Source organism: Lolium perenne, chromosome 4 (genome assembly GCF_019359855.2).
Source record: "Lolium perenne isolate Kyuss_39 chromosome 4, Kyuss_2.0, whole genome shotgun sequence".
Classification (NCBI taxonomy): Eukaryota; Viridiplantae; Streptophyta; class Magnoliopsida; order Poales; family Poaceae; genus Lolium; species Lolium perenne.
In genome coordinates this window covers 254,159,268-254,231,102 of record NC_067247.2, presented here as the reverse complement: position 1 = coordinate 254,231,102, position 71,835 = coordinate 254,159,268, and the positions used below count along the sequence as shown (strand labels likewise).

At 44.7% G+C, this 71,835-nt stretch overlaps 4 protein-coding genes across 4 annotated transcripts in view; 2 read left to right on the top strand and 2 right to left on the bottom strand.

Moving 5' to 3' along the window:
- The window catches only part of LOC127328463 (putative F-box/FBD/LRR-repeat protein At5g56810), a 3,255-nt gene extending 2,220 nt beyond the window's left edge, over positions 1–1,035 (bottom strand). Inside the window, exons 1-2 of the mRNA XM_051355057.2 lie at positions 810–1,035; positions 1–730 (exon numbers count right to left, since the gene is read on the bottom strand). The exon at positions 1–730 is cut by the window's left edge and continues 180 nt beyond it. Of these exons, the coding sequence (XP_051211017.2) occupies positions 1–696 (696 nt within the window). The 5' untranslated portion in view covers positions 697–730; positions 810–1,035. The remainder of the gene's footprint in view (positions 731–809) is intronic.
- Positions 1,036–24,544: 23,509 nt separating this feature from the next.
- LOC127332230 (peptidyl-prolyl cis-trans isomerase PASTICCINO1) lies at positions 24,545–34,896 on the top strand. Its single transcript, XM_051358507.2, has 20 exons — positions 24,545–24,873; positions 25,107–25,191; positions 25,770–25,839; positions 26,647–26,744; positions 26,879–27,001; positions 27,912–27,944; positions 28,232–28,290; positions 29,571–29,652; positions 30,013–30,171; positions 30,352–30,409; positions 31,098–31,246; positions 31,347–31,444; positions 31,521–31,590; positions 32,054–32,113; positions 32,520–32,576; positions 33,354–33,422; positions 33,553–33,630; positions 34,030–34,131; positions 34,210–34,281; positions 34,351–34,896. Exons 1-20 carry the CDS (start codon positions 24,803–24,805, stop codon positions 34,636–34,638), a joined length of 1,881 nt encoding a protein of 626 aa, XP_051214467.1. The 5' UTR covers positions 24,545–24,802; the 3' UTR covers positions 34,639–34,896.
- Positions 34,897–37,091: 2,195 nt separating this feature from the next.
- Positions 37,092–42,340, top strand: LOC127332231 (flavonoid 3',5'-hydroxylase 1). Its single transcript, XM_051358508.1, has 3 exons — positions 37,092–37,814; positions 37,903–38,188; positions 41,604–42,340. The coding sequence occupies exons 1-3, from the start codon at positions 37,189–37,191 to the stop codon at positions 42,231–42,233; spliced, it is 1,542 nt and encodes a 513-aa protein (XP_051214468.1). The 5' UTR covers positions 37,092–37,188; the 3' UTR covers positions 42,234–42,340.
- A 191-nt stretch (positions 42,341–42,531) lies between these two features.
- Positions 42,532–43,734, bottom strand: LOC127332232 (peroxidase 2). Its single transcript, XM_051358509.2, has one exon. It carries the CDS (start codon positions 43,633–43,635, stop codon positions 42,658–42,660), a length of 978 nt encoding a protein of 325 aa, XP_051214469.1. The 5' UTR covers positions 43,636–43,734; the 3' UTR covers positions 42,532–42,657.
- Positions 43,735–71,835: the final 28,101 nt, after the last annotated feature.

Genomic DNA, 71,835 nt, shown 5'->3' with positions numbered 1-71,835 from the left:
GCTTTCAAGCAAAGGAGTCTTGCCTTGACAATCAAGCAGTTGCAGTGAAACAAGACAAGGTGCAGATATACAGACACGGTAATCCGGGGGGAAGTTGCATTCAGAAATGCACATACGCTTCAGCGACGGAAATGACATCTTGCGCACCCAGAAGCCGGCTTCCTGCATCTTCAGATCCTCCAACACAGGACAGCTTGAGAAATCCAGAACGTCAGGGTCCACAAAGAAATGCTGAACATCCAGTTTCACCAGGTGTTGGGAGATGAAAGGCAGAGCGAGCTGTGTTTCGCCGCCCACATGGTCGCCGACGACCCTGAGCACCTGAACCTTGCAGGACAGGGCGTACTGGATCCAGGAATCGAAGTACGGGTTTGGATCGGGCTCGTCGGGCTCACCAGCGTAATCATCCCTGGTCAGATGGGACTCGATCTCGCAGTTGACGAGAGGCGCATCGCCACGGAGGGCGATGACATGGTTGACGAACCTGTCGTAATCCACGGCGCCCGCGAACCGCCTGGGGTGGACGAGGCGCAGGACAGGCATGCGCTTCCAGAGGTGCCGCCACCGGCGGGCTAGCACGGAGGTCTGCACGACCTCGTCCACCGGCAGCGAGGCGAGCACGTGGTGGAGGAGCTCGTCGGGGAGTTGGCTGATGCGGTCCACGGCGATGCTCGCCGCGGCCTTCTTCTTGGGCATTCCGTCGATCTTGTTGCGGGCGCCACGGCAGGTCCTGCGCGAGGGGTGGAAATGGGTAAAGATCAAGAGAGAAGAGGAGATCGATCGGTGGAATCTAGGATCAACTCGCTCACCTCGATTCGACGGTTGGTTGCTCCTCCTTAACCCCGGCCGGCGGTAGCAGCAGCGAGACTGCTTGACGACTCGGCTCGCCCGTAAAACATCCAATCGCAAGGCGAAGCTCGACGTTAAGATCAATCTGAGACCCGGCTTCTCCGGCGCCGGCCACCGCTACGTCGAATTTTACATCGTTGGCGTCTTGGCCTGCTTCATCTGGCAGGGCGTTGAGGTCTAGATGTACTCTCATGGCTGCGAAAGAGATGGCGTGCTGTTAATTTGGCGATGATTATGGGAGCTACTAATTATGCACGGTGGCTGTTCAGTTGTCCTGAAATTTGAAATTCGCGCGCGGCCTCAGTTTTCGTTTTCCCGCTTTTCTAAGTGGCGCCAGACTGCTTAGACTGTTTTTGGCGCTAAGTTTTTTTTTAATCTGGGTTTGGTTATGTTCATTTTCGAGGGCTTTGGTCCCTCGCGCCCGTGCGGGTCAATTTAGTTTTAACAAGTTCGATCATTTCGAGTACCTAAGAAAACGGAGCAGGTTAACGCTTAAGGCTTAGTTTGGTAACAAAGTATTACTAAAGCTGAAGTATTACAAACTGAAGTATTGATTTTCAGTGCATCGAACAAGGAATACTTCAGGCTACGTTTGGTGTGAAGTATTTTTAAAGTATTTCAAGAATACCACAGTTTTCAAAAATACCACAGTTTATAATACTTTGAGGTGTTTGGTTAGGACCAAATACTGTAACATTAATACATCAATATCTCATATTTTTGAAGTATTTAAAAATCAACCCCAGACCTCTTTTTTTGAAAACTGAGGAAGCGAGAAAAACGACCGACTCCTGGCTCGCTACGACCTCATCCTTAAACAGCAGCAGCCGCCATGTTTTCTCACGATATTAGATCATCCGCAGCCGTGGACATAGGAAAGGATGTCATCTAACTATTTGAAACAGTGATGCCTGCCTGCCTTTACCCTTCATCCTCTTGCTTATTTCTGGTTCATGTGAGTCGTCGTCTTGAGATCCTTATGTGCAACAACAATCCCATATGTGTCCCAGACAGCGTCTAGGCCAAGATGATTTAACAGTGACCTGCACCATCTCCAAAGAATCGGATTCTGTAGGTTCTTGAAGAAGCTGCCGCCCATGAATGGACTTGGGGAGCAGGCGAGCAGCTACTCGTGCGAGTATGACGCCAACTGCTCGGTGCAACAAGGATGAGCTTGGTCTCTTCGTGTGGATAGGTCTCGTACTTTGGTCAGTTTCACGTCGGCGATGTTCGCAAGCGAGGCGGAGCAGCCGGACTACGGCGGCACGGTTCGCGAGCATATAGAGCGGAACAGCCAGACTCAGGCGCTTGCTTTCAAGGTCTAGTTTACGGAGATAATTACAACACTAGTCAAACAACCCACACTATTCTAAAAACTTCAAAATAATTTGATTTGTCAAAACTGCAGTAATATCCAATGCCCAGGTGATGAAATTCTTCAGTTTTGGTATACTTTGGTTTTTCAAATACTTCACAGCCAAACTGAGCCTCAGTTTCTTGATACCATAGTATTTTTCAGTTTTGGGCAATACTTCAAGGTGTTTGGGAGATGGCTATTTTACGGTACCTTTAACTGGTTGTTCCGTTGCATGCAAGATCCTTTTGACTGACATGCGCGTGTGATATGGATATCCGGGCCTGGTACTCTAGAACAGCCATTGATATGATATTTGGGTCTAAGGTTGTACCAGTTGTCGAGGGTACTCCTCGCCAATGCCCTCCGATAGGGGCTTAGGGTTGATGGAATCCTGTAGGCTGACACGAGACATCGGTTCACAGACAAGCGGGGAGAGCGATTTACCCAGGTTCGGGGCCCTCGATGAGGTAAAACCCTTACGTCCTGCCTGTCTGTTCTTTTATTATGAAGACAATGGGTTACAATGGGGTGCCGAATAGTTCGGCTGAGATCTAGTCGAGATTGTTGTTGCTAGGGTTACCTAGCTCTAAGCTTTTCCTGGCTAAGATTGCTAAGATTGTTCGTGTCCCTCGGCAGCCCCTCTCCTGGCCTTTATATAGGAGGCCAGGTCTCAAGAGATCTAACCAAATACAACTAGGTTTACAGTAGTTTAGATCCAATCTTTCCTTGTTTGTTCGCTTCCTTGTTTTGCCCGTCAAGGAATCTTCTGGTGCGCCGACCTAGTGGCCCATCTCGCCTTCAGGTATCTTCATGGGCCTCCAATTTGTCAATATCGGATAGGGCAATACTGGTTACCCGAAGGGTAATGCCCACGTCAGTAGCCCCCGAGTGTCTAGCCGAAGATAATTCGGGTAGAGACTAATGCATGTCCTCTTATGATATTCTTCTCCTTCATTGTTCTTGTTCATCTTGATTTTGCTCCATCTTCTTTTTATCGGGTGCGCGTCAGCGCTCCCGATGGGAGTAGCCCCCGAGTCTAGGTACGGATGCTTGCAATCCGTGCGTAGACTCAAGTTGTACTACTCGAATACTTTCCTCTGCCGAGTTTTTCGCAAGTCTTCATAGGTCATCTGATACATTTTTTTACGCAAAGAATAATGAGTAACGTGCCCAACTTTTGTTGGTTAACTGCTGATGGCAAAACAACGTTACTCTACACAGAATCAAATCCCCGGGCATGATCCTGGAATGCAAAAAAATTTCAACGGGTGTACACCACGTCCTCCCGATGGGAGTAAACGTCGAGTCTGGATAAAGACTCAAACCTTATTCCTTCGACTGCTTATTCTGTCGAATCTTCTTTTTATCGGGTGCGCGTCAGCGCTCTCGATGGGAGTAGCCCCCGAGTCCAGGTTCGGATGCTTGCAATCCGTGCGTGGACTCAAATTCTTCATCCGATGACTTTTCATGTTTCCTTCGAATGCCTCTATTTTTTTTATGACGTCATAGTTGTGGGCCAATTGACGGGATTTGACTTGACGTGTAACTAGTGTGGGCCAACTGATAGGACTTGACCGGACGGGCCCACCCTAGTCCCGCGCAGGCAGTTTTTAGGTCTTAACTAATGCACGCGCGGCGATTGAGGCGTCTCCTCATTTTTCGCGCGACGTGGGAATAATGGGCCGCCGGTTCCACTCCTTCTTTTAGCGCCACGTGTACAGTCAGATCTGCTTCTCTCCCCACGATGCTTTGTGGAGTTATGGCCACGTCTGGGCTCAAATTTTTACGGGATAAATAGAGAGCCTCCTTTCTTTTTACCTTTTACCCCGTTCACTGCTCATCTTCTCCTTCAAGCCTCCTTATCCTCTGCCTCTCCATCAGAAGCTTCGTTCATCATGGGCAAAAAGAAGAGTGGCAGCGCATCGGAGGCGGCCAAAGTTAGCCGCGACTGGAGCGCTTCCGCCATTACCAACCGCGACATCAACAAACTTCGCGCCCTCGGCTTCATCTCCGCATCTTAGGATGACGTTCGTCTCCCAGGTCAGGTTTCTCGCCCGAGTCCCCCAAAGGGCTTCACCGTCATGTTTGTCGCTTTTCTGTTCCGTGGCCTCTCTCTTTCGGCGCACGAGTTCCTTCGCTCCCTTCTTTTCTTCTATGGGATTCAGCTCTGGCAGCTGACCCCAAATTCCATCCTCCACCTTTCCATTTTTATCACCTCTGTGAAGCCTTCCTCGGCATTGAGCCCCACTGGGGCCTTTGGAGGAAGATCTTCTATGTGAAGCGTCATAATGATAGCAACGGCCCCCTGTTGTCGGCGGCGTTGGCTTTGTTGTCAGGAAGGAGGTCGACTACTTCGACTATCCGATGAAGGAATCCGTCCAGGGCTGGCGCAACAAGTGGTTCTACCTTCAGGACCCTGCCGTTTCTGGGCGGCGTTCAAATCTCCCCTTTTTTGACGATGTCTTGGTGGCTCACAAGAAGAAGTCTTGGAACAACGCCCTTTCTCCCGAAGAAAAGGCGACAGCCGATGAGCTATTCAAGCAAATTGTCATCCTGAAGAATTCAGGAGGCATGACGATGCGTGGTACTGAAGTAGTTTTAGTGTTCCTACAACGTCGAGTGCAGCCGCTGACGTCTCGCCCTCATCAGCTGTGGCTTTTCGCTGGCAAAAACGATAAGTCGAGGGTCAACTCTGCCGACCTTTCGGCAGATGAGCTCCAGAACGAAGTTCGTCGCCTAACATGCCTCAGCACCAAGGACACCATCGTCTTGACATCGGCGCGCCCTCCTTATGATTCCAAGCATCCTCCGTCCGAGGTAACCTTATCGTCCTTCGTTTACCGTCATTACTCCTTCTTTTTGTTTGTGCCTTACACGTTATCCTTCCGCAGGTTACCACTGTCGCCCAATGTTATCCTCCCTCACCCGAGAGCGGAGCGGTATTAGAGGATGACGATGACGACTCTGAATGAACCGAGGATACTCAGCACGCCCTTGAGGACAGCGATGTCCAAGAGGAGGAAACTGCTGAAGATGACGCCTTTCTCAAGAGAAGACGTCGCAAGCAGGTACATGATGATCTTATCACTTTGGCTGAATCGAGTCCTAAAGGAGGAGATAATGATGCCGACGAAGCTGCTTCGCCTCCTCCTGCTAAGAAGGGTTCAACAAGTTTCTTCGTGGACGAAGATGATCTGGACTTGTGAGCGTTTACACTCTTGTTACTTATACTTCTTGACACCTTGTATGCTAACCGCGCGCTGTTTTTAAACAGCTCTGCCGATGATGATGACGATGTTCCTCTCGCAAAGAGGGCTAAACTAGCTTCTGAGAGAGCAGCATCGGCTAAAGAATCGAACCCTTCTCCTGCCAAGTCAACACCTCCATCCCGAACGGGTGTAGAGAAGGTCCCAGTGTCGAGAGTTATTCCTTCTGATGATGCTCCCATCCCGCCGGCTGGCCGCGATCACGTAAGTACTTTAATCTGTCAAGCTTTGCTGAATTTACATCACCTGACTCCTCTTGACTTTTTCCTGGCTGCAGCCAATTTACGCTACAGTCGATGCTGTGGCGGATTTTGCTGAACAATTCACTCGCCTCGAAGCCGAAAACTCTCAACTTCGGAAGGCCGTCAAATCTTCGGCTGATCAGGTGGTTGAAGCCAACAGACTTGCTGCCGATGCCAAAAGTGAGAATGCTTCGTTGAAGGAAGAAGTAAGTCGGCTGAAGCGTCAAATGAAGGATGACCAAGATGCCAGGCGTGCAACGGCGGCTGCGATTGATGAGAAGGAGGGTGTCCTCCGCGAATCCATCAAGGATTTACTGGGTAAAAATCCTTACAGTGCTCCGCCCCTTTCTTGATGCTTTCTCCATTGATTACTAATACTCTCTTTTTCAGAGGCCGCCAATTTAACTGTCAGCCGACGTCATCAGCTTCGGGAGGATTCTACGGCCGACGCCTTGTCACTTGCTGCTGAGTCAATTGTCCAGATCCTCAGATTACTGCAGAAGTCCAAGGGAGCGCTATCGAAGTTATACTCGATGGTCTTCCCTAAGGCGAAGCTGGACAAGACTCTCGACGAGATGGCAGAAGCTTTCCTTGTCGATCCCTCCGAACCTGTAGAGGTACTGAAACGTCGCAGCCGCTTGATTGGTGCGGTTCTTACTTTCCAATTGCTTATGGGCCACGGGATGGGATCGGAATTGGAAGAGTTCTCTAAGGTGCTGCCTGTTGATGATGAAAATCATCTAGTCAACCTTGAGCCTTTCAAGAGATCGGCAATAACTTGCGCCAACCGGCTTCTGAAGTTGGTGGATGAAGCACAAGCCGAGCCTGCTCCTGAGTCAGCCCCTGGTTCAACGTCGGCTAATCCTTGAACTGTTATTTGATTTGTTGTACATAATATTTTCGTAACACTTTTAAATTCGGCTCTGTTGCCAAACATCCTTTTGCCTGTATGATGTGCACTCAACGCTCCCGATGGGAGTTCTTTTTTATATTAATGCTTGGTCTGAAGTGAGGACGTGCTGCAGATTCCTTCATCTTCTTCCCGTGCCGAGCTTTTTCCGAATTCTTCGGGTAACGATGAATCAGGCCTTGTTCGTCAGTTACGTGACCAGGTGTCTAGTCTAAATAAAGACATTACTTCCCTTCGTGCGATGGCTGCCTTGGTGAAGAAGAAGGGAGAACTAGCGACTGCCATTGAACAATACGCTCTTGATGGTCTTCGTGTTGCTACCGAAAGTTTGAACTGTGAGTATTAGTCATGCCTTCTGATTCCAGGTATAGCTTGAATGTTCTAACATTCGTTCCTTTTCCAGTCATGGCTTCGGATGCAGCTGAAGAGGACAGGAAGATTCATGAAGAGGTTGAGGCGATGACCGACGTTGCGCACCCAACACATGGTTTATGGCTGGATCGTCCGAAGGCCGTCATCATGGCGAAGTTCAAGTACCGGGTGATGAAGGAACATTATTATTTTGATAAGTACTATGCCCTTCTTACGATGGTTTGGCACACCTTGTTTCCTCTGGATCAGGCACCCGAAACTTTGTCTGGCTTGTTCACCCGATTGAAGTCTCCAGAAAGGATTCGGCTGCTAGTACGGAAAGAGCTTCTAGCTGGTGCTGAGCTTGCCTTTGCTTCAATATTGGCATGCCATCCATCTTTGGATTTAAGAGCCGTGGCGAATACTGAAAGGGATTTAGGCTAGTACTATGATGTTGCTAGAGGTCCTGCTCACACCATTGTTTCTCGGATGGAATCATGCCTTGAAAAGGAACTGAAGGCCCACTGGGACCGGGGATCCCGATTATGAATGTAATAGCCTTGTATTTCCCATAAGACTGTTTGCTGTGTACGCTGCACGCTTATGCTAATTTGATTGATATTTTATTGTCGAGTGCGGCTGAGTGATCAGTTCAGCCTGCTTACTCGACGACTTCGTTGTACTTTATGCAATGTTATTGCGAAGTCGATATGTTAATTTGTGCTAAAGTTCGGCTTCGTCACACGGTGCACCTGTTTGAGCCTTATCTTAATGTAACCATCGACTGCAGCACTCGCGTATTTTTCGAGGCTTGGATTGGTTGTTTTTGTATGTCATTAATCTTAGCTCTCGCTGAGAGTATTTAATTAATGTCATCGTGTAGACACGTTGTTTTCTGGGCCAATGCTCCCGATGGGAGTTAGAGCCGAAGGAAACGATTCCGAACGTTTCGTTCGGGTGCCAAAGCCTGAAGCAAGAAAAAAGGGTAACAGAAATCTGATTAGATCTTTATTCATAATGCAAAGCAACCTTGTAGGCCGTTGAATTGAAAAAACAATCGTATCCTATGTATAAAACCGTCGCAATTGCGCGATGTTCCACGGATTCTCGACATCTTTTCCTGAGGCTGGATTTTTGAGCCGATAGACTCCTCCTGGTATCACTTCAGTGATGATGTATGGTCCTTCCCATGGGGATTCTAGCTTCAAGGGTCTTTTTTGCTTCAACCGAAGTACCATATCTCCAACACTGAAATTTCGACTGCGTATTCGTCGGCTGTGATAATTTCTCAGTGCTTGTTGGTAGACTGTTGTTCTTGCCAAGGCAATATCTCGTGCTTCGTCAAGGAGGTCGACAGCATCTTGTAACGCGATATTGGAGGAGGACTCTGTGTACACTGTTACTCGATGCGCTTCAAATCGGACGTCGGTGGCAGATCGCTTGACTCCGTACACCAAGAAGAACGGAGTGTATTGAGTCGACCTGTTGGGGGTGGTACGCAAACTGCATAGCACAGATGGTAATTCTTCAACCCATGCTCCAGTTGCGCCTTTAAGGCGTTTCTTTAAACCATCCCCTATTAAACCATTGATCCTTTCCACCTGGCCGTTGGTCTGAGGGTGAGAGACTGATGCGAATTTCAATTTGATTCCTCCATCATCGCAAAATTTCCTGAACTCCTCAGAATCAAAGTTGGAGCCGTTATCTGTGACGATGCTGTGGGGCATACCGAATCGACAGGTTATTCCTTTAAAGAATTGAACCGCCGTTTCAGCCTTTTGGTTACGCACTGGAACTGCCTCGATCCACTTAGTAAATTTGTCGACTGCGACCAGTAAGTATGTGTGTCCTCCGGGTGACGATCTTGGCAACGGTCCAACTTGATCGAGTCCCCATTGAGCGAACGGCCATGCCAAGGGTATTGTCATTAAATCCGTTGCAGGAGCGTGTGGTTTCGACGAGAAACGTTGGCACGCATCGCACTTCGTGACTAGATCCTTAGTATCCGACGCTGCCGTTGGCCAATAAAATCCTGTCCTAAAGGCTTTCGCCACAAGGGCTCTGCTCCCTGCATGATGCCCACAAGTTCCTTCATGTATCTCGCGCAACAGTGCTTTTCCATCGTCAATGGCGATGCACCTTTGAAAGATTCCTGAGATGCTGCGCTTGTAAAGCTCACCATTTATCACTGTGAAGGCCTTTGATCGTCTAACAATTCGCTTAGCTTCCACAGAATCTTCTGGCAGCTCTTGTTTCGACAGGTACGCTAGGAATGGTTCGGTCCACAGTGGCTCGAGGAGGAGAACTTGTTTGGCAGAAAGGACTGGAGATTCTTCAGCCGAAGGTTTTTGTAGTGAGCTTTTTTCCAATTCTTCACCCGATGGTTTTGCAGACGGCTTTTCTTTAATTGATCTTTGAGCGATCACTTCGTAAAAAACTCCATCTGGGATGGGGGAGCATGTGGACCCGATGTTTGCCAAAGTGTCGGCTTCCTCGTTGCTGGCTCTGCCGATGTGCTTAAGTTCACATCCTTCGAATTTAGCCTCCATGTTCTGATACAGCTGTCGATAAGCAACCATGTTGTCACTGACTGCGTCGCACAAGTTCATTGACTGCTGGACCACTAGGTTCGAATCTCCGTAGATTTCTAGGCGCGTAGCGCCACACGCCTTTGCCATTTTCATTCCGTGCAACAGTGCTTCGTATTCTGCTTCATTGTTTGTCGGGAGGAAGAAATTCATGCGTAGTATATACTTCATTTTATCTCCCTGTGGTGATATCAGCACCACTCCTGCCCTTGCTCCTGTGCTCCGTTTTGATCCGTCAAAGTACATTACCCATGACCCCGACATGTCGGGTGTTGCTGGTGTCTGCGATTGGATCCAATCTGCCACAAAATCTGGGAGGATTTGGGATTTTACTGCCGTTCGGTTGACGTAAGTTATGTCGTGTGGTGCTAACTCGATGGCCCATTGAGACACTCGACCTGTGGCTTCTGGATTGGTCATTATGCTCTTCAGGGGTGCTTCGCTCACAACTTTGATCGGGTGCTCCGTGAAGTAGTGCCTCAGTTTGCGAGCCGACCTCCATACTACATATGCCAACTTCTGGTGATGAGGATACCTCTGTCTTGCGGGGGTAAGTACTTCACTGAGGTAGTAAACGGGCCTTTGTACACCATGAACTCTCCCTGCTTCTTCTCGTTCGACAACCAAAACGCTACTGAAGACTTGAGCTGTAGCGGCTATGTACATCAGCAGTGTCTCCTTCTCGCGCGGAGTCACGAGCACCGGGGAAGTCGATAGGATTATCTTCAAGCTGTCGAAGGAGTCTTGCGCTTCCTTTGTCCACTCGAACTTTTCTGACTTTTTCATCAAGTTGTAGAAAGGCAAAGCTTTCTCCCCTAACTTCGCGATGAACCTGCTAAGCGCTGCTAATCGGCCTGCCAACTGCTGCACTTGGTGCAGATTCTTTGGCGGCTCCATGTCGAGAATAGCTTTGATCTTCAAGGGATTAGCCTCGATTCCTCTGGCTGATATGAAGTACCCGAGTACTTGCCCTCCTGGCACTCCAAAGAAACATTTCTTGGGGTTCAGCTTGATTATGTATTTGTCCAGATTGTCAAAGGTTTCCCGCAAGTCATCGATGAGTGTGGCTGTGTTGACTGCCAAAACCCACCGGCGGGCAGCGACTGTCAACACGGTAGAGCCGGGAAGAGCCTAGAGCTGCGGCTGGCTGAGACCCCTCCGAGCGACGGCCCGCAATGCTCTTCTGGTCACACGTCCGATGCGAAGTGCAAGGGCGTGCCACCTGACCTATACCTGGTCAGGAAGGTGATGGGGATGCCTCGCTTAGTTTCCTGCATGGCATACACGTAAACATTAAATACGAGCCTCGATCGGCTCTCAGGTTATCCTGTGAATCGGCTCAAAGAGCCGATCCACCCATGATTCGTACGGGGTGCACGAATATATGGTGATCCTGCTTAATCAAGATAAAGCTAATTAGATCTACGACGATTTAGGGTTTTCACCGCATAATCGGATCATCCTACTCCAGGTTGGGCCTCGCGGCCACGCACGGTGATCATAAGCCGATCCTAAACAAGGCCTAAAAACCAACATGAAGTTGATCCTCGGAACATCCTGTTTAGGACTTGCGAACGCCACCCTACGTGCCGCTGGATCCTCCCCCCCTTTGTAAGGCCTAACTATTGCAGATATTAAACTAATCCTTGCAGAACAAGGAGCAATCGTAACGGATCAGATCTACTAAATAAAGATCAAGCGGGGTGCCGCCCCCACACCTGAGATAGGTGTGAGGGCGGCTAGACATGCAAGGGTTGCACTACGTAAGCATGTTGTACGAAAAACTATGCTAACCCTAACACATCTATGATAACTACGTTGCTCGCCATCAAAGACGCTTCGCATGCGAGCAACGCATGAACAACGTGGGGCTTGTGCTGCCTAGATCGCAAGATGCGATCTAGGCAGCATGTCGCTTACCTGATAGAAACCCTCGAGACGAAGGAGTTGGCGATGCGCCGAGATTGGTTTGTTTTGGGTTGAACGTGAGTTGTTGTTTATTCCATAAACCCTAGATACATATTTATAGTCCAGGGGACTTTCTAACGTGGGAATATCCCACCGTGTGCGATACAAACTCTAAATCTTGATCTAAGATATAATCTACTATAATTAAAGATACACGGGCAAACTAGCCCAAATTCTCCGTGCAAGGCCGCTTCAGAGATCTTCCACGTGTAGTCTTCCAAGCCCATCTCTCTTACGGCCCACCTCTGGATTTGTCCAAAATCTGGTGATAACACATGCCCCCCTGGTTTTGGAAATAATTTTTCCAAAATCATTATGCCTTCCTTCGTCGGGTCATGTCGTGGCAGAGCAGAGCTGTTGCAGTATCTGTTATCATTATGCCCTGTCTTCTCGCCTTCTCTGCAAAATTCGATAGCTCTGGCGTCATCTCCTTGGAAACTGTAATGACATTAAATTTCCACCAGGCTCCTCATTATGTAACTGTGCCGATCGATTAGCTTTCTTCATCCCCTTCCTCTGTTCCAGCCATCGGCACCCAAAAAACCCTCTTCTCCCTCAGCCATGTCTTCCTCTTCCTCCTCCTTCTCAAACCTCTTCCCCCAATTCTCGCCGAAGAAGAAGAACGAGGACAAGCCTCATTCCGAGGTGAACCCCCTCTCCTCCGATAATGAGAAGAAAGAAGGAGAAGTAGCGAATGCCAAGACCTCCCCCTCCACCAAGCTCCCGCCGAAGAAGCGCTCACGTATGTGGGCGGACAGCGAGGACGAAGATGACGAGGAAGAAGGAGAAGAGGAGGAGGAAGATGAATCTTCCTCTTCCGCCGGGTACCCGCCAACCAAGCGCTTCCGCTCCTGGGCGGACAGCGAGGATGATGATGATGACGAGGAGGAAGAGGCTCCGGCCACGGGCTGGGGCAGCAGCGACGAGGAGCTCCCTGGGAGCAGCGCCGACGACATCGACGGCGGTGATGACGAGGACAGCGACGACTAGTAGAATAGGACTAGTAGTAGCAGTGCACTAGGCACTAGATCCCTCTTTTGAGAGCCATCGGCTCTTTCTTGTAAAGCCGCTCCACTGAATTAATGAAATCGGTCTTTTGATTCAGCATTCAATTATTCCAATTTCATTCCTTCCGCCTGTCATGCCAAGACCGATAGCAGCGTATCGGATTTCTCTTCTTCTGGACGCCCATGAAGCCGGACCCCATGTCAGCTAGCTCGTAGGCCAAGAACTTCTCAATTTCAGGCTGCGATTTGGTATCCGACCACAATTTTTCGCAATCCCTTAGCCGATGACTACTCATCGGCTATTTTGAGAATCCAGTCCCTTTCTTCCTTTTGCAGCGACAGGACGGTCCAACTTGCAAAAAACCGACGGCTTCCTATCCCGATCCAGAGGAGATCACAATGCAGGGCCAGTCGATGCGACTTCAATCGGCTCTCCAAAACAGAGCAGCCACCAAGCCAGCTGCCCCCCGAGTCTCAGTCGAGGCAAGAACGGCAATGGATCAGCCGAATGTGCCGCCTATGCAGAGTTAGCCGATTTCAACAAAATCGGCTCCCCAAAGCAGAGAACCTTCAGGGTGAGCTGCCCCCCGAGCTTCTTCAGTCTACTTTTCGCGCCTTGCGAGCCAGGTCGGCTCCTTCCTGCACCGACCGTTGATGTCGATGTGAACTTTGAGCATATAACCAGCCGGTCTTGGTCTTGTGTGACCGTACTAGTCGACGGCTGCGCATCGGCTTCGCCGTGCGAATTTTTTTTATTTGGCCGATTTTTCCTTAATCGGCCCCCAATGTTCCACCGCACGCACGTTTGCACATGTTTATCTGCACATGTTCATCGACTATATGCCCCGAGCCGAATACGCCAAATGACTGCAGATATCGGCTTTCATGGTTAGTCGTGGCACTGCTCTTGCACGTCGGCTTCGCAAAGATTCATGCTGACTTTCATCTGCCGACGTGCCGCCGCCCGGTGGATCGTTGCCGGAACACAAGCAGAATATGTGCAGAGGATAATTTTGGCCGATTGCCGGAATCGGCCTCCACATTGCTTGTTCGATGAAGGTTTTGTAATGTTCCTCCATAAAATTTTTTTGGGGCCGATCACAAGGATCAGCCTCGCACGGTTTGCTCATTGGTTTAATCTTGCTACTCGGTCAGGCTGGATAAAACCAACCCAACCTCGACTTGATGCGCTGCTGTCGTCCACCTTGAGTGCATCGTAGACTCGTGGAGCGCTAAGCTCTGTCGGCAAGACGAGCACCATGTTTGTGCCAGCCGATGTTTCATCATCGGCTTTCTTTTGCTTGGGACGCCACTCCATTCTCCGTGGACGACCCTCTTCATCCAGGGCTCGCTGAACCTTTGCAGCCAGATCAGGCCGTGCCTTCCTTAACGTATGCAGGTATAACCTTTCGGCTTCCTCCAGGCCGCGCAACCGCTGAACCCTGCGCTTCTGTGAACGGCTAAGTCCGTCAGGGCACCACCTTGGACGGTGGTACCTGTCTTCTTCTTCTTCTAGTCCCTCGTCTTCGGAATCCTCAAGATCTGCCCAACGAGGTGACTCAGCACGTTTGCTCCGTGGCGGGAGAGGCCCTAATCGCTCGAACACAGACACGTTGGCTGCCTCCTTCTTCTTCTTGTTGCATTACGGGCAATTGCCGATTGTGGGCAATCGGCTCATTCCCGAATCCCAGCGGTGTCCGAAGAAAGGGCGGTCCCGATGTCCGGCGTTGTCATCTTGCTCCCTTGATGTCGCCGTGGCACGGCGCTCGTGCTCTGCCTCATCGCGATCCTGCCGACGATGTCGTCTGGCTTCTCTAGCCAGACGATCTCCTTCATCATCATAATTGGACCGTCGGCGCTGGTCATACTGACTTACATATTTGTTGACGAGGTGATCAGACAGAGGACGTTGATATATTATATTCTTCACCACTCCCTCTGTGACGTAGCGCTTGCCATCATGATGGAGCCGATCTCGTGGAGCGGCCTCCTTTGTGTCCTTGCTATGAGAGCAGCTGCCCTCATCTCCATCTTTGCCAGTGGTTTCCGGGTCCTACCATGTTGATACCGAACGAGGGACCTGGCTGGCAACCCTCGGGGTAAGTGACTTCCACCATGTTAACGGCGGGGAAGGGTTGGGTGTCGACCTTCATGGCGTGCGGTTGAAAATTAAACGCCCCTTCTCTATCGCCGCTTGGATGTCTTGACGCCACACCCTGCGATCGTTGGTGGCATGGGAGAGCGAGTTGTGGAATTTGCGATGCGGCTTTCCGTTTAGCTCTTGTGCCGTGGGGAACTTGAGACCTTCAGGAATCGTCAATCGTTTCTCCTTGAGCAGGAGGTCGAAGATTTGTTCAGTCTTGGTCACGTCAAAATCAAATCCACAGGCGGCCCTGGTGGCTTTACCCATTTGCAGACACGGGGTTCCTCCCCGAGTCCACTCAGCCATCGCTACTTCTTGGTCTCCCGCAGAACTTCGTCTTCCTCTGCATCGACCAGGACTATCGCACGCTTGAACTTGTCTTGGTACAGTCCGGGTGGCGCTGTTCATATGCTGATAGTTTCTGAACCATGTGCGCCCGACGAGGGATAATCTGCTTGGGAGGCCATGTCCTTGAGCTGTGTTGCAAGGCCAGCTACTGCCAACTCGACTGCTTCCTTTTTAGTTATACGAACCGAATAACATCGGTTCCTAAGATTCCTGAAGCGCTGGATGTACTCTGTCACCGTTTCTCCGCGCTTCTGACGTAGTTGTGCTAGATCGGCAATGCTAGACTCGGAAGCTTCTGAATGGTATTGCGTATGGAATTGTTCTTCCAATTGCTTCCAAGACTGGATGGAGTTTGCTGGCAAAGAGGTGTACCATCCAAAAGCCGATCCTCACGCGTAGCTGATCCGACACTGAAGCCGGTCCTAGTTGCGCCAAATATCGGCCGACGTGCTCGATGGAGCTGGAGCCATCTGATCCACTGAATTTGGAGAAGTCAGGGAGCCGATATTTAGGTGGCAGCGGGATCATCTCGTACTCATCGGGGTACGGCTTGGAATAGCCGATTGCCCTTCTTTTCGGCACCATGCCGAACTGGTCTCTCAGTATGGTACTGATCTGATCCGCTGTGCTGGCTGCAGGAGTTGCACTCTGAAGATTCGCCGGGGTGGCGTACTTAGCCAGCCATGTTTGCTTTTCCAGCTCTGAGCCAACTGCAGGAGCTGGGCTCTGGAGTTTCGTCGGGGTGGCATACTTAGTTAGCCACGTCTGTTCTCAAGCTCTGTCGCTGACGTTCCTCCTGTCTTCGCCGGAGTCCCTGATGTTGTGGCCTGGTTTGAGAGTGCCCAGTTGCCACAATCTGGCACATACGTGCACGCGTATCCTTGAGGGATCTCCTTAGGCGCCTCAGCCAAGAACTGGTAGTCACTAGGGTCACCACCGATCTTGTAGACGACGAATGCCGGTGTAGCCGGCACTTCAGCTGGTGCTGCCAACGCATATGGCAGCGGTGGACGGGGCTGGAGTGGCAACTCTCCTTGATGCGTCCCGAGAGCTGGTCCTGACGGCGAGTACTGGTGGCTCATGATCTCCTGGACCACGCGCAGAGTGACACGCTCCAACACGTTGACCAAGTTCTCAGAGTGGCGGTGTAGCGAGTGAGCCACCAAGTAGTTGATCTCCTGCCGCAGGCCCCTGGTGCGTTCCTCCGACGGGGCAGAGAGGTCTATCCCATCGAGTGCACCTTGCGGTGAGAATCCCTTCCATCTGATGCCATGGGAACGGGTTCTCTGAAAAGAGCCGATGAGGTCGGCTTCGAGGGTGACCTTGATCTCGTCATATCTCTTCTTGAGCTCGTCAGGCAGCTCCTCGTAGGTGACTGGCGTGCCGTCCGCCATCTCAGATGTAGATGGCGATGTGGTTGATGTAGACGATTGTCCCACGGGCGTGCAGAATGTGTTGACTGCCAAAACCCACCGGCGGGCAGCGACCGTCAACACGGTAGAGCCGGGAAGAGCCTAGAGCTGCGGCTGGCTGAGACCCTCCGAGCGACGGCCCGCAATGCTCTTACGGTCACACGTCCGATGCGAAGTGCAGGCGTGCCACCTGACCTATACCTGGTCAGGAAGGTGATGGGGATGCCTCGCTTAGTTTCCTGCATGGCATACACGTAAACATTAAATACGAGCCTCGATCGGCTCTCAGGTTATCCTGTGAATCGGCTCAAAGAGCCGATCCACCCAGATTCGTACGGGGTGCACGAATATATGGTGATCCTGCTTAATCAAGATAAAGCTAATTAGATCTACGACGATTTAGGGTTTTCACCGCATAATCGGATCATCCTACTCCAGGTTGGGCCTCGCGGCCACGCACGGTGATCATAAGCCGATCCTAAACAAGGCCTAAAAACCAACATGAAGTTGATCCTCGGAACATCCTGTTTAGGACTTGCGAACGCCACCCTACGTGCCGCTGGATCCTCCCCCCCTTTGTAAGGCCTAACTATTGCAGATATTAAACTAATCCTTGCAGAACAAGGAGCAATCGTAACGGATCAGATCTACTAAATAAAGATCAAGCGGGGTGCCGCCCCCACACCTGAGATAGGTGTGAGGGCGGCTAGACATGCAAGGGTTGCACTACGTAAGCATGTTGTACGAAAAACTATGCTAACCCTAACACATCTATGATAACTACGTTGCTCGCCATCAAAGACGCTTCAGTACGAGCAACGCATGAACAACGTGGGGCTTGTGCTGCCTAGATCGCAAGATGCGATCTAGGCAGCATGTCGCTACTACGATAGAAACCCTCGAGACGAAGGAGTTGGCGATGCGCCGAGATTGGTTTGTTTTGGGTTGAACGTGAGTTGTTGTTTATTCCATAAACCCTAGATACATATTTATAGTCCAGGGGACTTTCTAACGTGGGAATATCCCACCGTGTGCGATACAAACTCTAAATCTTGATCTAAGATATAATCTACTATAATTAAAGATACACGGGCAAACTAGCCCAAATTCTCCGTGCAAGGCCGCTTCAGAGATCTTCCACGTGTAGTCTTCCAAGCCCATCTCTCTTACGGCCCACCTCTGGATTTATCCAAAATCTGGTGATAACAGCTGCGTGCTTTGTTTTCACCACGATGTCGTCGATGTAGACTTCAATGTTCCTTCCGATCTGCTCCGCGAGGCAGGCTTGCATGCAGCGTTGATAGGTAGCTCCTGCATTTTTCAACCCGAAGGTCATGACATTGTAACAGAAAACGCCGTGTGGAGTGATGAACGTGGTTAACTCCTGATCCTCTTTCTTCAATTTGATCTGGTTATACCCGGAGTATGCATCAAGGAAAGAGAGACGATCGCACCCGGCCGTAGAATCAACTATTTGATCTATTCGAGGCAGTGGGAAATGATCTTTCGGGCAGTGTTTGTTAAGGCTAGTGTAATCGATGCACATGCGGAGGGCGGTTGTGTCCTTCTTCGGCACCATGACTGGATTAGCCACCCATTCAGATTCCTTAAGCTCTCGGATAAATCCCGCCTTGCGGAGCCGATTAACTTCTTCACCGATTGCTCTTCTTTTAGGCTCGGAGAATTGCCGCATCGACTGCTGTACTGGCTTGGCCGTCGGGTCAACATTTAGGGCGTGCTCAGCGAGTTCCCTGGGGATACCTGGCATGTTGGATGGCTCCCATGCAAATATCTCCCAGCGCTCACGGAGGAACTCGATGAGCGCGCTTTCCTATGCGACAGCTAGGTCAGCCGAGGTGTTGACCGTTTTCTTCGGGTCAGTAGGGTGCACCTGCAGCTTCTTGGTTTCCTTTGTAGTATCGAACTCATCGGATCTTGCGTTTCGATTGTCGGCTGGTGGCTGTGTGTGATCTGTAACGGCGTCGATCGCGTTGAGTTCTTCTTTGGCTCCAAACTTCGAGGCGATCTTCTGAAACTCCCTGTCGCAGTTGTCTGACCGAGCGAACTGCCGTGAACGGTTATTGGGGTCCCGTTGTTGCCTGGCATCTTTAGTTTCAGGTACGCATAATGAGGCACGGCCATGAATTTGGCAAACGCAGGTCTGCCGAGAATGGCATGGTACTGAGATTCCCAGTCGACTACCTCGAACTCGACCCTCTCTTTCCTGAAATTACTGGGCGTGCCGAAGACTACGTCCAACGATGTTTTGCCTAGCGAGTAAGCGGGTCGAGTCGGTATGATGCCGTGGAACCCTGTGTCGGATTCTTTTAGCATGTCGTCTGTTAAACCCATTGCCCTCATCGTGCTGGCGAATAACAGGTTCAGGCCGCTTCCTCCGTCCATAAATACTTTGCCCATATTGTATCCTCCAATCTGTGCTTCCAGGACAAGGGCCGCGTGACCGGGCCTTGGGACGGCCTTCGGGTGGTCCGCCCTGCTGAAGGTGATGCTCTGATCTGACCAATCGATAAAATCTGGCGTATCAACCATGGCAACCTCCGCGTATTTTACTTCTCGGGAGAACTTTTTGATTTCTCTTTTCGAAAAGCTGGTTTTGTGGATCATGTTGATTTGTCCACGCAGTGCTGGGAATGCCTCGACTGGTACGTATTCATCTTTTTCCATTGGCTCGTATGGTTCTGGTACATATGGCTCTGGCTGATGACCATAGGACCTTGCTTTCTCTTCCATTATGCGAACTCTTGATGCAGCTTTGGATCTGAGGTCGTCGCAGAACTGCCGAATCTCTAGGAAGTGTCGACAGTTCCTTAACAGATGGCTGGACTTCTCCCGACCATCCTTAGGATCGAAGTAAGAGTGGAGATAACATGGCGCCTCAAGCTGCTCTGTAGCTGAGAGGTGTGGAGAACGGGTGCGTCCCCTAATTGATGACATGTCATAGCATCGAGAGTGGACTACTGTTCTGCCTTCCTCTTCACGGTGTGAGCTCCTCCGTCTCTTTCTTTGTCCAACTGCGGCGTCGAGATTTTCCCGGTTGCTCTCTCGTATGCTTCTGGGTGAAGCCTTTAAGGTTGCTGCAGAAGGGACTCCCTCCTGAGGCACGATCTTTGAGTGAGACGCGCCGGCCCCGGGGAGGCGAAGAAAACCTCCAGAGTCGACGGCGAAGTGGACGCCGCCGAAAACAGCTTCCGTGTTGCGAGACGATGCCATAGAATTCGGGTGAAGCTCTTCACGGCACGGTACGAATTCAAAGGATCTGCAGCGGATCGGATTCTGTAGGTTCTTGAAGAAGCTGCCGCCCATGAATGGACTTGGGGAGCAGGCGAGCAGCTACTCGTGCGAGTATGACGCCAACTGCTCGGTGCAACAAGGATGAGCTTGGTCTCTTCGTGTGGATAGGTCTCGTACTTTGGTCAGTTTCACGTCGGCGATGTTCGCAAGCGAGGCGGAGCAGCCGGACTACGGCGACACGGTTCACGAGCATATAGAGCGGAACAGCCAGACTCAGGCGCTTGCTTTCAAGGTCTAGTTTACGGAGATAATTACAACACTAGTCAAACAACCCACACTATTCTAAAAACTTCAAAATAATTTGATTTGTCAAAACTGCAGTAATATCCAATGCCCAGGTGATGAAATACTTCAGTTTTGGTATACTTTGGTTTTTCAAATACTTCACAGCCAAACTGAGCCTCAGTTTCTTGATACCATAGTATTTTTTAGTTTTGGGCAATACTTCAAGGTGTTTGGGAGATGGCTATTTTACGGTACCTTTAACTGGTTGTTCCGTTGCATGCAAGATCCTTTTGACTGACATGCGCGTGTGATATGGATATCCGGGCCTGGTACTCTAGAACAGCCATTGATATGATATTTGGGTCTAAGGTTGTACCAGTTGTCGAGGGTACTCCTCGCCAATGCCCTCCGATAGGGGCTTAGGGTTGATGGAATCCTGTAGGCTGACACGAGACATCGGTTCACAGACAAGCGGGGAGAGCGATTTACCCAGGTTCGGGGCCCTCGATGAGGTAAAACCCTTACGTCCTGCCTGTCTGTTCTTTTATTATGAAGACAATGGGTTACAATGGGGTGCCGAATAGTTCGGCTGAGATCTAGTCGAGATTGTTGTTGCTAGGGTTACCTAGCTCTAAGCTTTTCCTGGCTAAGATTGCTAAGATTGTTCGTGTCCCTCGGCAGCCCCTCTCCTGGCCTTTATATAGGAGGCCAGGTCTCAAGAGATCTAACCAAATACGACTAGGTTTACAGTAGTTTAGAACCAATCTTTCCTTGTTTGTTCGCTTCCTTGTCTTGCCCGTCAAGGAAACTTCTGGTGCGCCGACCTAGTGGCCCATCTCGCCTTCAGGTATCTTCATGGGCCTCCAATTTGTCAATATCGGATAGGGCAATACTGGTTACCCGAAGGGTAATGCCCACGTCACCAGTAATTTATTATAATCTTGTTATTAGGAAATAATAATGTAGCTAGGTCATGTTGTGGGCCATCTAGGGTTTTAATAGAGTTTGTTTGACTTGGGCCTGTCCAAGTCAAACTAGGTTAGGCCCAATAAGGGGGCCGGCCGGCCACCTCTCCCTCTCATATAAGGAGATGACACGGCTAGGGTTTAGGGTAGAACAAGTTTTAACTATGGGCCGGATAATCCGATCCCCCGGAATATCCAGGCCACGACAAAATATCTGGCCAAATATCTGGGGGTATACTGAGAGCCCTGCCGCCAAGTCCTTAGCTATTTTCAGGGGCCGGATACCTGGATTATGCCCCCACCAGAATATCCAGGCCTCGACAAATATCCGACCAAATATACGGCCTGGATCCAGTAAGCTCGGCGCTTAAGTCCTTAGCCGATTTTCAGGGGCCGAATATTCTGCAAATATCCGACCCCAGATTATCCGGCCTGGAGCTAATTTCCGGCTTCCTTCTCTTTGTTTCTCAACACAAATTCAACCACAAATACTTTATGCACTATATCAACGCACATTAGTGTATCACAGATATTGTCATCAAACACACAAAACTTTAATTAGAGAGATGTTCTTTCAGACTCTGTTATCTTTTTGCAATCTTTGGTCCTCGTTATAGTGTGATTTCCTCCGAGTATTCGTCATTGGATGTGTGCATTTGGTTCCACTCACATTATGAGAAATGCACATTTTATGGAGGAACTCTCACTATATTGTCCTTCCAAATTTTTCACCCATGTCGGCAATTGGTGCGAATGGGGGAGAAGTTTCGAGGGTTTAAGGGAATTTGGTTTATGTGTTTGCTTTGTGCTTAAGCATTTTCATTTCATGCTTTGCATCCTGTTGCTTTGCTTGGTTGAATATTTATAGGAAACTCCACTAGGTTTTTATTTCCAATATATGCAATGAAATTCAAGTTCATTCACATGTGCATAGTTTATGGGGGAGTTTGCTCTATGTATTAAACTTGTTTGTTACTTAAATTTTTATATAAGCCCTCTCAAAGAGATTGTCATCAATTACCAAAAAATGGGGAAGATTGAAAGTGCATAGAGCCACCATGTGTGTTTTTGGTAATTGATGACAATCCCTATGGACTAATGTTTGCATTGTGTTATATGTGTAGGTGTTGTCCATAGGCAATGCTTGAACCATATGTTGGCTTCAAGGTTGCAATAATAAGAAATTAACAAAGGTCAAGTGATAAGTACGTACTGAAGAAGAAGATTAAGTAATCTCTCATGTGTATCTTGAAGACATCAACATAATGAAGAAAGAAGAAAAAAAATGATGTGCAAGTTCAAGATTAGACATATTAAATAGATCATATGCTTGAATCTTGACATTCATATGGTGATCATGGATATGTGAAGATGCACATAATAAGAAGCTCTCCCATGGTGGATTATGGGGGAGCACTCGCAATACTTCATCAAGCAAGCACAATCAAGAAAGGCGTTCCACCTTGTTGCGGTTAAGATCATCATCATCAAGATCAAGTGGAATGCGCAAGATTAAGATTTGGTCTTGATATGTTTTATTTCTTTCTTACGAGCCCAATATCATCAAATCAGAGTCCGGATGGCCATTCTCGTGTTGATGTTTCAACCAGTTTTCGGGGGGGGGGGGGGGGGATAATCCGGCCCGGGTACAAAATATCCGACCAATAATCGGGGGGGGGGGGTATCTAGGGCCGTCACATTGAAAGTCCTTAGCCATTTTTTCGAAGGCCGGGGGCGGATAATCCGGCCCAGGAGGTCCCAAACGGTCATATTCCATTGGGAGGGGTATATAAGACCCCCTTCTTCCTCCTTGGGCTAGTTGCTTCTCTTACTCTCTCCCTCCTCCATTGTTGATATTGAGAAGCTTGCTCTATCTTTCGATCCCTCCATGATTCTTGCCCCCATTTGAGGAAAAGAGAGAGGAGATCTAGATCTACATTTCCACCAATCAATATCCTCTGTAAGTGAGGAGAACATACTAGATCTAGATCTTTGAGTTCTTTGTGTTCTCTTCTGTGTTCTTCCTCTTTTATCCCCCCAATAGCTTTAGAAGCTTTGTTGGAATTTAAGAGTGAAGGACTTGTGCATCTTTGTGGTGATTGCCATTGCATTTGGTGCATCGGTTTGAGTTTTCCATGGTGATTAATGGAAGTGAAAGTGAAGAGGTTGTCACTCTTGGGTTCTTGGAACTCTAGACGGCTTAGTGGTCTTTGTGGCATTCTTGGGGCCTCCAATTAAGTTGTGGATATTCCTCAAGCTTTGTGAAGCCTTTGTGGTGAATTTCTTGGGGGCCTCCAATTAAGTTGTGGAGATTGGCCGAAGCTTTGTGCAGGTTCGGTGACCACCCTTAAGGCTCCATAGTGGATCGAGAATTTCCCTTTTGGTGGGAAGACCCGAGAAGAATATGGTGAGGCCTTCGTGGCGTTTGAAGTGATTTATCCTCCACACCGCTCCAATGGAGAGTAGGACTCGCAAGAGTGTGAACTTCGGGAGCGTCGTCTCCGCTTCACCTCGGTTATTCCTATACCCGAGCTATTTACTTATGCATTTTACTCCGTGATAGTCTTCGTGCTTGAAGTTTTATATATATTGCTATCACATAGGTGCTTGTCTTGCTTAACATAAGTTGTTGGTGCACATAGGTGAACCATAGTTACATAAGTTTTGTGCTTGACAAATTAAACACTTGTTTTATTCCGCATTTGTTAAGCCATAATCGTAAAAGTTTTAAACTTCCTATTCACCCCCTCTATGCGGCATCCGTGTCCTTTCACCACCGGCGATGCAGCACCAGGAGGTGTACCGGCGGGAGGATTTCTGGCGGGCGTTCCTCGCCTGGGAGCACGAGAGGGGTCATCCGCGGCCGCCGGGAATTCATGCTCGATGACGACACGCCCGAAAACGAGAACAAGGTCGCCAGCGACGAGGACATGCCTCCAGCCGCTGTGAAGCTGGAGGACGTCGTCCCCGGCAACTACGACGAGGACGTGGCCATGGCCGACGCAATGGCCGCGTCATTGGCCAACAAGGACGCCAACTGGCCAGGGTATGAGGACACCATCTAGCTCTTGTCCATGGTGGTGGAGCACTTAGCCTCGCTGCCAACACCACTGCCGCTGCCACCGCACGCGCCACCATAGGTGGCGTGGGACGGTCGGGAGGTTCCACCGCCTCCGCCACCGACACCGTCGCGCTTCGCGCCTCCTCCGCAGTACGTGCCACTGCCTCCGCAGCACACGCTGCCAGCAGAGATCCCTGCTTGGGCGCAGAAGGTGTGGTCGCCCCCCGCCCTTCATCGACCTCGCCTCCGACGACGAAGAAGGCGACGACACCTAAATTAGTTTAGATTTTATTTTTAAACCATGTAAATTATGTTGAATCAATGAAATTTTTATCTAATTTTCGCGCGTTTTTTAAACCTCACGCCATTTTTTCTCCTGCGCGTGGGCCAACTAGCCAGCGGACCGAATGGGGCGCCCTACTGCACGCGTTGTCGTCAGGCCGGGTCAATTTGGATCGGCCCGCTGGGATGCCTTATGTCTCCGTGACTTGTGGGCTCGTGCTCAGTAGTTTGGTATGGAGGCCCAGGCCTGTGAAAGCCAGTCCACCGGAGCGCGTTTTCTCCCCTTTGGACTCTCCGCCGCCCGTTGACGGCGGTGATCCAAGTCCAAGGCAGTCTAGGTGAGCAGCGCTGCCGCTACCGCAACTGCTCAACTGCTCCCACATCCGCCATTAATCACACACAAGCACGCACTAACGCACACGATTATTAGAGAGTAGATAGATCGATCCCCTCCTCCGACCCGCATCACAACCATCTCCACGCCGCCGGCGAGCCGCTGTTCCGGAAGCTTCAGCCATGTCCCACGACGACCCCCCGCCGGCCGCCGCCAAGAAGAAATCGCCGGCAGAGGAGGCGGCCGAGAAGAGGTCAGCACTGTTCCTACCCCACTCCTCTCGTCGCGACTAGGAAATCTACAGGGATTAACCATGAATTGGCGTCAGAATTCGCTGGACGGCCGTTTTAGTCATTCCCCCCCTTTTCGGGGGTAGAATTGCGCAAGTTTTTTTTCTTCTTCGTTCATGTAGCTACTTGGTACTGTAATTGGAGCAAAGCTGCAAATGAGTGAGTTTTGTTTACGCCATGTTAATTTGCGCTGCAGGAGGGAGAAGCTTACTCCTGGGAGTTTGATGAAGGCGGTCATACGGTCAGGCAGTGGCGACGCGACCCCTGCAGACGGAGATCAGGTCAGGACTAGTTTTCTTTCTTCCTTACAGTGCTCATTTGCTGCAGAGTGTTTTGATATAAGCTAGTAACTGCTTAGTCCAACTTATGAACAATTGAACTAAGTAAGTACATTGAACTGAAATGCGAGTATCTAGTAACAGTTGCCCAGTATGATGTGATGACCTACACACATGTTTTTTGAGGCTAAACGTTCATTTGTCAGCTAGTAGCTTTTAGCTTTACAACTCTAATGATATTCTGGCTGAAAGGCTTCCATGCATTTTTTTCTTGATCTCATCAGCTTATATAATATTTACTGAGAAGCACTTTAACTCTAGTTGATTGAGCGACATCGGTTTGTGCAATATCCATAAAGTCAGTTAAAAAGGATTATCCCATTCATGGCTCAAGTGTGAGGGGCCGTTCAGGACTCGAGATAATTTAAACAAAGTCGTTTCTATTATGTTCAAATGCTCAGGGCCTTCTTGATGGCTCTCTCGACCTTTCATTAGACAAACCCTGATTTATTTTGTTATAGGAGACAAGGGAACATTTAGTGGTCTTTTTTTTGTTCTTGTTGCTAACTCTACTCTTGCAGGTCATACTTCATTGCACTACTCGCACCATGGGTGGCATTGTTGTAAATTCTACAAGAAGGGAACATGGAGGTGATTAGGCAACTTTCTTCTTGCTTGACACTGCATATCTATTTCTTTTTAATTGTCAAACACCATCAGGATGCTTCGGACTCGACCGGTTCTTATCTTTGTAGGGAATCTAGTTCTCTGGTAGCCATCTTACAGTTGGCACACTTTGAAGCCTCTCTTATATGATGAAGAGGGCATATTCAGAATTTTAGATTGCGCATGTAGTTTTCAAGTATCAACAGGTTTTCATTCTTCTGTTATGGTCCTGATTGTAAATTTAACCCCTTGGTGATAGTATGATGCAAAAGTCATTTTTAGTAGTTGTGGCATGAACGTTTGTGCATTCTGCGAATAAAGAGAAAAAATGTTCAATGATATCTACTCCCTCCAGATCGGTTTAACAAGTGCGCACGTAGTTGAAGAAAATGCTTTGACCATTATTTTGGTCAATAAAATATTTATGTATGTCACAAAAATTATATCATTGGAAACCTTATTTAAATATAAATCTAACACTATAGATTTTGTAGACATATAATTTATTTTGTATCGACCAAATTAATGGTCAAACTTTGTCTTAAAACTGCGTGCGCGCCTGTTAAACCGATCCGGAGAAAGTAGCTTTGCTTGTTAATCCTTCCAGCAAAAGAAGTAGCCATATGCTCCCTTTCATCCTCCATTACAACATATTAGATGCGATAAGATGTTCGATCTTATGATTTACAGTTCCATGAATTTATCAGCAATGATACCATTGTCTTGTTTGTTTGGTAGTCTGTTCATGGTACTGGAGCACTAATCATCTTTTTTATTGTTACTATGTAACAGGTAAAGGAGTCCCACTCAGATTTGTTTTAGGAAGGAGCAAAATGATCCTTGGCTTTGCTGAAGGCTTTCCAACGATGCTGAAGGGTGAAATTGCTATGGTATTATTGTTTAACAGAGTGCCAGTTGCAAATGTGAATTTTGATAACAAAGATGTTCTAGAGGGACTCATTTTCTGAGAATGCAATGATTCAAATACACATGTCCCAAATGTACAAACATCTTATCTTTTCAGTTCAAAATGGAGCCGAAAATACACTATGCGGAGGATGATTGTCCGGTTGCAACTCCAGATGGCTTCCCAAAAGATGATGAACTTCAGTTTGAGATTGAGATGTTGGATTTCTTTAAAGCCAAGGTTAGTCTTGTTGTACCTTGAGTATGAGATGCTCTATATTCAGTATCATGATGGCAAAGTGGTGGTACCATTTCCAACCTTTTTTTTCACTTTTTTCAGTATGATATGATATCTGAAAAGTTCTATAATTGTATGTTAATTAACATGCTGTGTGCAACATAATATGCATCTAATACAGCTGTTGTCATGCCTTATCATGTGATTTCGTATGCCATCCTCATAGCAATGAGTGCTGCTGAGACTCTTCCTTGTCACGGGAGATGCTCTAAGGCCTATTGGATGTGCGAGGAGACTAAAGCTTTCTCTATTATTTGCGTGTCCCTCCTAGCAATACCTATCCCTTTAAATTAGTATTCATATGAATGACTGTAACTCGCTTAGGTGTCTAGGCGCTCCCCCTCCGCCTTGGAAAATCAACAGCTTTAGGTGCCTAGGCGTCCAAAGCCCCCCCCCCCCCCCCCCCCAACCAATGCAATTCACGGATAACATGCAACATTTTGTTCTTGTATGCGTCTTCTGCTATTGCCATGCAAAAACATTGTTGTTATTTACTGCATTCTTGGTTACTGATTAATTATGTTACCATCTTTGTTATGGAACCAATATATCTCACAAACGAATGCATGCATACGACATAAAAAAAACTGTTTCAAAATAACAGTGAGTTGTATTTATCTTTTCATGAATAATATTGATCATAAGATGCATCCACTGTGGAAGCTATCGAGTTAACTGGGACATGCAAACAAGCCATACAAATTTCTCCATTTCTTTTTCTGTCTGAAGATAGTTGATTTCTTAATTACATGACATAATACTCAATGAAACATGTAGAGTACCAATCAGGCACATCAAAATATTATTTCCTACATTTGGTTAGATCTCTAACTCTTGTTTTCTCCCTCTTCAGGTAATATCTGAGGATTTAGAAGTTGTAAAGAAGGTAAAGAGACTGTCCTTACTGATTCCTGCAAATACATTCAGTTCTATGCAGTTAGGATTTCAAATTGTTATTTTCTTCATGCTTGGGGTATCTGTTAGATAGTTCTCATGCTTTGCAAAGTTAGCACACTTAAAAGATTTAACTATCAAGTTTTGGATTTCTGAACTGCTATCCATGTTAGACTGGTTTTTTGTTTGTTTTGCAAGAAGTGGTCAAGTAAATGATAGCAGATCATGCGGATACTTCAGGACCATGGAAAACTGATCATTGTCCTTTTGATGTGGCAGATAGTTGACGAAGGCAAGGGATGGGAAACACCTAGAGAACCATATGAAGTGACGGCACGGTAATTGTTTTTCAAATGAGTTATGTTCAGTGCTCTTGCAGCATAAGTCCATAAATTTTCTTTCTCTGTGGTTGTTATTCTCTCTTTGTACATGTAAGTGCTATATGTAGTTGACGTCTGTAATTAATTACTGGAAAAATTGAAATGATCTAGTTGACCAATTTGCACAGAAAAGAAGGGGAGGGTTACATGCTAAGTTGCATTTGATCAATTGACATTAATATCCATATCACCGAGACAATATGTAGCTCAGCTGGGGGAGTGGATGTACAATCCCGCCTTCTCGGTTCAAGTTCTTATGGCCAATAATTTGTGTTTTCTATTATTGGGGTTTCCCTTATAGTTTTCTTCAAAATAAACTCTTAGATAATAAAGAACACGCTTGTCAACTGCGACTTCTCGCGCCTGGTTTGGTGCAAGTTGCTGTCGTGGATAAGATCACCGGTGCCACCTCTGGTGAATGTCAGAGAATTTGTAGACTGGTGGAAATCAGCAGTTATGGTTACTCACCGAACAAGCCCCATCATCCAGCTTTCTGCTTGGTTGATTTGAATGCCAAGGAGATCATTTTTTTTTTGCAATGATAGCCCAGCCTTATCTGGCCCCGTAGACATCATCAGATCGGAGGCAAACTCTTGGTTCACATAAGGTGCAAAGAAGATACAACTATCTCCTGCCCAGTGGGTTAGAGTACCGCTCTTTTGGTTTTCTTGGCTATAGCATATTTCATATTTCAGGCTTTTAAATAACTTAATTGAGCTCTATCAGTAAAACAAGGTGCAATTCTTATTGCGTTGTTTAGAGAAAATGAAACAGAAATAGCGTCTTTTACACCATGTTGGTGTGAAGAGCAAGACGTGGGTGCTTTCAGGGTGTTGTGTCTAAATGACCCTTGTCCAGAACTTTTGTCTGGTAGTCATGCCTGCTTTCTCATCTTCCTTCCCTGCCATAATTGCTACTCCCTCCGTCCCATAATATAAGATGTTATTAGAACAAATGACATCTTATATCATGGGATGGAGGGAGTATATCTGTTAAGTGCAGCATGACATGGTATGTAGGGGGGAGTTAAGCCTATTCTAGGTGGTCCTGGTCCCAAGAGGTAGACGATGCCCTGATGACAGCCAAATGTCAGGCCCTCTGGGGCCTAAAGGAAACTAACTTAAGAAGCCCTAAAAGGATTACTATCTTTCTACTGCTGCTGCCTTGCTATATTAAATCTTGAGTTCTTATCTATGAAAAATGAATTTAACTAGGAAACTTTTGTTCATCATCTGCAGAATAACTGCCAGAACAGCAGATGGAAAAGATATTCTTCTAAGTAAAGAAGTACCCTATTTCTTTACTCTGGGTAAATCGGAGGTCAGTGTCATTCTTGTTATGTGTGTAGTAGGAGCATAGGACATTAATCATGCGCTTTTTGAATACCTTTTTGGCATTCTATTGCACTAAGAGGAATGCAAGATATAGATATATCATTTGTTTTTCTAAACACTTGCGTCAGTGTTTGCAACTTCTCTGAGAACACACGATGCTCACTGTGCTAATTATTTCGGCCCATCTTCTCTGAGTAGTTGAGATCTAGCAGATGATGCCCTTTGTATAATTTGAACTCGTCTGCTGATTCTATCAATTTAAAATGCATAGAAGTCTTATATGGTTCTCGTCGATTCTTCTAACTTCTCTTTGTTATGCAATATTTTCTGTACTGTTTTAGTTTAGGTACCTAAAGGGCTTGAGATGGGAATTGGATCAATGACACGCAAGGAAAAAGCAACTATTTATGTTAGCAGTACCTATTTGACAGGGTCCTCACTAATGCCACAACTTGAAGGTCTTGAAGAAGTTCATTTTGAGGTCGAACTTGTTCAATTTACTCAGGTACAGTCATAACTAGCTGTTAGATACTTCCATCAAACATTTGCTAATTTAGAATTAGAATTGCAGCCTATGAAATCTTAGTGCTCCGTGCTTTTTGGGGGCTCTTCTTCTAGCCTTAGCCCATAGCTATGCCTAATAGCATACAAAGTTGCGTTAACATTTTGTGTGGTTGACTAATAGGTGAGGGATATGCTTGGTGATGGCCGCCTCATAAAACGACGTGTAGTTGATGGAAGAGGTTGGTAGCCTTGTGTATTGTTGCATGTTCATACTACCTATGGTCCCTCTGATCTCAACAACTTTGACTTGTGTTGTGTGCAAACTTTATCTTTCCCAGAACTATAATATAAACTTTGCTTTCTTTCTAATTGTCCACCTACTGCTAACTGGGAACATTTAATGCTCTTGTATTCTCTTGTCCTTCGTGTACTGTGATACTTGTGTCGTATACACGATTTTTTAAACCAATTAAATATTTTACACTTTATTAGTAGAAAATTTATTTAGCGGTGATCTGAAAAACAAGGACAATGGTATAATAAATGTAATAGCACATTTGTAGTAGCGAACTTTATCTTTCCCAGAACTATAATATAAACTTTGCTTTCTTTCTAATTGTCCACGTACTGCTAACTGGGATCTCTTAATGCTCTTGTATTCTCTTGTCTTTTGTGTACTGTGATACTTGTGTCGTATACACGATTTTTTTCTTTCGCCAATTAAAGATTTTACACTTTATTAGTAGAAGATTTATTTAGCGGTGATCTAAAAAACAAGGACAGTGGTATAATAAATGTAATAGCACATTTGTGCTAATAGATTTTCTACTTTCTTTTAAGTTTCCCTATTTGCAGTTGTCCCATGTATATATATATATACCATGTTACATGCTTATCTTGGTCCATTGTTTTCCTCCAAAATATCAGGTGAATTTCCTATGGATTGTCCTCTTCACGATAGCTTGTTAAGAGTTCACTATAAGGGGATACTCCTTGATGAACCAAAGTCGGTATTTTATGATACAAAAATTGATAATGATGGTGAACCATTGGAGTTCTGTTCCGGAGAAGGGCTGGTAAATATTGTAGCTTTAAATACATATCTCTAGTATTGAATGTTAAAATATGTTTCATCCTAAGTCATTGAAGAGTAACAGATCTTTTGATGCACTTTAGGTTCCTGAAGGATTTGAAATGTGTGTTCGACTAATGCTTCCTGGTGAAAAATCTATTGTCACCTGCCCTCCAGATTTTGCATATGATAAATTCCCAAGGTTGTATCAACCTTTATACTAGCAACATTTTCTTCTTGTAATGAAGCTTTCTAATAATCCGGTATGGCTGCAACAGGCCAGCGAATGTTCCTGAAGGAGCTCATGTTCGATGGGAAATTGAACTACTTGGATTTGAAGTTCCCAAGGTAGCAAACCCTTTTGTTTTTCTGTTACTTCTTCTGGTGTCACAGTACCATTGTAGACACTGCTTGCGACCAGATGTAGCTTTGCTATTAATTTTTAACCCTCACCAACTTTGTCGAACAATGCTTGTTTTGGATCTATGGTTGCATGATTCTGGTGAGTTCTGCAACTGCATGGCATACAAACCATTTTTTGTTGGTGTTTATGGCAACTTGGGCATCTGTAATTCCTCTTCTGCTGAATACCAAAAGAAAGTAGTAAAAAGTATTACTTGTGTCGCTTATCTGCACATGATAGATGCCAATGGTTTATCTTGGGATTTTTTCTCATAATTCAATACAGAATTCACCTATGGCATTATTTCTATTGTTTATAATATATATTGCCTCTTTGGTTATTATTTTCATATGATTTTTACTAGTGAACATTCCTTTCTTCTGTCCCATGATCTTAATATGAATGCAGGATTGGACTGGCTTGAACTTTAAAGAAATCATGGAAGAGGCAGATAAAATTAAGAACACGGTATGCTGACACAGCTTAAGTTATTTTCTTGAATGTCGCTAATTTTCTCATAATATGAAAGAACTTACGAGATAAAATTGAAAATTACTAATTTTGTTTTCTATTCTATTTGAACATACTGTTTCAACTGCTATTTGAATGTTGTTTGGTAGATCAGCATGTTAAATGAATTTTAGTCAAGTGTCTTGCAAGCGTCAAGATGGTTAATTGGTTTAAAATAAGCAGATGATAATCATGTGCTTTGTTTTGAGCCATTATCAGCTTCTTGTTTATAGTAATTTTGGGCTTTAAAACAAGAGTTTCAAGCCTACATTTAACAGTACTGAGTTTCAAGCAACTTCATCATCGTGATTTGCCACTTCATTATTATTATGGATAATAAACAACTGATATAACACTTCTGCAGGGTAACAGATTATTTAAAGAAGGGAAATTTGAACTTGCAAAGGCAAAATACGAGAAGGTATATGTCGTTTCAGTTTGTTATAGCATAAATTGATGCTTATTATAACCTTACTTGTGCCAGTGCAATGCATGAGCATGCCATTGAGGGTTCTAATTGTCCCTCAGTTTAATTACTTGTACCAGATGATTCCTTTTTCTTCACCTGTGCCGGTGTTCCATGCATCATCCCTGATCACTCCAAACTCTTTTGCTACCCTTGGCTCCCCAAAAATCCTTTGCCCTCCCTAGGTCCTGCACCCTAGAGCACCTCTGGCTCGAGATATGCACCTCTGGCTGTCACAACTTCTATGGCCTGAGGCGTAAGGTTATTAGGTTCTGCTTCTGCCCATTCCAACAAGCCCATCCTGCTCAGATCATCTTTGAAAATTGAGATGTGAACCATAATGAGAGTAATACTTCATTTAATCTTGGAGCTCTTGCATACTCTACTGTTGGTGGTTTTGTTGGGATAAATGTGCTGGAGTACAGGGTATCTTATTGTAGTTGACTATTATTTTGGCAGAACTAGGTTCTTCATAATGCCCATTTTATTGCATAAAAGCATTTACGGTTGGACTTTGGGATCATCATTTTTGTTCTTTCTAGATTTCTATGTGCTGCTCTGTCTATTCACTGAGATAGCGAGACCTAGTATGCAATTCCATGCATGTGTCCATGGAAAACCATTGCCAAAACTTGCTTTGCTTGATAAAGGGTTGCTGAGATGTGACCAGCCATGCCAAAAAAGCTCTTTAATAATTTGCTGACTTTTGTTATCTATCCTCTAACGATGCAGTTGCTTCGGGAGTATAACCACGTGCATCCTCAAGATGACGAAGAGGGAAAAATCTTTGCCAGTTCAAGAGTATGATCCTGTATTTTTCAGCTTTTTAGACTGTTTAACATGCTGGTCTCTCGATCGTTTTTTCCCACACTTGTCCAGATTAGCAGCATCTCTTTCTTGCTGTTTTCTAATATAGTTGTTATGAATGCAGAATTCTCTACATCTAAATGTAGCTGCTTGCTACCAGAAGATTGGTGAATACAGAAAATCTATTGAAGCATGCAATAAGGTAGATTTTCAAGAGGAAATTGGACGTAACTTCGTTTATTGGCGGCTATTTATAATCTAATAGATAATAATTGGGGTTTAGAGACAAATAATGCTCTGTCCTTAGTACATCGAAGAGGTAGTGCAGTCATGCATGTTGGTGCTACCATGAAAACAATCACATGACCATTGGATACATGTTGCATGGACTAGGGTTGGGGGATTCAAGAGTCATATGGAATTGCATTTTTGCTTAATCCTCTCTTTGATTAAGTTCTGCACTTAACCTCCTGAACTCCACCCACATCTGCTACACTGGTCCAGGAGTCTACAGAAGTTTGGATGATAGTATTTAAATACGGGCTTGCACAAGGTTCGCATTATGGTCCTATTGTTCCATCATTAACTTCTGTTTGGACAGGTGCTAGATGCAAATCCTGTGCACGTCAAAGCTCTTTACCGCCGAGGAATGTCATACATGTTAGGTGGGGACTTTGATGATGCAAAGAACGATTTTGAGAAGGTCAGTGGCACCATACTTCAGTACCATGTTTGATTGGGAGAATCCTACTCTAACCTACATGTCATTGCATATCATTAGATGATTACCGTCGACAAGTCTTCGGAGCCTGATGCTACAGCTGCTCTTCTTAAACTTAAACAAAGGGAACAGGTACACAACGAAACATGAATAACTCGTACCGTTCAAAATCTGTAACTAACATTTGTTGTGTAAACAAAGGAAATTGAAAAGAAGGCAAGGAAGCAGTTCAAAGGACTTTTTGACAAGAAGCCAGGAGAGATTTCTGAAGTTGGTGCGGAATCAGAGGGTGCTAAGAACGTGGGCGACGCGGCAGGATCTAGTGAGGCAGTGACAAGTACTGATAGAGATGGAAGCGTGGAGTCTAGTCCGCGCGCAGAACCAGATTATGCCTTTGAGGAAGAGAGGCCAGGCATTATTGGCCGCGTATGGCCTTCGGCGAGGCGGATTTTCTCCTCTCTTGGACTGAACAGGTGCACAATACTCTGAGCAGGTTATCTAGAAGGAAATCTGAGCAGGTGTATTTATACCACTACGATGATAGCGAGGAACGGAATGGTAAACAATTTTTGGTAGACTTTCTGACATATACAGTATGTCATGTACAAAGAATTAATCTTAATTGTGTGAATTATGTACGGGAACTGTACCACTTTATATGGACTGTCCAGTTATATGGACAGAGAAATGGTGAGGAAGCACCACCTGTTTTAACACTGAAAATTAGTCACTGTCTGTGTCTAATCATTGGAGCCGTTTTTGTTTACCACTTCTACTTCAAGCAAAGCAACTTTGTGTGCTGTTGTTGGTGCGCAAATGAGTGGTGTAGTAATGCTATCACGTCTTATATATGTTGGTGCGGAGCTGATCTCTAGACACCAAGTGGTGGAATCCATTGTGATTTTTTTTTTCTTCTATAGGTTCCGCTTCTGCCCACTCAAGACACCAAGTGGTGGAATCCATTTTGTTACCTCCAGACAAGAAGGTTGCCGCAGGTTCTGTATAAACTTCTATCCACCAAATATATTGAGCTTAGGTAGACGTATGATGAAGTGCGATTTCTGTATGTGGAGACCTTTAGTATTGGAAAGTGCCAGCAGGTTCCTGAGCCACGAACAACAGTGAAAAACCATAAACGTCGCAATTGGTTACCGTAGAAAGGCTCGATGAACCATTACCCTCGCATGCAAATAGTAACACCTGTCCAGAGCTGGTTCATTTGTGGCTTCCCCAATGAGAGAGCCAAAAACATACTGCATCCGTTCCAAATTGTGAATGATGCCGGTTTGGTCTGATTTAATCTGGATGTCCTATGTATTTAGATGTGTATTAGCATGTAGGTTCGCTCATTTTAGTAAAAAGCTGCGTCACTTCCTATCTGCTAATGCGATTACGATCGATATCGATGGTGGTTGAGCTCGCCCGCAAAAGAAAAGGAAAACTACTCACCAAACCGCGAGAAGGACACCGTCGCGATGCATTTGCCGCCCTTGGAATTGTGGATTGTCCATCGCTCTCCTTTACCTACTCCCGTGAACAGAGCATATCACTCTGACACTCTCCCAACCACGTACGCCCTCCAAGTCACCAAGTGCAGAGCGCACTGCTACGGTCCACAAAATAGTACAGAGATGATATCAGAGTCAACACGCACAGCCCCACACCACCACAACACGTCTGCTGCTCACAGCTCAAGGTTCAGCCTTGTGGACTGGCCAACATTTTGGGCAGCACCGAAATACAGCATTTTTTTTTTTTGGTTTTCTTGTGTATATTGCTTAAATTCAGTAGATCCGAACTAAACTTTTGATGTACTTTGATTAAAAAATGTATTTCCTCCACCGAAAATAGGATGCATATAATTTTTGGTCAAAATCAAACTATTTGAAGTTTGATTAACTATAAAGAAAAAAAACATAAACACCTACAGCACCAAATGCACACAATATGAAAGTATATTTCACGATCATTCTAACAATATTGATTTGAGATTGTAAGTGTTGACATCTTTTTCTATATAGTTTGTCAAATTTTAAGAACTTTGACTTTGATCAAGAACTATACACATCCTATTTTGAGAAGGAGGGAGTATTTCTTTCACTCTCAGGTGCCACCGATCGACCGGTAGAGATGGTCTAGATGGATTACTTGTAGATATTAATGAACCTATCTTTATTGGTTGAATCCAAAATGTAGGTCCTTCTGTCCATTCCGGTTAGTAAAAAGAAGAATCTCATGTTGCCCCATTTTAAGCCCTCATTGATACCATCAAGAATTGTGTATACGAATATAGTGTTTATCGTATTTAGGAGGAAGGTACCTAAAAACAAATGAATGTGATATTTCTCCTCAATTCATTCTCCCTAGTCATTGATCCTTCAACCACATGGAGGCCGCTTGAGCTCGTGCCATGGATGTCCAACCTCACAGTCGAGACTGAACTCTTGCCACCAAGCTCCGGAAGATGGCAACTCATGGGGAATATGTGGTCTCTTGATCTAGCTCTAATGGTGTGCTTGTTGTTTTCATTACTATTGCCTACGATGTTTTCACATGATGTAAGCGCCTCACACACGAGAGATATATCGCATGTTTCTTCTGTGCTGGCTTTCCATGTTTCTTAATTTTTAGGAATGCGCGAGAATGCACGCCCTTTTTTCCTTATAGATAGGAGAAGAACCAAATACAAACACGCACTACAAGACGGCCAAAAGTCCAAAAAGAAAAGTGATCACCTCAAAGAGCCCCACATTTTGAAGTTTCTTGTGTTACAACCCATGTTTCAAAGTTTGTGTTCCTACATTGGGTATTTGCTGCACAAGTACAGTTTATTTGTTGCTTGTGCTTGTTTCCAATGCTCCAACATTTCAAAGAATATTCTTTATGAGGTCTATGAATAAAATGAGTCCATCTCAGCAAAGAAAGGCATGCATAAGTGAAGCCTTCATATATCCGCAAAAAGCATCAGACAATACCGCGAGGCGCTCTGCCACGTTCACCTCTCTTCCCACACAGCACGCGCTGCCGCAGTGCACCGCCATGGAGCTCGCCGCTGTGTTCACCGACCCATTCGTGCTCTCCTGCACCATCCTCTGCCTCCTCCTCCACCTTGCGCTCCGCTCCCTGCGCCCCACCTCCACCTCAGGCCGCCGGCTCCCACCAGGCCCGCCTGGCATCCCGCTCCTCGGTGCACTGCCGCTCGTCGGCCCGGCCCCGCACACCGGCCTGGCGGCGCTGGCGCGAAAGTACGGTCCCGTGATGTACCTGAAGATGGGAACCTGCGGCGTGGTGGTGGCGTCGTCGCCGTCGGCCGCACGGACGTTCCTGAAGGCGGTGGACGCGCGGTTCGCGAACCGGCCGGCGGTGGCCAGCGCGGCGGACATCACGTACGGGTGCCAGAACATGGTGTTCGCCAACTACGGGCCCAAGTGGAAGCTGATGCGCAAGCTGGCGAGCGTGCACCTGCTCGGGGCGCGCGCGGTCGCGGACTGGTCCCGCGTGCGCCGCGACGAGGCCGGGCGCGCCCTGCGCGGCATCGCGGAGGCCGCCGAGGCCGGGCGCTCCGTCGTCGTGCCGGAGCTGCTGGTGTGCGCGCTCGCCAACATCGTCGGGCAGATCACCGTCAGCAAGCGGGTGTTCGACGCGCAGGGCGACGAGTCAAACAGGTCCAACTGATCTGATCCATGCACGCTTCACACTTCGAATATACGCAGAAACTAACTGCATTTTGGACATGCGTGTATATGTATGCAGCTACAAGGAGATGATCGTGTCCCTCCTCACCGGCACGGGGCTGTTCAACATCAGCGACTTCGTGCCGGCGCTGTCGTGGATGGACCTGCAGGGCGTGCAGGCCAAGCTGCGCCGTGTCCACACCCAGTTCGACGGGCTCATCACCAAGCTTCTGGCGGAGCACGCCGCCACGGCCGAGGACCGCGCACGGGAGGGCCGCCTGGACTTCGTCGACAAGCTCCGCGGCAGCAATGACGACGAGGACGGCGAGACCATCACCGAGATCAACATCAAGGGACTCATCTTCGTAAGCTCCACAAGCTTTCATCATTTATTTTTTAGTTGAGCATATTTTGAACCTTTTTTTGCTTTAAATTTATACTTCTGCCAAAAATAATACTCCCTCTGTTTTATATGTATGACACCACCCATTTCGAGGTAGAATTTTAACTAATAATTTGACCAACAAATATGAGTTATACACCAAAAGAATATCATTAGATTCTTATTTGAAAGATGTTTCCAACATTATATTTGTGTATCATTTAACTCATATTTTATTACTTAAAATTATCAGTTAAAGTTTTGCCTCAAAATACTTATTAGCCTTATATATAAAAACGAGCGTCGTAGTGTGAGCAAAATAACTAGGAACCACCAAAATGCAATCTAGTTGTGAGTTGTTCACAAGTACTACCTCCGGTCCGTTTTAATCAACGCGGGTGGAACACACTCCATACTCAGCTCTTTTCATGACTCCTCGTCGATTTAATCAGACCGGAGGAAATCTGAAATGGATGGCAGCTGAGATAAGCTAGTGGAGTTGTTGAAAAGAGAGACACGTCGAGCAGCTCTCGGACAAATGTGGATGGCTACAGTTCAAACCCGTCAGGGTATGTAGTGGTTTCCTTACGTACGATCAAATGTTCGAAACTACTAATCAGCCATCTTTTTTCTAAGGAAAAGATAACAGACATATATGCATGCTGATGATTAGTCAGTTTCAAAGTCCAAACCAGATGGTACCGTCCAGGCCTCCGTACGTACGACTATATGCTGCAAAGTCTTTCCATTGTTTCCACGCAATAAGTTCAGTAGCCAAGCCACGCATCCATGGTAGTATTACGTACGTACATGGTGCCCGGGACGCGATTGTTTAAATTTCCAGCTAAATTAAGGCGGTCAGCGACACTGAGTATTTGGTCGAACTAACATATAGCGATAATTGTTGCAGAGGCTGAGGCATAGCCTCCATTTCAGAAAAAAATCGAAACCCGCCATATATTAAATTCTCCATTGGTGGAGGAATGCGACATCTCGAGTATACCAATCATAAGTTAGCGTAGGAAAGACTGAAGCAACCAAATTAACCTCCCCAAACCATTAATCCATGACGCTGACGGATTAGTTTTAATTTCTTTTGTTCATAAGTAAGCGTAGGAAGGAGGAGGTTTGGATCTCGGCCTTTAAATCGGAGTGACGAATACGATACAGTCTTTCTTTTCCTAGTTCACTAGAAAACAAGTGCGTACAAGATACGACCTCTATTTTCAAAAATAAGTGCTCGCAACTTTGTCTAATTCAGATACATCTAAACATATTTTAGTTCATACATCCGTACTTAAAAAAACTTGCGGCACTTATTTTATAACAGAGTAAGTAGGTAGTAGCAGATCATAGCAACATGTCTGGTGCGTGAACTGACGCAAATGTGTGATATCCTTTTACGTGCCCCATATTTTAAGAGAAGTATGAGATGGTATCTCTTGATTAGAAAAAGACCGGACGAAACAGAACCACATCTTCTACGTCGCCCTGGCAACCATGGAGGAACCCAAACATGGCCAATGCGAGTAGAAGCCCTCCCTTTTGTCCACCCCCCCCCCCCCCCGTCTCGTTGCTATCGGAGGGCCATTGGCAAAGCGAGGCACGCCCCATGGAAGGTGGTGTTCTAGTCTTCGCTCTGCATCGACGACATGCTCAAAGCCACGGTGGCCTGGGTCGTCTTCTTCTCTATCGGCTGGGCCTACAGGATACCAGCGGAGGGGGTGGGGGTGGGATCGAGACGGCCGGCCTCGATGGGAGCCGATTAGCGGCGTGGGGGTTGCTAGCTTGGAATGAATAAATTTGGTTTGGCCCTAGTGCTTTTCTTGCGCCAAGTTGCCTCTCTGCTTGATGTTGGCCTCCTCGATCGGCCCACTGACAAAGTTTTGGTCTTCACTCTCGAAGATTTCCGCTGATGGGCGCATCTCGCCCCTATATATCTAGATCGAAACGATCTGGTCACGCTTGCCTATATTTTTAGCCAGTGCGACTTCATGAGGGCACAACGTAAAGCTTCACTTTCTTGTTGGTACAATGGGACATGTCTAAGTATGGACTTCCATGGTATTGACAGAGGTGTAGAATGTCATAGTAGATGCGATTGGATGGTTTGAAGTTATGGCGGAGGGGTGCATTTGATGCGATGAAGACTATGCTGCAGAGGATGTACGGTTATGGTTGGCGGGGCATTGTCCATTCCGAACATGCTCTTATGCGTCGGGTGTTTGAAAACTTGCAACAGTGGCCTCGACATGCGGGGGTGGTAGCACACGACGACCACATATTTGGTGGTGCTCCTTGAGTACCGAGTCATAATTTTCAAGATGAAAACCCAAGGTCCAATATTTATTAGTTATACCTGCAATGGTCTTGTTGAAAGCGTTGTTCTGGGAACTCGGACTTTCTTCACGGTGAAAATCTAAGATCTTTGATCAATCGGTGATAACGCTTGCGTATTATTTCCTTCTTGAATGTCTTGTTTTTGGAGATTCTTTTTATAGTGCGGATGTTGTTTTGGTGGTGGTTAGAGTGTCGTTGTTGCGTGCGTTAGATCACCGAGACAGGGCCTTTTTTTCTTTTCTTTTGTGTGCATCTTAATGTTTTCAGGGATTTTATTAGTGCAGATGTTAAGTGTAATTGATATCTTCGTAATATTAATATATTTTTTATCAATAAAAAAATAAAATAAAAAGAACCATGACCATTGTGCGAAGTGGGCAAACTTTGGGCGAACACTGTTTGAAATGGAACAAATTTGGGAACTGCCGAATAATATTTATAATTAGAAAGTGAGTAGACACGTCCCGATCTCAAAAGGTTGTACAATGCAGCTCACATATCTGTCTGTCTCGATCTGAAATTGGTGAATCCTGAACCACATATAGTCACTGACGTATATATATGCACTAGTCGGATGCTTTGCATTGGTGGAATCATGCATAACAATCTGGTATGTTTACCTACTGCACTCCACTCCACAAGTCCAGAGAAACATCACGGATGATGCGGGTATGGTGCTAGCTGTTCTCAAGACAAAATTTATCTTTGCACGCTAGTTAACTGTTACCCTTTTCACGGCCACACTTTATGTCGATCGATAGTAGGTGGCACTGATTCGTCCTTACTTACATTTCACTGTAGACAAGCTGATCTTAATACTTGAGGATCAAGTAGTTTAGTCAGTTGGGCCCAAGAAGAGGTGGCACTGATTTCTCTACAGCTCGGTTGGTGCAATTTGCTTTGCTTTTCCGATAGGGGATCAGCCACACAATCCATTGCTTGTGTTATGAAAAATTGTCGGCTTGCTGCCAAGATCCATTGCACGCTACTGAAAATGCAGCAAAAACACTTTAATTTCTGTACTAACTAATTAAGAAGATGTGCATGCGTGAGTGCAGGACATGTTCACGGCCGGCACAGACACGTCGTCGATCATCGTGGAGTGGGCGATGGCGGAGATGATGAAGAACCCGTCCATCATGGCGCGCGCGCAGGAGGAGATGGACCGCGTCGTCGGCCGGGACCGCCGCCTGGAGGAGTCCGACATCGCCGGACTCCCCTACCTGCAGGCCGTCTGCAAGGAGGCCATGCGCCTCCACCCCTCCACGCCGCTCAGCCTGCCGCACTTCTCCTTCGAGGAGTGCGAGATCGACGGCTACCGCGTCCCCGCCAGCACGCGGCTCCTCGTCAACATCTGGGCCATCGGCCGCGACCCGGACGCGTGGGAGGATCCCCTCGAGTTCCGGCCGGAGCGGTTCCTCTCCGGGCCGGCGGCCAAGGTGGACCCGATGGGGAACTACTTCGAGCTGATCCCGTTCGGCGCTGGGCGGAGGATCTGCGCCGGCAAGCTCGCGGGCATGGTGTTCGTGCAGTACTTCCTGGGCACGCTGGTGCACGCGTTCGAGTGGCGGCTGCCGGACGGCGAGGAGAAGGTGGACATGGCCGAGACCTTCGGGCTGGCGCTGCCCAAGGCCGTGCCCCTCAGGGCCGTCGTCACGCCGCGTCTCGTGCCGGCCGCCTACGCTTGAGCGCTGCGCGAATGGACATTGATGTCACCGTGTCTTGGCGTTTGGGGTCGATCATCAGCGTGGTGTTCAGTGTGTGTCCATGCATAAGAACCAAGGTTTATGTTTCATTTGTGCCTACTACTGCATGTTGTCAGCTATCTCGCGTGTTTGCGCTTATGCCAACCTCACGCGCTCTTGCCAATGTTGCTATGCCGAATGTGCTATACGGACGCAGTGAAGCCGCCAAGAAAAACACCAAATCAGCGCTTGAAATGATACTAATTATTTCCAGTAAAAGTGAACAAAAACATCACCAATATGCTGTACCTTCCCAAAGAATTTGAACTGTTGAAACGAACGAATTACATGCGTGAATTCACTCGGAAGACACAAGGAGGTGCAGAAAAATAAAGAGCACAAACAAACTGGATGCCGTGATGGTTCATTAGTAGCGGTTGACGACCCTGCAGTTCCTCCTGATTTCGCCTTGGTTTCCGGTCTTGACTCCGATGGCACCCATCTTGACCATCGCCTTCTTGAACTTGTCCTCCCACAGTCCACGGATGTTGGCACTGTCAAGCACCATCTGGGTGGTCGCCGGTGTGGTAAGAAGTGCGGCATCTGACGTGAACAAGACCTTGTGTGCGAGGACGTTCTTGTAGTACTGGTTGTCAAGCGCGTTAGGGGTTACGACGTCCTGGTGCACCGTGGGGTCGTTTGCTGCGGTCGGGTTGGCGGGGCATTGCCTCCTCAGGATGCCGGCGAGGGCGGTGTTGATGTCGGAGGGGACGGCAAGACGGTCAGAGACGAAGGATGAGCAATGTGAGACCCCAATGGTGTGGGCGCCGGAAAGAACCACCATGTCCTCGGTGTCAAGCCCTTTAGCGGCGAAGCTGCCGATGAGTTGAGTGATGTTAAAGAATGGAGGCGGCAGGTTGGAGAGAGCCTCAGTGAAATTGGAAATGCGCCCATCCAGGCGGCCTGCCGGCATGTTGATCTTGACCGTCATCCTGCTGAGGAAGTAGGCTGCATCACGGCTGGCGAAGGCAACGATGTCAGCGCATGATACAACGCCTGGGCATGCCTTTTCCACGGTGTCTTTGGCCGCGTCGATGGCCTCGAAGCCGCGGAGGCTGGGAAAGTTGGGAGGGCTGAGCTTCTCTGGCTGCGGGTTGGCCGGTGTTGGGTCCAGGAGGACAGAGGCATCACATCCCTCGACGAAGCAGTCATGGAAGAACATGCGGATCAGCCCGGCGCCGATGCCGGCGTTCTTGTAGACAAACTTCTTCACCTCATCCCTCACGATGGCCTCCACGCGGGGGCACGACTTCTTGTAGTAGCCCACCTGCAGGCCATGGCACGCGGACGACAAGAGCAACGCACATGTTAGCGCAATAGAAAGCTTAAGCGAAGCTGAAGCCATTATCTTCTTCAGCTCTCTACAACAAGACTTTGTGTACGAGAGAGTGTGGGCTAAAGAGTTATAATGAAGTGATGAGAGGTGTTGAAATGTTGCTCGTCAGGAAGGGCTATTTATACACACATGCATGCATCGAGTTATAACTTGATAAGATCACTATAGTACTTGAAAGTTCAAAGTTTAGTTGGCTCTATCGTCATATGAGTGGCCATGGTCTCGTAATAATTGATCAGCATGAGTGATCTAGCTGTTATGGAACATGGGGGCTACTGGAGCTTAATTATTGTCTAATATATCTTTATCATTCACTGAATTATTCCTTCTCCCAGTACTTAAGAAACTCTCCTTGCATGGTTTGTTGTGAACGAAACTGTAGTTTCCTGATGAGGTATGAGATGAGCATGTTGCAGGTTCGTTGAGAGGTCTGAATGTACGTACGTACATGTCATTGGGAGGTCGTTATAGCACCATGTGGAATTATTGAGATACGAGCAAGCCGTGGCAATGTTCATGTTCTGTAGATAGCTTATGCGTGACAGTTCAGCAGACTAATTGATAAACATGGCAGTCGGCTGTATTTTGCCTCTTGCATGCGGATATGGTTTTTGGCTTCCAGCTCTTTTAAACCAGGTGGTTGCCTAATCAAGCTCCTGAATTGCTCTTCTCACGGTGGGAAGAAAAGTCAGAGAAAACTAAGAAGCAAAGTCATGGTATGCTACCATTAAACACCTAATTTTGTATTGTACTTAATTACTGTAGCATAAAACATCTAAACTATTTTTTCTGCATTATAATTTTGGTTGCAAGTAATAGCCTGTGACTACATACCTTAAATTTACATATATATAAGTTGATTTGAATTATATTAGTAGAATTAAATAGTCCCTCTGTCTAAAATGTAAGGCGCCTAACCTTTAGCTAAAAGTCAACATCTTCTAAGTTTGACAAAGTTTATACGAAAAAATATAAATATCTACAATATTAAATAGATATTTTAAGAAACTATACTTTCTGATGAATCTATTGATATTGATTTGGTATTGTGAATGTTTACATTTTTACGTACAAATTTAGTCAAACTTAAAATATGTTGACTTTTGACTAAAACTTAGGCGCTTTACATTTTGGGACAGAGGAAGTTTAAATTTGAAGAAGGAAAGTTAGAGTACTGTAACTTCTCTACCTTTCTTTCTCAACGGTAGAGCATCTCCAGCCGCGTCCCCAAATCGACCTCCAAACGGCGCTGGATCAAGCGTTTGGGGGACTTTTTTCTTCAGGCCGCCTTTGCATGACGTCGCTCCTCAGCCGCGTCTCCCAAACAAGGCCCCAAATCAATGAAAATGCACGAAACTAAAGGTTTTCAATCAAATTTAGTTATATTTTACAAGTTTGAATGAAAACGTCTAGATTATCTAACCCTAGCCTACTGGCCGCCCAGCGGTGCGTTTGACGGCCCCGCCCTGTCGTCGCCTCCCCTCCGCCGCAGCTCCTGCGCCGCGCGTCGCCTCCTCCTACGGAGCGTGACGAGAAGACGCCGGTGCTCGTTCGCCGCATCGTCGCCTACCCTCCCTAGCTGCTCCTGTTGGAGGGAGAGTTCGACGACACGACGGACCTGCTCCTCTTCGCGGGCACGGGCGTCGTCCTGCAGCTTCTTCTGCGACTCGAACGACTCAAGGAGCGCCTGTTGATGCGCCACCGCCTCCTCCGGGTCCGGCCCGTCGTTGTCGGACTAGTCGAAGTCATCGTCGTCCTCCACCTCCTCGCCCTCCGCCTCCTCCTCCTCCTCCTCCATTTGCGCTGCCGCAGCCGCCGCCAACGCATCCGCCACCCAGGCCGCCGCTTCCGCTGTCGCCACCTCCTCCCGTAGTTGATGCTCCAGCGCCCCCTGCCGCTGCCGTTGATGGAGCTCCCGCATCCACTCCCGCAACTCCTCCACGCGCCGCCGCTCGTACAACTCGTCCGCACGCCACCGCATCTTCATCTCGTCCGCACGGCAGCGCCGCTGCTCCCGCTCTGCATGCCACCACTCACCAATCTCCTCCGCCCGGTGCCGGCGTGCCTCTTCCGCCGTGGCGGCGTTGAACACTGCCATGGTGTCCGCTCGCGCTGCCTCCTCCCATGCTTTGTTCTCCGCAGCCTCCGGGTCATCGTCGAACTCCTGTTTTGGTGGAATGGAGGTGGAGGTGGAGACGGTGGTCGAGGAAATTGGCTCTCGCCGGCGCGGTTCATCATTGGGTAGGTGGTGCGTAGGCGACGAGGCATGTGTTTGTGGCGGAGAAAGGGATGCCGACGGCTATGGTGGCGACCATTGAATGGAGGAGGCCTTTTATAGGAGCCAACGACGTGAGAAGAGGCGGGAAGAAAGCACGGGAAGAGGCCAGAAGCCGCGGGAAGAAAGAGCGGAAACGCGCGGTAAAGTGCGAATGGCGGTGACGCATGGAGGAGGCGCATCGCCAACGGGACGTCTCGCCTGCCCTCGGTCGCCATTAAGGCTAAGCTACGACGCTTCGTTCGTGTGTCAATGATGCGTCAGGCCCGCCACTCCCTGCCTTGCTTCTTGCTGTGTCCGGCGCACCCGGAGCGTCCGCAGTGGAATGGGGACGGGCTCGGGCGCCGGACACCGTATTGGGCCACACCGGACGAAAGGAGGCTTTGGGGCGCGCGATTGGGGCCGAAAATATGTCCGGCGCGCCCCAAAAGCCTTTGGGGGACGTGACTGGAGATGCTCTTAGAGGAGCCGGTTCCGTCTAGCACATGGTGAGAGCATCTCCACTCCGCTCCCCAGCAACCCCCCCCCCCCCCCCACAGGCCAAAAGTTATCGCCGGATGGACGCCGGATTGGGCCGTTTTTTCATCCAACAATCCCAGGCCGAACCCAACTACTCGAGGAGCGCCTGCGAGCGCCGAATGGAGAGAAAAGTACGCGAAGACGCGTGATACGTCTCCAACGTATCGATAATTTCTTATGTTCCATGCTTGTTTTATGATGATACACACATGTTTTATACATACTTTATGTCATTTTTATGCATTTTCCGGCACTAACCTATTAACAAGATGCCGAAGAGCCAGTTGCTGTTTTCTGCTGTTTTTGGTTTCAGAAATCCTAGTAAGGAAATATTCTCGGAATTGGACGAAATCAACGCCTAGGATCTTATTTTTCCACGAAGCTTCCAGAAGTCCGAAAGGGAAACGAAGTGGGGCGACGAGGCGGCCACACAGCAGGGCGGCGCGGCCAGGCCTGGGGCCGCGCGGCCCTAGCGTGTGGGCCCCTCGCGTCGCCCCTAAACCTACCTCTCCGTCTATAAGAAGCCTTCGTCGATAATAACTCCAGTACCGAGAGCCACGATACGGAAAACCTTCCAGAGACGCCGCCGCCAATCCCATCTCGGGGGATTCAGGAGATCGCCTCCGGCACCCTGCCGGAGAGGGGAATCATCTCCCGGAGGACTCTTCACCGCCATGGTCGCCTTCGGAGTGATGAGTGAGTAGTTCACCCCTGGACTATGGGTCCATAGCAGTAGCTAGATGGTCGTCTTCTCCTAATTGTGCTATCATTGTTCGATCTTGTGAGCTGCCTAACATGATCAAGATCATCTATTTGTAATGCTACATGTTGCGTTTGTTGGGATCTGATGAATATGGAATGCTATGTTATGTTGATTATCAATCTATATATGTGTTGTTTATGATCTTGCATGCTCTCCGTTATTAGTAGAGGCTCTGGCCAAGTCGTTACTTGTAACTCCAAGAGGGAGTATTTATGCTCGACAGTGGGTTCATGCCTCTATTAAATCTGGGACAGTGACAGAAAGTTCTAAGGTTGTGGATGTGCTGTTGCCACTAGGGATAAAACATCAATACTATGCCTAAGGATGTATGTGTTGATTACATTACGCACCATACTTAATGCAATTGTCTGTTGTTTGCAACTTAATACTGGAGGGGGTTCGGATGATAACCTGAAGGTGGACTTTTTAGGCATAGATGCATGCTGGATAGCGGTCTATGTACTTTGTCGTAATGCCCAATTAAATCTCACACTACTCATCATAACATGTATGTGCATTGTCATGCCATCTTTATTTGTCAATTGCCCAACTGTAATTTGTTCACCCAACATGCTATTTATCTTATGGGAGAAACACCACTAGTGAACTGTGGACCCCGGTCCATTCTTTACATCGAATACAATCTACTGCAATACTCGTTTTACTGTTTTCTGCAAACATCATCATCCACACTATACATCTAATCCTTTGTTACAGCAAGCCGGTGACATTGACAACCTCACTGTTACGTTGGGGCAAAGTATCTTGGTTGTGTTGTGCAGGTTCCACGTTGGCGCCGGAATCCCTGGTGTTGCGCCGCACTACACTCCGCCGCCATCAACCTTCAACGTGCTTCTTGGCTCCTACTGGTTCGATAACCTTGGTTTCTTACTGAGGGAAAACTTGCCGCTGTACGCATCACACCTTCCTCTTGGGGTTCCCAACGGACGAGTGCTTTACCGTCACAAGCAGCACTTTTTCTGGTGCCGTTGCCGGGGAGATCAAGACACGCTGCAAGGGGAGTCTCCACTTCCAATCTCTTTACTTTATTTTATTTTCTGTCTTGTTTGCTTTCTTTATATCAAAAACACAAAAAAATTAGTTACTTGTTTTACTTTACTTAATTCCATGCATGTTTTTATTTCACTAGTTAGGCTTAATGGAAAACAACAAAAATATTAGAGATCTTTATAGTATTTATCTTGAGTTAGGACATGAGGTGTTTGAAGAGAAAATTAAAAAACCTATGGAACTTTATATGCGTGCTAATGGCAATTCTATTAGTATGAATGCTTTGAACACCATTGTTGCTAATGCTATGGAAAATTCTAAGCTTGGGGAAGCTAGTTTTGATGAGCATGATATTTCTAGTCTCCCAAGCATGGAGGAGAAAATTTACTTTGATGATACTTTACCTCCTATATATGATGATTATGGTGATGAGAATAATAATGATAGCTATTTTATTGAATTTGCTCCCACTACAATTAATAGTAATGACTATGCTTATGTGGAGAGTAATAATTTTATGCATGTAGCTCATGATAAGAATGTTTCATGTGATAGTTATATTGTTGAGTTTGTTCATGATGCTACTGAAAATCTTTATGAGAGAGGACAATATGGTTCTACTCGTGCAACCATCTATGCATAGACACGGCTCTGATACCACTGTAGGATAACGTTGCATAGAAAACAAAAAATTTCCTACCACGAACACGCAATCCAAGCCAAGATGCAATCTAGAAGACGGTAGCAACGAGGGGTTTATCGAGTCTCACCCTTGAAGAGATTCCAAAGCCTACAAGAGGAGGCTCTTGTTGCTGCGGTAGACGTTCACTTGCCGCTTGCAAAAGCGCGTAGAAGATCTTGATCACGATCCCTCCGGCGCCACGAACGGGCAGCACCTCCGTACTCGGTCACACGTTCGGTTGTTGATGAAGACGACGTCCACCTCCCATTCCAGCGGGCAGCGTGTGGTGACCCGGCATACCACTGCATGGTGTAGTATGCAAGTCTGATATAACACCAATGAAACACCATTCCACTAGTATTATATCGCTCAGAGTGGTACAACAGAAACATATGCGGGTCCAAGGCATGTCTATAGAATTACAACATTGACTCTGTTACATAAGATCATCACAGCCTCCTACTTTACAATGAGGTAAATCTGCAGATAACTCCAGAAGAACGACTCGTAGTCTAATCCTATCACGAACTCTATTTGTAGAGTATTTGACTAGCTATAGAGGCTATGAATAGATTCTAGCTAAGTAGGAGCTAGGTTTAGGAAGCTAGTAGTTGTTGACTCCTCGGCCTTCGAGTTGCACTGTAGATCCTCCTTCGATGCCTCCATATCTAAGCAGGGGATTTAAGAGTGGGATGAGTACGAGCGTATTCAACAAGTTCATTATAGGAAAGAGGTGTTTAATGCACTAGCTACGGCATTAGACCAGAAAGTCTAATACCAATGCAGGTTTTCATAATCATTTCTTCAAAAGGTTACTTTTATTCAGAAGAACTATGTCCGTCAGCCTTCACCGGTTTACTAGAACTTCATGGAGCTCCTTTCCGGCCGCGTTCAGCGATTCCATATCCCGGAACAGGGAGTGACAGGTCACGGTTCTTTACACTCTGCAGAGGTGTGTTGCTTTACCCATAAGAGATCTTAACCTTGGTGCCAACCGGGAATGACCCGTCCACACTTCCTATGGTGTGAGGCCCGGTCTAAGGTCTAGCCAATCATGTTCCTCCGCTACCTCGAACACCCACCCGTTGTTGCATGCGCCGACCCTGGGTCCACGCCGGTCCCATTATTCCTGTAGATTTCAAGGTGGACCCCGACCACGACGACAGTGCTGGGCTCTACCATACACTCCTACGCCGGTAGCTGCAACCCATCATAGACCGCAATACCGTGGGGACTTAAGGCTTCCCCAGCCTACCGCTTGTTCTTCGAGCGACAAGTGTCTACGGACTATGCCGTGGGGACTTAAGGCTTCCCCAGCCTACCGCTTGCCACCGACAGATACAAGTGTCTACGGTAAAGCGCATTCGTTGATGAACGAGAGGTGGAAACACTTTTGACTACTCCGTCCCACTCCGGATCTTATGGTTAACACGGGTATTACGGCACAAGAATCACTGGCGACATTGGTTGTTTAATCCTAGATGGATATAAACCCTTGCAATGGAACCTCCACCATATCAACACAATCCATGGTTCCATTGCCCACCACATAGTCATATTCATAGTTATGAAAGTAGTGGTTTTGGTTTTTATGCAATAGTGATAATCATAGTACTTTGCAAGTAATTTAATGACATGAGAAAGCGATGAATTTGCTTTTTTTGACTGCAAGATTATGCAGGCAAGGTCTTCGTTACGCAATAACTCCAAATTCTGAAATAGCATCATCGTCCGGTAAGGACGATGTTTAAAAGATTGGCAAGGATGCAATAATGCATAATAATGAGATGCAATCGCTCTAAGCGTGACCTAACCCCGATGATTTAGGATCAGTGAGTTGTAATGATTGGTTTAGGGTATGTTGCACTTTTAGAGTGATTCACATACAAGGTTCTTATTCAGGTGTGATTACTTGGTATTATAAACAGGTAGGTAATAAGGCATAATAATCAATTGAGCACACAAAGAATGATAATTGGCATAATGTTAACAAGTATAGAACAGTGGTCAGTTTTAGTACTATAGGGCATGGTTAATGATTAATTATTATATACTTTAAAAGAATAACTTTTGAAGAACATGTTCTTTAATAAAGAATAAGTATGATAATTAGGTTGAGGGGTTCTATGGTTGACTATGGTTTTATTTAGTTTCTGGAGTAGGTATTAGATGGATCACAACATAGTTGGATTCATCAATAGCTAGAACTTGTAGGGTTGAGTTAAGCCTAAGCATCTTGAGCAATCTATTATAAATAGTTGCTATCAAGGTTGGTATACCTTGCTGGGGATAGCTAGTTAGGGTTTATAGGTCCTGTTAGGTAGGGTTGAGGTTACTCTCTATTTTCTTCAAAAGAATAACTTTTGAAGAACATACTTCTTAAATACTAAGAAGTATAATAATTAGGTTGAGGTTGTTCAGATTTGCTATTTAATTCCCTAAGTAAGGATTGGTTGGTTCCTAAATAGGATGGTTCATAATTATGAAGTATTTGTAGTGTTCAGTGGACTTGGTTATGTAATGATAAATATTGAGCCTAGATGCTATTGGGGTTCATCACAATGGTGTGATGCTAAGCATGGATGAATAAGGATGATGGTTTTGACAGTAGAGACCAGGGTTTAAAGTTGGTTGATCCTACTTGATCAACTAGGTTTAGTGATATGCATACATGGAATACTAAATTGCTAGTAATAGGGTTCTACATTTTATGTAGACATAAGTATGTCTTTTAGTTGCTAATGATGGCTCTATTGTTTTAAATAAAGTACCATGATCACCTGTTCTAACCTTGGTTTTAGGTTAGAAGCAAATTAAGTTTCACATTGATTATTGGAACTAGGGTGTGGTGCATAGTTGAATTAGGGTTTTAGGGTTCCACATGAAATGATAAGATTGTAACATCATTTCATAATGAATTAGGGTTTGCTATTTACCCTATGGTTCAATGATTAATAACTTCATGGTAAAGTTGAAGTTATTGGTAACTTGGAAATAAAAATAATATTGAAATTGGCATTTTATTCTTTTTAAATAATTAATAATTAGGTAATTATTAATTAGGGTTTAAATCTTTCTTATAAAGATTTAACAAATAATAAATAAAGAAAATTAGATTTCATGTTTTTCTTTATTTATTTATTGGTTTTTTATTTAATTTGGATAGTTTTCCAAATTTCTAAATCTTAATTGTATTAAGAATTAAAATAAAAAGCTTAAATAACAAGTATTAAATAATTGAATTTTTATTAAAAATGAAAGATTTCATTTTATATTTTTATTGGATAGAGTTTACTTTTCTAAGAATTTTGATATATTATTTACCTTTTTCTGAGTTATAATGAATTTTATATGAATTTGCAAAGTATCAGATATTTTCTGGATTTAAATTTAAATGAAAAACCTAAATCTACCCGGACAGTTTCCACCCACCGAGACTGACTGGTGGGGCATTGACCCAGTCAGTCGCCACGCAGGCAACGACTGGTCAATGAACGCGAGGTGGCCCCCACAGCCACGTCGACTTGACCGGCGGCTAAACGCCGGCGGGCAGGAGCAAACGGCGCCGCCGTTTTAGGGCCTCCCCCGATGCGCGGCTAAGTTCTCTCGACTCCTCTCGACACGCGGAACACCGTGGTGGTGTTGGATTTCTGAACGGACCATCGGAGCGTCGCCGGCAAACATCCCCGCGGCGGAGCACTCCGGCGAGATTTCGATTGATGGCTACCGAGGGTGCGCGGATGCAATATTATGCTCAGAAGAAGCGCTAGCTCACCAGGAACACGTGGATATGCTTGGTGAAGCGCGGGGTTGTTGGAGTCGACGACACGGCCATGGATTCCGGCGAGGTGCTGCGGACGAAATCGATGAAATACTCCCGGCTGAGATCACCCCGGACCAATTCCTCTCGTGAGCGTAGCCTTTCGAGTACGGTGGTCACGGTGGTGTACTTGGAATGGATAGGGAAGGCTTCAATCGCCGGCGACGATGGGTACTGGTGGAGCCATGGTTTTGGTTTGGGGAAGAATTGAGACGAGGAGGAAGAAACGAGCAGCTAGGGTTCGCCTCGGGTTTTGTACTGCGCGGTGGAGCACGCCACGCCACACCATCGATGAAGGAGAAGGCGCCAGCGAGGGGGAGAAAGAGAACACGGCGTCGCGGTGGCCTCAGTGCACGGAGGGGATGAGGACGACCCCCTCCCGTTGTTTTTTTTAGCGAAGGGGTATCGTGGGCTGCGGTTTGGTGATGGCCTGGGCCGTGGTGTTTGGCTGCTGGGCAGGCTGCTGCTGGGCTGCTTTGGCTGGTAAGGTCCAGGTAAGCCCCATCTCCTTTATCTCTTTTATTCTTTTCTGTTTTGTATTTTTTTCTATTTTCTGCTTTATTCTTTGTGTTTAATTCTGTTTATAATTCATGTTTTAACTATTTTCTATTTTGCAGGTGTTAAACAATTGGTCTTTTATGAAGACTAATAAAAGTATTATTGTAATACTCAATTGTTTTGATTAAACATTTCACATATGTGGGATTTATTACAAATTGTAAATAATCATGGTTTTATGCACTCATTTTAATTTCCTTTTTCTTGTGTAATCACATCTATTATTATTATTAGGGTTGATAATTTCTATTCTAAGTGTTTTAGAATTTATCATTAGGGTTTGAGCTCTTAATTGAGAATTTAGTTCCCTGCATATGATTTTATGTGAGCACATATTTATTAGGGTTTTATCATTTCTAGTACAACCCCCTTGTTAAGGTTAATACTATCACTACATTTGAAAGTATCTCAGTAGGGATTGTTTCCATCATGGTTTATCTTGGTTACAAAGGTAAATGGTTGATCACTACACATATGGTTTACTTATAGGATTTAGCATTAGGTGGCTCTTATGTTTTATAATTGATACATTGTATTTAATTAATGAACCATTAGGGTTCTAATGATATTTACCTAACGGCATTTGGTTTGAGTCTCAATTATGGCCTAGGTTTATATTATGATCACCATAGTGATACATAAACTAGGGTTGAGATATAATTCTTGTCTGTAGAGTGGAGATGACATTATATTGCAATTGCTAGGGCTTAATCTCCTCCAACCAAAATAGGAAGGTTACTTACTTTAATTATTATTGTTCTCATTTAGTTGTTAAGGATCTGAGAATTGATTCTATCTTATTCCTATAGACTTCTTTTATATCCTTAATCTATTATTAAAGTAACTAAAGTAGTTATACTTCTTTTTATAGTTAACTTTGGTTATATTGGTGAAGGTTTTCTCACCATATGAATTATAGGCTTTAACTCTAAGCTTTTCTTATGTGCTAAAATCCTCTACTTCAAGTTCTTAGGGTTTATGATCACTACACAATTTATAATGATCAAGGTTTGGCTTCCTAAAGTATTTCTAATGGAATGATTTTCACTTCCATGATCAAGTGTTGTCTTGATCAACTAGGATATAACACTTCTATTTTACTTTCTAGGATGGGACTACTATGGTTGCCTCAATAGTTTATATCCCAGGAGAATTTCTGAGATATTACTTAGGGTTCTTTCCAGGGAATGATGATATAATCATCTGGGTATATGGATATTTCTTTCCCTCAAATCCAAGTGTTGCCTCATTTAACTTGAGTGTAACACCATAGCTTAGGCTCTCTTATAAAGGAATGGTTATTCTAGGGTTTATGGTGTACTCACAATATCTCAATAGGTATTCAGTCTAAAACTCCACTTGGCTATCTTGGTTAAATTGATCTCCTCCTTATTTTATCAATTAATGGATATGGTATTATTCCATGTGATATTAGGTTATCTCACCACTCCAAGGAAAATGGTTTACAACCTAATACTTTAGTTCAAGGGTGTCCTTGATTCTTAAGTAGGTAAAGCTAAGGTTAGTATGAATGGTCTCTCTCATTTGGAAAGGAATTCAATGATAACCTAAGGTTAGGCTCCCTAGGGGTTGATGTGATCATCAATATCTAGGTTTAACATAATTAGGTTCTCTCTCTAGGAATTGTCTTGAATAATATCCTGATGTTCCTCTTAAAGATGATGATCTGATTACTTGGATATGTATCCAAGGTTTTAGCCTAAGGTTTTCCATTGCTTCTCTAGTAAATACTATAGAACTCTCTCATCTCTCTAGGTTTGATGTGTATTAACTTGGAATAGAGAAGAATATCTATTCCTGGGATGGATCTTCTTGTTATAATTCCAATGTTGAAATGGAATGAATACCATGAGGTTTCATGGTAGGATCATAGATAGTTTAAGACATGGAGAAGATAAGTGCAGAATGGTTTCCCCATTTTACTGTTACTTGATTTCCAATTAAATGGATGTTCATATGTTATGGGTAAGAATATCATGTTGTGATCTTTAATAAGATCAGGTGGTTGATCATTGAGTAAAGTGTTGTTGTGTTGATTATTAGTTCCATTTGATCTAACCCCTTAGATCAAATCATCTCTACCCAAAACAAGGTTTAAACAAAGTCACATTGAGGTTTATAGCGCTTGACTTGATGAGCTATTTCAATTCCACCAAGGTCAAGTGAAACTTCAGTTACTGTGACTGTTTTACTTTAAAGCGCAAAAATTCCCCAGATTTTCTATGCATGAATGCAATGCACACATCTGTTTCCTCTATTTTTGTAACCCCATTACCTGGGATATTACAGTCTCTACCCCTTAAACTAAACTTCGTCCTCGAAGTTTGATCTCTCTCACGTTTCCGGAATGTGGTTCTGACTTATACAGACTTAAACTTTTCTCGAACTCCTTAGTGATCTCACTGGATATAATTGAATATATCCCTTGTCCAGATTCTTCCTGGAATCCATTAGGGTTTGCCTCCGAACCAGGGTTCTTACTTCAATTCCATGATTTCTTTTAATATTATACTCTTGTTTCCTTTCTCATTGACTATTCAATGATTGGGACTTCTTCTTGTCCTGACAGTCTTAATTGAGGACTAATTGGTTAACATTCCCCTATTTGATAAAATAGGTCTTTGTTTTCCCTTACTACCAAAAGTGCAATAATGGTACTTGGTAAGGTACTTACCATGGAAATGGTCTTGAGGGTTTATTCCATTAAAAATGGATTAGACTCATTTAGTCTATTCAATCATGGTTTATAGTTGATACGTATAACTATTTTGTGTTCTTTAGGTTCCATGAAAGGAATCATTCTATTAGTCTTTGATATTGGTATGTTCAATCTTCTTCATTCTTTGACCATCTTGAGCTTTATTTAGTCTATGGTATTTTCTTCGTCCAACTTCTTTATGCTTGACTTACTTGAACTTTCGTACTTCTGAATAAATATTACTCACTTTCTCGAGTTATAGTCCACTTCTTACTTCCTCGAGGTATAACTCTCGGCATCTGGTCTGACATCCTTCTGAAAGTAGTGTTCAACAGTCTTATGAAAATAAGATTGAACTTCCTCTCAGTTCAGACCTTCTTCTTCCATTTTACTCAAAGTATTAAGTCATCGTATATCCAACTCAAATTTACTCTACCCCTTAGAGTTTTCTTATGGTCTTCAACTCCTTTTTCTTCCAACCCTTGGATTGATGGTTGGAATATTGGTCTAGGTCTAACTTATGGTTTATACTTTTCTAAAAGCCTCACGAAGAATGTTTGTGGCGTATCCACTCAATTGTGGATATCCTATGTGAATCCTTCGACTAAATGATTATAGGTCATTGTTATTTGTCTAACAAAATTTTATTTGTTCACAACTTCTTGGTACAAATAATCCAATGGTGGACTATGTGATACCAATTATGGCTATTTGTTATCTAAAATTGGATTCTATTATAGGTTCTGATCAACTGGACGAGACATCTTCTACTTTATCTCGCAGTATGGATCCCATACCACAACTGTGGTCTTCTAATATCAACTATGGTCTTCTGATATCTGCTATGATTTCTTATATCATCTTCCTACATTCAGGGTTTAGTTTGCAGAAAAACCACTAGCTGACACTATGAATATAGTATCCTAAGGGATTTCCCATGCATTCCCTCTTCTATAATAATTATGGATCTGCTTGAGCTTCACCATAATCATCATATTTCTCACCTTCATGCTTCTTATGTACTAAAGTACTCCTCTGTGGAGGTAAAGCATGAGTTTTTATTGGTACTTCCTTCTGAATATTGTGGTTGCTTCCCACAACTTTGTTTCCTTTATCTGGTGAACCTTCATCTTGTCTTCAGAATCTCCAGAATTCGTCACTTCCTCACACGAATACCATTACCCTCTAGATCTATAGCATCAAGTAAGGACTTGATATTGCAACATGCATTTGCATATCAAAGTCAAACTTCATGTATGGATCCAGTCAAACAATAAAAGTCCAATAAAATCCAAGAAAAATCCAGCTTTGTGCTTATAATACACACCATCATAAGCCTGAATATAATATTTGAGTAAGACATCTCTAAACATCAGGCTCTGATGTGTAGTATATAACACCACATAAGATAGGTTTATATCGTGTTACTTAGCACGAGTATATTGGATTCTACTATTTGTCTCAACCTTTACCTTAATTGCACAATCGCAAGGAGATAAACTTAAAACAAAAGTGGTCTAGGATAGTTAAGGTTAACCTAATTTTCTCTGGAAGTACTACTTAACTTCTATTTTGTTGAGGACTATCTCACATGATATGTCTAGGTTCTAACATTGCTACTCTAAGCACATAACTATGGAAATATAGCTCCTATACTTCCAAGTGTTTATATTTTCAGAAGACTATGGTCATGATGTGCTTGGCACACTTCCCATATTTTTGGAACACAGTTCTTGCACAATTGTCTGGCATCTTATTGTTCTCCTCTTAATTAATTATGAGGTTCTAGTCCATCACATAATGATCTCAGGTGAATGATATATGATTACTATCACTACTTTGTAAGTAGTCATGTTTTATTTCTATCTCTCTTACTTACCTCCCATGATTGACTCATCATGGTCAATACTACCTCATATGACTCATAGTTATTACTTACTATTAATTGTTTCACATGTCTAGATAATTTTTACTTACTCAATACTTATATGGGTCTACATCTTCTATTAGGATATCTTGATTATCTTCATCACTTGATATAACTCCTATTACAGTTCTGGATAACTCTTACTTAATCATAACATATGTTGGTACACATCTTCCAATAGGATAGCTTCCTTATGGATCTATCCTCTCTTTGGACTACCATGTATTTTATACCAACTGGGGTCTACTCATTTATTGTTTAAGTACTTCATGGTGTACTACACGTTTGGGGTTAGCTAACTAACTTTATTTTATCTTGGTAAGCTAGATACTAAATTTTTACTCAAGTGTGTTAGGATTATTATCAAGTGAATATCCATCTCAAGTCATATGTAGTATTTGTTTTACCTAAGACAACTTCCTATAGACACTACCAATCCTATAGGTCTCCTTTAAAGGGTTTTAATCCTAAGGTCAAAGCATTTGCTCTGATACCAACTGTGGTGACCCGGCATACCACTGCATGGTGTAGTATGCAAGTCTGATATAACACCAATGAAACACCGTTCCACTAGTATTATATCGCTCAGAGTGGTACAACAGAAACATATGCGGGTCCAAGGCATGTCTATAGAATTACAACATTGACTCTGTTACATAAGATCATCACAGCCTCCTACTTTACAATGAGGTAAAACTGCAGATAACTCCAGAAGAACGACTCATAGTCTAATCCTATCACGAACTCTATTTGTAGAGTATTTGACTAGCTATAGAGGCTATGAATAGATTCTAGCTAAGTAGGAGCTAGGTTTAGGAAGCTAGTTCCCTTCTATGGCTAAACTAGGTTTTCTCCGTGTTGGATGTGGTATCTGACTCCTCTGACAAGTTCCTGTCTCTTGAAGTAGTTGTTGACTCCTCGGCCTTCGAGTTGCACTGTAGATCCTCCTTCAATGCCTCCATATCTAAGCAGGGGATTTAAGAGTGGGATGAGTACGAGCGTACTCAACAAGTTCATTATAGGAAAGAGGTGTTTAATGCACTAGCTACGGCATTAGACCAGAAAGTCTAATACCAATGCAGGTTTTCATAATCATTTCTTCAAAAGGTTACTTTTATTCAGAAGAACTATGTCCGTCAGCCTTCACCGGTTTACTAGAACTTCATGGAGCTCCTTTCCGGCCGCGTTCGCAGTTCCATATCCCGGAACAGGGAGTGACAGGTCACGGTTCTTTACACTCTGCAGAGGTGTGTTGCTTTACCCATAAGAGATCTTAACCTTGGTGCCAACCGGGAATGACCCGTCCACACTTCCTATGGTGTGAGGCCCGGTCTAAGGTCTAGCCAATCATGTTCCTCCGCTACCTCGAACACCCACCCGTTGTTGCATGCGCCGACCCTGGGTCCACGCCGGTCCCATTATTCCTGTAGATTTCAAGGTGGACCCCGACCACGACGACAGTGCTGGGCTCTACCATACACTCCTACGCCGGTAGCTGCAACCCATCATAGACCGCAATACCGTGGGGACTTAAGGCTTCCCCAGCCTACCGCTTGTTCTTCGAGCGACAAGTGTCTACGGACTATGCCGTGGGGACTTAAGGCTTCCCCAGCCTACCGCTTGCCACCGACAGATACAAGTGTCTACGGTAAAGCGCATCCGTTGATGAACGAGAGGTGGAAACACTTTTGACTACTCCGTCCCACTCCGGATCTTATGGTTAACACGGGTATTACGGCACAAGAATCACTGGCGACATTGGTTGTTTAATCCTAGATGGATATAAACCCTTGCAATGGAACCTCCACCATATCAACACAATCCATGGTTCCATTGCCCACCACATAGTCATATTCATAGTTATGAAAGTAGTGGTTTTGGTTTTTATGCAATAGTGATAATCATAGTACTTTGCAAGTAATTTGATAAAGATACTCAAATGAAATGAGCAAGCGATGAACTTGCTTTTCTTGACTGCAAGATTATGCAGGCAAGGTCTTCGTTACGCAATAACTCCAAATTCTGAAATAGCATCATCGTCCGGTAAGGACGATGTTTAAAAGATTGGCAAGGATGCAATAATGCATAAGAATGAGATGCAATCGCTCTAAGCGTGACCTAACCCCGATGATTTAGGATCAGTGAGTTGTAATGATTGGTTTAGGGTATGTTGCACTTTTAGAGTGATTCACATACAAGGTTCTTATTCAGGTGTGATTACTTGGTATTATAAACAGGTAGGTAATAAGGCATAATAATCAATTGAGCACACAAAGAATGATAATTGGCATAATGTTAACAAGTATAGAACAGTGGTCAGTTTTAGTACTATAGGGCATGGTTAATGATTAATTATTATATACTTTAAAAGAATAACTTTTGAAGAACATGTTCTTTAATAAAGAATAAGTATGATAATTAGGTTGAGGGGTTCTATGGTTGACTATGGTTTTATTTAGTTTCTGGAGTAGGTATTAGATGGATCACAACATAGTTGGATTCATCAATAGCTAGAACTTGTAGGGTTGAGTTAAGCCTAAGCATCTTGAGCAATCTATTATAAATAGTTGCTATCAAGGTTGGTATACCTTGCTGGGGATAGCTAGTTAGGGTTTATAGGTCCTGTTAGGTAGGGTTGAGGTTACTCTCTATTTTCTTCAAAAGAATAACTTTTGAAGAACATACTTCTTAAATACTAAGAAGTATAATAATTAGGTTGAGGTTGTTTAGATTTGCTATTTAATTCCCTAAGTAAGGATTGGTTGGTTCCTAAATAGGATGGTTCATAATTATGAAGTATTTGTAGTGTTCAGTGGACTTGGTTATGTAATGATAAATATTGAGCCTAGATGCTATTGGGGTTCATCACAATGGTGTGATGCTAAGCATGGATGAATAAGGATGATGGTTTTGACAGTAGAGACCAGGGTTTAAAGTTGGTTGATCCTACTTGATCAACTAGGTTTAGTGATATGCATACATGGAATACTAAATTGCTAGTGATAGGGTTCTACATTTTATGTAGACATAAGTATGTCTTTTAGTTGCTAATGATGGCTCTATTGTTTTAAATAAAGTACCATGATCACCTGTTCTAACCTTGGTTTTAGGTTAGAAGCAAATTAAGTTTCACATTGATTATTGGAACTAGGGTGTGGTGCATAGTTGAATTAGGGTTTTAGGGTTCCACATGAAATGATAAGATTGTAACATCATTTCATAATGAATTAGGGTTTGCTATTTACCCTATGGTTCAATGATTAATAACTTCATGGTAAAGTTGAAGTTATTGGTAACTTGGAAATAAAAATAATATTGAAATTGGCATTTTATTCTTTTTAAATAATTAATAATTAGGTAATTATTAATTAGGGTTTAAATCTTTCTTATAAAGATTTAACAAATAATAAATAAAGAAAATTAGATTTCATGTTTTTCTTTATTTATTTATTGGTTTTTTATTTAATTTGGATAGTTTTCCAAATTTCTAAATCTTAATTGTATTAAGAATTAAAATAAAAAGCTTAAATAACAAGTATTAAATAATTGAATTTTTATTAAAAATGAAAGATTTCATTTTATATTTTTATTGGATAGAGTTTACTTTTCTAAGAATTTTGATATATTATTTACCTTTTTCTGAGTTATAATGAATTTTATATGAATTTGCAAAGTATCAGATATTTTCTGGATTTAAATTTAAATGAAAAACCTAAATCTACCCGGACAGTTTCCACCCACCGAGACTGACTGGTGGGGCATTGACCCAGTCAGTCACCACGCAGGCAACGACTGGTCAATGAACGCGAGGTGGCCCCCACAGCCACGTCGACTTGACCGGCGGCTAAACGCCGGCGGGCAGGAGCAAACGGCGCCGCCGTTTTAGGGCCTCCCCCGATGCGCGGCTAAGTTCTCTCGACTCCTCTCGACACGCGGAACACCGTGGTGGTGTTGGATTTCTGAACGGACCATCGGAACGTCGCCGGCAAACATCCCCGCGGCGGAGCACTCCGGCGAGATTTCGATTGATGGCTACCGAGGGTGCGCGGATGCAATATTATGCTCAGAAGAAGCGCTAGCTCACCAGGAACACGTGGATATGCTTGGTGAAGCGCGGGGTTGTCGGAGTCGACAACACGGCCATGGATTCCGGCGAGGTGCTGCGGACGAAATCGATGAAATACTCCCGGCTGAGATCACCCCGGACCAATTCCTCTCGTGAGCGTAGCCTTTCGAGTACGGTGGTCACGGTGGTGTACTTGGAATGGATAGGGAAGGCTTCAATCGCCGGCGACGATGGGTACTGGCGGAGCCAGGGTTTCGGTTTGGGGAAGAATTGAGACGAGGAGGAAGAAACGAGCAGCTAGGGTTCGCCCCGGGTTTTGTACTGCGCGGTGGAGCACGCCACGCCACACCATCGATGAAGGAGAAGGCGCCAGCGAGGGGGAGAAAGAGAACACGGCGTCGCGGTGGCCTCAGTGCACGGAGGGGATGAGGACGACCCCCTCCCGTTGTTTTTTTAGCGAAGGGGTATCGTGGGCTGCGGTTTGGTGATGGCCTGGGCCGTGGTGTTGGGCTGCTGGGTAGGCTGCTGCTGGGCTGCTTTGGCTGGTAAGGTCCAGGTAAGCCCCATCTCCTTTATCTCTTTTATTCTTTTCTATTTTGTATTTTTTTTCTATTTTCTGCTTTATTCTTTGTGTTTAATTCTGTTTATAATTCATGTTTTAACTATTTTCTATTTTGCAGGTGTTAAACAATTGGTCTTTTATGAAGACTAATAAAAGTATTATTGTAATACTCAATTGTTTTGATTAAACATTTCACATATGTGGGCTTTATTACAAATTGTAAATAATCATGGTTTTATGCACTCATTTTAATTTCCTTTTTCTTGTGTAATCACATCTATTATTATTATTAGGGTTGATAATTTCTATTCTAAGTGTTTTAGAATTTATCATTAGGGTTTGAGCTCTTAATTGAGAATTTAGTTCCCTGCATATGATTTTATGTGAGCACATATTTATTAGGGTTTTATCATTTCTAGTACAACCCCCTTGTTAAGGTTAATACTATCACTACATTTGAAAGTATCTCAGTAGGGATTGTTTCCATCATGGTTTATCTTGGTTACAAAGGTAAATGGTTGATCACTACACATATGGTTTACTTATAGGATTTAGCATTAGGTGGCTCTTATGTTTTATAATTGATACATTGTATTTAATTAATGAACCATTAGGGTTCTAATGATATTTACCTAACGGCATTTGGTTTGAGTCTCAATTATGGCCTAGGTTTATATTATGATCACCATAGTGATACATAAACTAGGGTTGAGATATAATTCTTGTCTGTAGAGTGGAGATGACATTATATTGCAATTGCTAGGGCTTAATCTCCTCCAACCAAAATAGGATGGTTACTTACTTTAATTATTATTGTTCTCATTTAGTTGTTAAGGATCTGAGAATTGATTCTATCTTATTCCTATAGACTTCTTTTATATCCTTAATCTATTATTAAAGTAACTAAAGTAGTTATACTTCTTTTTATAGTTAACTTTGGTTATATTGGTGAAGGTTTTCTCACCATATGAATTATAGGCTTTAACTCTAAGCTTTTCTTATGTGCTAAAATCCTCTACTTCAAGTTCTTAGGGTTTATGATCACTACACAATTTATAATGATCAAGGTTTGGCTTCCTAAAGTATTTCTAATGGAATGATTTTCACTTCCATGATCAAGTGTTGTCTTGATCAACTAGGATATAACACTTCTATTTTACTTTCTAGGATGGGACTACTATGGTTGCCTCAATAGTTTATATCCCAGGAGAATTTCTGAGATATTACTTAGGGTTCTTTTCCAGGGAATGATGATATAATCATCTGGGTATATGGATATTTCTTTCCCTCAAATCCAAGTGTTGCCTCATTTAACTTGAGTGTAACACCATAGCTTAGGCTCTCTTATAAAGGAATGGTTATTCTAGGGTTTATGGTGTACTCACAATATCTCAATAGGTATTCAGTCTAAAACTCCACTTGGCTATCTTGGTTAAATTGATCTCCTCCTTATTTTATCAATTAATGGATATGGTATTATTCCATGTGATATTAGGTTATCTCACCACTCCAAGGAAAATGGTTTACAACCTAATACTTTAGTTCAAGGGTGTCCTTGATTCTTAAGTAGGTAAAGCTAAGGTTAGTATGAATGGTCTCTCTCATTTGGAAAGGAATTCAATGATAACCTAAGGTTAGGCTCCCTAGGGGTTGATGTGATCATCAATATCTAGGTTTAACATAATTAGGTTCTCTCTCTAGGAATTGTCTTGAATAATATCCTGATGTTCCTCTTAAAGATGATGATCTGATTACTTGGATATGTATCCAAGGTTTTAGCCTAAGGTTTTCCATTGCTTCTCTAGTAAATACTATAGAACTCTCTCATCTCTCTAGGTTTGATGTGTATTAACTTGGAATAGAGAAGAATATCTATTCCTGGGATGGATCTTCTTGTTATAATTCCAATGTTGAAATGGAATGAATACCATGAGGTTTCATGGTAGGATCATAGATAGTTTAAGACATGGAGAAGATAAGTGCAGAATGGTTTCCCCATTTTACTGTTACTTGATTTCCAATTAAATGGATGTTCATATGTTATGGGTAAGAATATCATGTTGTGATCTTTAATAAGATCAGGTGGTTGATCATTGAGTAAAGTGTTGTTGTGTTGATTATTAGTTCCATTTGATCTAACCCCTTAGATCAAATCATCTCTACCCAAAACAAGGTTTAAACAAAGTCACATTGAGGTTTATAGCGCTTGACTTGATGAGCTATTTCAATTCCACCAAGGTCAAGTGAAACTTCAGTTACTGTGACTGTTTTACTTTAAAGCGCAAAAATTCCCCAGATTTTCTATGCATGAATGCAATGCACACATCTGTTTCCTCTATTTTTGTAACCCCATTACCTGGGATATTACACAGCGGAAGTAGTAGCTCCTCTTGAATCCGACAGCACGACGGCGTGGTGTCGGTGGCGGTGGAGAACTCCGTCGGAGCTTCGCTAAAGCACGCGGGAGCTATGGAGGAGAGGGGGGCGGCTAGGGTTTGGGAGGGGGTGGCCGACCACTTGAGGGGGGCGGCCAGGCTGTGGTCTTGAGGTGGCCGGCCCCCTCCCCTTGTCCCTCATTATATAGGTGGAAGCCCCAAGGGTTGGACTACAAGTCTCCGAATAAGACCCGAACCCAAAACCTTCCATAAGATAGGGAAACCTACCCAAGCTAGGACTCCCACTAGAGGTGGGAGTTCCACCTTCCATGGAGGGGGTGGCCGGCCCCCTTTGGGGGAGTCCACTTGGGACTCCTCCCCCACTAGGGTTGGCCGGCCATGGAGGTGGAGTCCCCGGGACTCCACCTTCCTTGGTGGTTTCTTCCGGACTTTTCTAGAACCTTCTAGAACCTTCCATAGAACCTTCCGCGTCATTTTAATTCACATAAAATGACATCCTATATATGAATCTTATTCTCCGGACCATTCTGGAACTCCTCGTGATGTCCGGGATCTCATCCGGGACTCCGAACAAATATTCGAACTCCATTCCATATTCAAGTACTACCATTTCAACATCCAACTTTAAGTGTGTCACCCTACGGTTCGTGAACTATGCGGACATGGTTGAGTACTCACTCCGACCAATAACCAATAGCGGGATCTGGAGATCCATAATGGCTCCCACATATTCAACGATGACTTTAGTGATCGAATGAACCATTCACATACGATACCAATTCCCTTTGTCACGCGATATTTTACTTGTCCGAGGTTTGATCTTCGGTATCACTCTATACCTTGTTCAACCTCGTCTCCTGACAAGTACTCTTTACTCGTACCGTGGTATGTGGTCTCTTATGAACTTATTCATATGCTTGCAAGACATTAGACGACATTCCACCGAGAGGGCCCAGAGTATATCTATCCGTCATCGGGATGGACAAATCCCACTGTTGATCCATATGCCTCAACTCATACTTTCCGGATACTTAATCCCACCTTTATAACCACCCATTTACGCAGTGGCGTTTGGTGTAATCAAAGTACCTTTCCGGTATAAGTGATTTACATGATCTCATGGTCATAAGGACTAGGTAACTATGTATCGAAAAGCTTATAGCAAATAACTTAATGACGAGATCTTATGCTACGCTTAATTGGGTGTGTCCATTACATCATTCATACAATGATATAACCTTGTTATTAATAACATCCAATGTTCATGATTATGAAACTAATCATCCATTAATCAACAAGCTAGTTTAGAGGCATACTAGGGACTCTTTGTTTGTCTACATATCACACATGTACTAATGTTTCGGTTAATACAATTATAGCATGACATATAAACATTTATCATAAACATAAAGATATAAATAATAACCACTTTATTATTGCCTCTAGGGCATATCTCCTTCAGTCTCCCACTTGCACTAGAGTCAATAATCTAGATTACATTGTAATATACCTAACACCCATGGCATTCTGGTGTTGGTCATGCTTTGCCTTAGGGAGAGCTTTAGTCAACGGATCTGCTACATTCAGATCAGTGTGTACTTTGCAAATCTTTACTTCTCCATCTTTGATGTACTCGCGAATCGAGTGGTAACGTAGCTTGATATGCTTCAGCCTCTTGTGTGACCTTTGCTCTTGTGCATTGGCGATGGCACCCATGTTATCACAATAAATGATTAATGGGTCCAATGCACTAGGAACCACACCGAGCTCTACAATGAACCTCTTCATCCATACCGCTTCTGATGAAGCCTCTGAAGCCGCTATGTACTCTGATTCTGTTGAAGACTTCGCCACCGTGCACTGCTTCGAGCTTGCCCAGCTTACTGCAGCACCATTCAATATAAACACGTACCTGCATCGTGACTTAGAGTCATCGGGATCGGTGTTCCAACTTGCATCGGTGTAACCACTTACAACGAGCTCTTGGTCACCTCCATAACAAAGAAACATATCCTTAGTTCTTTTCAAGTACTTCAGGATATTCTTGACCGCTGTCCGTTGTTCCATTCTGGATCACTTTGATATCTGCTAGTCAAACTAACAGCATGTGCTATATCCGGTCTAGTACATAGCATGGCATACATGATAGATCCTACTGCTGAGGCATAGGGGATATTACTCATCCTTTCTCTTTCTTCTGCCATAGCCGGTCCTTGAGTCTTACTCAAGACCTTGCCTGGTAACATAGGTAAGAACCCTTTCTTACTTTCGTCCATTCTAAACTTCTTTAGAATCTTGTCCAGGTATGTACTCTGTGATAGCCCTATTAGGCGTCTTGATCTATCTCTATAAATGTTGATGCCTAATATATACGATGCTTCACCAAGGTCTTTCATTGAAAAACTATTATTCAAATATCCTTTTACACTGCTTAATAGTTCTATATCATTCCCGATCAATAATATGTCATCTACATATAATATCAGGAATGCTACAGAGCTCCCACTCACTTTCTTGTAAATATAGGCCTCTCCATGACACTGTATAAACCCGAAGTCTTTGATCACCTTATCAAAGCGTCGGTTCCAACTTCTTGATGCTTGCTTCAGTCCATAGATTGAACGCTGAAGTTTGCATACTTTGTCAGCATTTTTAGGATCGACAAAACCTTTGGGTTGTACCATATACAACTCTTCCTCAATGCCTCCATTAAGGAACGCCGTTTTGACATCCATCTGCCAAATCTCATAATCGAAAAATGCAGCTATTGTTAACAAAATCCTCACAGATTTTAGCTTCGCTACAGGTGAGAAAGTCTCATCGTAGTCAACTCCTTGAATTTGTCGGAAACCCTTTGCGACAAGTCGAGCTTTATAGACAGTAATATTACCATCAGCATCTGTTTTTCTCTTGAAGATCCATTTATTCTCGACAGCCTTTCGGCTATCAGGTAAGTCTACCAAAGTCCATACTTTGTTATCATACATGGATCCCATTTCGGATTTCATGGCTTCTTGCCATTTGTTGGAATCTGGGCTCATCATCGCTTCTTCATACGTCGTAGGGTCCTCATCATTGTTGTCCACAATCATGACATTTAGACAAGGATCATACCAATCAGGAGTGGCACACTCCCTTGTCGATCTGCGAGGTTCAGTAGTTTCCTCGTTCGAAGTTTCATGATCATTATCATTAGCTTCCTCTGTTGCCGGTGTAGGCGGTACAGGTACAACTTCCGGTACTGCACTACTCTGATCAACGAGTATAGATTCATCAATCTCATCGAGTTCTACTTTTCTTCCAGTCACTTCTTTAGTGAGAAATTCTTTCTCAAGAAAGGTTCCATTCTTAGCAACAAAGATTTTGCCTTCGGATTTGTGATAGAAAGTGTACCCTATAGTTTCCTTAGGGTATCCTATGAAGACGCATTTCTCCGCTTTGGGTTCTAGCTTGTCCGGTTGTAACTTCTTTACATAGGCTTCGCAACCCCAAACTTTCAGGAACGACAGCTTAGGTTTCTTATTAAACCATAATTCATACGGTGTCGTTTCTACGGATTTTGATGGTGCTCTATTTAAAGTGAATGCGGCTGTCTCTAATGCATAACTCCAAAATGATAACGGCAAATCAGTAAGAGACATCATAGAACGAACCATACCTAAGAGAGTTCGATTACGACGTTCGGACACACCGTTTCGTTGTGGTGTTCCCAGCGGTGTCAATTGTGAAAGTATTCCGCATTTCTTTAAATGCATGCCAAACTCATAACTCAGATATTCACCTCCACAATCAGATCGTAGAAATTTAATCTTCTTGTTACGTTGATTTTCTACTTCACTTTGGAATTCCTTAAACTTCTCGAAAGTTTCGGATTTATGTTTCATGAAATAGATATACCCATATCTACTCAGATCATCTGTGAAAGTTAGAACATAACGATAACCACCGCGCGATGCTACGCTCATTGGTCCGCACACATCGGTATGTATGATTTCCAATAAGTCAGTAGCTCGCTCCATCATACCAGAAAATGGAGTCTTAGTCATTTTACCCATTAGACATGCTTCGCATCTATCAAGTGACTCAAAGTCAAGTGATTCAAGTAATCCATCAGTATGGAGTTTCTTCATGCGTTTCACTCCAATATGACCAAGACGACAGTGCCACATATAAGTAGAATTATCATTCAATTTAATTCGCTTAGCATCAATGTTATGTATATGCGTATCACTACTATCGAGATCTAACAGAAATAAGCCATTCTTTTCTGGTGCTCGACCATAAAAGATATTATTCATAAAAATAGAACAACCATTATTCTCAGACTTGAATGAATAACCGTCTTGCATTAAACAAGATCCAGATATAATGTTCATGCTCAACGCGGGTAGAAAATAACAATTATTTAGGCTTAAAACTAATCCCGAAGGTAGATGTAGAGGAAGTGTGCCGACAGCGATCACATCGACTTTGGATCCGTTTCCAACGCGCATCGTCACTTCATCTTTCAGTAGTCTTCGTTTATTCTTTAGTTCCTGTTTCGAGTTACAAATATGAGCAACCGAACCAGTATCAAATACCCAGGTACTAGAACGAGAACCAGTGAGATAAACATCTATAACATGTATATCAGATATACCTTCTTTCTTCTTCTTGACAAGGCCGCTCTTCAGATCAGCTAGATACTTGGAGCAATTACGCTTCCAGTGTCACTTCTCCTTGCAGTAATAGCACTCAGCATCAGGCTTAGGGCCGTTCTTAGGTTTCATAGGAGGCGTGGCAGCTTTCTTGCCACCCTTCTTGAATTTTCCCTTAGACTTGCCCTGTTTCTTGAAACTGGTGGTCTTGTTGACCATCAACACTTGGTGCTCTTTCTTGATCTCAATCTCAGCAGCTTTTAGCATGCCAAAGAGTTCAGGTAACTCCTTGTTCATGTTCTGCATATTGTAGTTCATCACAAAGTTCTTGTAACTTGGTGGCAGTGATTGAAGGACACGATTAATCCCCAGTCTGTTAGGAATCACTATTCCCAAGTCATCGAAGTTTCTTCGCATGCCCGGTCATGGCGAGCATGTGCTCACTAACGGAGCTGCCTTCTTCCATCATGCAGCTGAAGAATTGTTTCGATGCTTCATAGCATTCCACGGCCGCATGAGTCTCAAAAATAGCTTTCAGCTCTTTCATCAACTCATGAGGATCGTGGTGCTCAAAATGTTTTTGAAGATCGGATTCCAGGCTGCACAGGATGGCACACTGAACTTGAGAGTACTGAATTTTCCGAGTCTCATAAACAACTTTTACTTCATCGGTTTCAGTTTCTGCAGGAGGGTCACCTAGCGGTGCATCAAGCACATATTGCAGATTTCCGCCAGAGAGGAAGATCCTCACATGACGGAACCAGTCGGTGAAGTTGCTACCGTTGCTCTTAAGTTTTTCTTTCTCTAGGAACTGGTTAAAATTGATTGGGGACGCCATCTCTACAACATATATTTGCAAAAGTTTAGACTAAGTTTATGACAAATTGAGTTCAAATTTTAATTCAACATAATTAAAAATCTAGGTGAACTCCCACTCAAAACAATATCCCTCGCATTGTCTTAGTGATCACACGAACCAAATCCACCGCACCTAAGTCCGATCATCACGAGACAAGGTGTGATTTCAATGGCGAACACTCAAAGTGTTCATCATATCAACCATATGATTCATGCTCTACCTTTCGGTATCACGTGTTTTGAGACCATGTCTGTACATGCTAGGCTCGTCAAGGCCACCTTAGTATCCGCATGTGCAAAACTGTCTTGCACCCGTTGTATGCACTTGTTGATTCTATCACACCCGATCATCACGAGATGCTTCGAAATGACAAGTCTTGGCAACGGTGCTACTAAGGATGAACACTTTATTATCTTGATATTTTAGTGAGGGATCATCTTATAATGCTACCGTCGCGATCTAAGCAAAATAAGATGCATAAAAGGATTAACATCACATGCAGTTCATATGTGATATGATATGGCCCTTTTTGTCTTTGCGCCTTTGATCTTCATCTCCAAAGCACGGACATGATCTCCATCATCTTCGGGCATGATCTCCATCATCATCGGCGTAGCGTCAAGGTCAATGGCGCCGTCTTCATGATTGTCCTCCATGTAGCAACTATTACAACTACTTTGAAATACTACTCAACATGAAATTTAAAGACAACCATAAGGCTCCTGCCGGTTGCCACAATACAATAATGATCATCTCATACATATTCATCATCACATTATGGCCATATCACATCACCAAACCCTGCAAAAACAAGTTAGACGTCTCTAATTTGGTTTGCATATTTTACGTGGTTTAGGGTTTTCGAGAGAGATCTAATCTACCTACGAACATGAACCACAACGTTGATACTAATGTTTTCAATAGAAGAGTAAATTGAATCTTCACTATAGTAGGAGAGACAGACACCCGCAAAGCCTCTTATGCAATACAATTTGCATGTCGAACGAGGAACAAGTCTCATGAATGCGGTCATGTAAAGTTAGTCCGAGCCGCTTCATCCCACTATGCCACAAAGATGCAAAGTACTCAAACTAAAGATAACAAGAGCATCAACGCCCACAAAACCATTGTGTTCTACTCGTGCAACCATCTATGCATAGACACGGCTCTGATACCACTGTAGGATAACGTTGCATAGAAAACAAAAATTTTCCTACCGCGAACACGCAATCGAAGCCAAGATGCAATCTAGAAGACGGTAGCAACGAGGGGTTTATCGAGTCTCACCCTTGAAGAGATTCCAAAGCCTACAAGAGGAGGCTCTTGTTGCTGCGGTAGACGTTCACTTGCCGCTTGCAAAAGCGCGTAGAAGATCTTGATCACGATCCCTCCGGCGCCACGAACGGGCAGCACCT

Bases quoted from the DNA above. Each gene is read 5' to 3' on its own strand.
- LOC127332230 (XM_051358507.2), top strand. From the start codon at position 24,803: ATGTCCCACGACGACCCCCCGCCGGCCGCCGCCAAGAAGAAATCGCCG. The intron at 24,874-25,106 runs GTCAGCACTGTT...TTTGCGCTGCAG, and splicing joins GAGGAGGCGGCCGAGAAGAG to GAGGGAGAAGCTTACTCCTG. The intron at 25,192-25,769 runs GTCAGGACTAGT...CTACTCTTGCAG, and splicing joins CCCCTGCAGACGGAGATCAG to GTCATACTTCATTGCACTAC.
- LOC127332231 (XM_051358508.1), top strand. From the start codon at position 37,189: ATGGAGCTCGCCGCTGTGTTCACCGACCCATTCGTGCTCTCCTGCACC. The intron at 37,815-37,902 runs GTCCAACTGATC...ATATGTATGCAG, and splicing joins CAGGGCGACGAGTCAAACAG to CTACAAGGAGATGATCGTGT. The intron at 38,189-41,603 runs GTAAGCTCCACA...GCGTGAGTGCAG, and splicing joins ACATCAAGGGACTCATCTTC to GACATGTTCACGGCCGGCAC.
- LOC127332232 (XM_051358509.2), bottom strand. From the start codon at position 43,635: ATGGCTTCAGCTTCGCTTAAGCTTTCTATTGCGCTAACATGTGCGTTG.